Below are 72,089 nucleotides of genomic sequence, written 5' to 3'. Positions count from 1 at the left end.
TTTTCCATCTTACGCCTTCCTTAAAGAGACTAAGTGTCTCATTTCTTATCAGAACCAATTCAAATCAATGCTAACACACCACATACCGATAACGAAACATGAAGAAGCATAAAATGGGAGAAACGGAGCGGTAACACATGAGACGACGGGTCAGGTCGTCACATAAAGTTTCCTATGTGGCATAGGAATGTAAAAATTCCTTATTATTACATAACATGGTTAAGGAAATAAGGAATGTGTATTTTTCATTTTAAATGTATCATCTAATCATTGTAAAGTAACGTGATTTGATGAAAACATCAGAGATTAGAAAACATATTTCCAAGCAAAAGTAGAACTCACCGAGCTGTACCGTTGAGTCTTTCTTCCTATATTTCAAGTAGAGCTGTCAATATGGGCAGGGCCGGGCTAGCCCAGACCAGCTTACGTGGGCTTTAGCAATTGACGGGCTGGGCTGAGCTGGGTGAGCCCACCATTTTGATGGGTTTTATAATGATCAGTCCACCCCAGCTTTATGTGGTTTACGGGCCCCCACGGGCCGGCCCATTATTTTTTAAAATATAATTTTATATTTTTCTCTTTAATTTCCAAACTAAAAACAGATAAATATTTAAAAATTAAAAAAAATCTTATTGGAAAAATATCATAAAACTTAATAACTTTTTATACGGTTCTAATATATCACAATAAACACTAAAAGAGTAAAAGACGACTATATTTCATTCACTAAAAACCAAAACTCAAAACAAACAATTCAAGAGACCGCCCATGACGCTTATGGGATAATCTAACACATCATCTTCATCAACCACATTTGAATCCGCTTATGAGAAGGTTGTCTTAACATCTTCACTTTCTTATACATCTACAATTCGTATGCAATATTAAAATATTGAGAATAATTAAATTTTAACGTTTTAAGACTTTGATCTTTTAATATGATGAGCTTAATAAACTTTAAGCTTGGGATACTCTCTTGTTATTTTTTGTGTCATATACTTTTTATATTTTATATATTTTAAATACGTATTTTTATTAGGACCACGGGCTGGCCCAGCCCAGCCTCAGTCAAGCCTCACGGGCCACGGGCTTACTCGAGCCGGTCTTAAAAGCCTTATTTTTAAATGGGCTCCGAAAATTCTAACACTGCCTGCTAAATTATAGGCTGGGCTGGGCTGACTCAATGGACCAAACCCACATTGACGGCTCTAATTACAAGTGTGCTACTGTTTTAGTCATCACTTCTCACTCCTAAGTTTAAAATACAATTGTTAACAATTCTTATAGGAGTACTCAAATATAATAACATTGCACTGCAATGAGAGAGAAATACCGCATAGGCCCTTAACTAGTCAAATTCTGGCAACTCACTCCATTAACAAAATTTTGTGGCAATAGCTTCTACGCATACTATAGGCGTAATGGCTTCCTGGCCACTTAAACTTATATTGATTTGTAAAGCCGATATACGAACTTATATTTTTCCCATTTGAACACTTCAACTTGACGGAATGAATACTAATAAACACATTTGACCATTGACCAAGCCTATGTGGAATTGGCACAGCTGACATGGCTAAATTGTGTGCAAATCACGCTGCCAAGGCGCGTGGATAGTTTTTTTTTTTATTAAAAAATATTAGAAATAGAATAAAATATAAATAAGAAAGAAAAAAGAAAATGAAAGAAAGACCTTTCTCTTTCCCCCTTCTTTTTTCTCCTCCCCTCCCACCTCTCTCGTCTTCCCAATCGAACTCCCCCATCCCGTAATTTTTTTTTATTTTCTATCATTCATGTAAAGTATTGCACAAGGGCTGGAAGCATTGCACATTTGACCAATCATTCACGTGAAGTATGCAAAATCCTCCTTTACCTATTTCCCTGTTCTTTTAATGGTTTTATTCTCTTGGGAGTAAATGTTTCTTTTCACATTTTAGCGGGACCCACATTGGATGGTGAAACCCTGGGTGTTGTTGCTACCGGAGAAACCACCTNATCAGGTAAGCGGTGCAAGAAGTAGCATAGAAGCCAATGAAATGCGAGTGCTGGAATGTCATGACAAATAATACAAATAGGAACAAATGCATGAGTGCAATGCAATACTTATGACGGTACACACAGGTACCCACTGCGGCGTGCAGCCCGAGCCATCCATATATTTAACATCGACGGCGCTCACTGGGGGTGTGTACAGACTCCGGAGGGGCTCCTACAGCCCAAGCGCAAATAATCAAGCTATCTCGTGGCACCAACCAGGACCTCGGCCTCAATATCAATACAATACCGCTGCGGCGCGCAGCCCGAGCCATCTATATATCCAGAAATCACTATAACACTGCTGCGGCGCGCAGCCCGATCCATGCTCAGTCCAGAAATGCACATAAGCCACTTGGGCAATATCAAAATAATGGTTCTCAGCTCAAAACGTCAATAAAATATTGTTTAAATTTTCAAATCTTAGAAAAATGGCTGAGTTTACAAAACAGTGTTAAAACCTTGGACCGAGATCAAATAATATGCAAAGTAATGCGAAAACAGTGATATCAATCCCTGAAGGATTCACATAGTTGGCACGAAGCCCAAACATGGCAATCAGCCCAAATTATGATGATAACAAGTAGTTTCAGTCAAATACGTAGTAATTTCATCAATCGGGACGGACCAAGTCATAATCCCCAACGGTGCTCTACCCCACGCTCGCTATCCGGCGTGCAAGTCACCTCAATACAACACTGTGATGTTGCAAATCCGGGGTTTCAAACCCTCAGTCTATCATTTACAATCATTACTCACCTCGAACCGGTGAAATCTCTAGCTCGCGTCGCCTTTGCCCCTCAAATCGGCCTCCACGTGCGTCGAATCTATCCAAAATCAGAGCGAATACATCACAATATGCTAAGGGAACAATACCCAATCGAAAACAATCGAAAAATAGCAAAAATCTCGAAACTAGCAAAACCCGAGCCCCGGGCCCACTTCTCGAAAAATTATAAAATTCACATCAATGGATTCCTTATCTCGCCACGAGTCATACATACCAAGAACTCTCAAATCCGACCTCAAATGGCCCTTCAAATTCCAATTTAAAAATCCCAAAACTCAAGCCCTAGTACTTCCACTTTTGGCTTAATTCCATGAATTTCTAGATGGATTTCACAATAAAAATGAGTTTTAAGTTCAAAAATCTTACCTCCAATCGATTCTCCTTGATTCCCTCTTCAATTTCCTTCAAAAAGCTCCCAAAAAAGATCAACAATGGAGTAAATGAGCCCCAAAATCGCGGATGAAATGATATAAAACATTCTGCCCAGGCCACTAACTAACCCTATGTGATCGCAGCCCTTGCTATTGCGATCGCATAGCACAAATTTTCCAGCCCTCAAAAATACCCTATGCGATCGCAACACATGCTCTGCGATCACAATGCATCAACATCCAACACTGTGCGATCGCAACCAGCTATACGCGATCGCATTGAACAAATTCAACACCCCTTCAAATCCTTCTATGCGATCGCATAGAACAAAAGTTCTCTGCAAATTTTCTGCTATCTTTTAAGGCATAAAGTGGTCCGATTGACCATCCGAAACTCACCCGAGGCCCTGGGGACCTCAACCAAACATGCCAACATATCCCATAACATCATTCAAACTTGTTCCAATCATCAAAATACCTCAAACAACATCAAATTACTCGAAACTCATCGAATTCAAGCCTAAGTTTCTCAAAACCTCCGAAATGCACTTTCGATCAAAAACCCGACCAAACAACGTCCGAATGACCTGAAATTTTGCACACACATCAAAAATCACCTAAAAAAGCTACAGCAACTCTCGGAATTCCATTCCGACCCTCGGATCAAAATCTCACCCATCAACCGAAATTCACTAAAATACTAACTTCGCCAATTCAAGCTTAATTCTACACCGGACCTCTAAAATCAATTCCGATCACACTCCTAAGTCACAAATCATCCCCTGAAGCTAACCAAATCACCGGAAATCACATCCGAGCCCTCTAACTCAATAGTCAACATTCGGTTGACTTTTCCAACTTAAGCCTTCCTTAAAGAGACTAAGTGTCTCATTTCTTATCAGAACCAATCCAAATCAATTCTAACACACCACATACCGATAACGAAACATGAAGAAGCATAAAATGGGGAAACGGAGCGGTAACACATGAGACGACGGGTCGGGTCGTCACATCCTCCCCAACTTAAACCAACGCTCATCCTCGAGCGTACCCAGAGTTGTCCTAGAAGCCAATCAGTAGCTGAATAACCCTACCAAGCATATACCCGGGGTGATCCCACGTCACCCTATCTTGCGTAATTCCGATAACACAACATAGCTGAAATCTCACAACCCATCTAGACCATAAACCGTATAACAACTTTGCACTTTCCGAAATCATACACAAGATCAGAACCTCACGCCTATAATTAGAATAAACCCGAACCATCTGTAATAACCATACCTGCAACTTCAGGTGAGACCATCCGATATACCACATAATCCAAACACTCGAAACGATAGCCTCTATTCACAGCAGTTGCCCACAATAGCCAAATACCGATAGAAAACCTCTTATTAGCTAAAGTCTTATTCCAACGCTTTCAGATACTGCCAACGACAAATAAAACACGCGATAAACCGTAACCATTTCTCAGATCAACCATTCATGAAGCCACTTACCTTTTGACTAATACCACAACAGATTTTCCGGGCCGAACCTCGATATTATCCTTCGAACAAGCTGAGATCAAATCTGTTCGTATTCATTAATGACTCCAACGACCACCTCGAATCCAACACTCTACTCTGGTGATATGACACCTCAATACAAGCCTAAGCCACACCTTGCATAATACACGCACCAATAAGAAACGGTCTGAACATACTCAAATCATGACAAATGACTTAAACGAAAGAGCTGTAACTCAAGTTCATCAGTACCATCACCACACAAGGCTGAGACCCCGTCTCACATTATAGAAATAGAACACCTGAATCTACCTCGAAAGGTCATAACTCCACGTAGCCTCACTACAATGCGCGATCCTATCCAAACACTGTTACACATGAAGCACCTCAAGTCACTGTGATCAAAAATCGACAGCCACGCACATTTTGATGTCTGAAACCAAGGCAATTCATTACATCCACGGTGAAACAAATAACATATGACACGCAACCCGATAGGTCATAACCGATACTCCATTTACCGATCAACACCCAATTACTCTTCCCGCTCGACTTTCTCTATGAATCCCCAATAGAACCGCACCACATGTGCCCATATCCAACAAATCATAACGTCTCACAGCACAGAAAAGCAACTCATAGATCTCCCTAGATCACTAACAAGTTCAATAATGATCGAATCAACCTATCCCTCAACAATACAACTCAGGACCAACCAAGCTAACTCAAGCTAAATACGTAGCCACATCGGTCTGCCAACGAACTCAATACCAAGAAGGCATGAAACTGCTCCTTCCACTACCACAATTCCTGCCGGAGCCGTACGATACGGTGCCCGGCACCAAATCAATACCGAAATCCACAACCTCGCCCGGCGACATGCCCGGCCACAAGAAACGCATCCGAAAAGTCTCTCAACACCGCAACTGAATCAATGGTAGAAACCTCTGCACTGACATCCGTCACGAAGGCCCACTTAAGAAAAACAGTCCTTCCCAGCCGTCCGCTGGTCTTTGGAATACAAACCACTCTGCTAGAACGTAATCTGATGCACCTCGCCACGCAACCTGTGGCATTTTCCGGCATAGCCCATAGCACAATAGTCTAGAACAACCCAACACTGAGACAGCCAGTCTACACCCCAATATCATATCCAAAATCTAATATACCAAGCAAAGAAAGATCCACTCGAGCCTCCAAATCCCAATAGCCGCTAACGGTACCAATACACACGATCCACAACCACTACATAGTCTGTACCTGAGAACTCCCAGTCTCCAACTCCATATAGCACACGAATCACTGTACCTGATCCCAAATTCCGCCGTATGAATACATATTACACCTCGAGTACCCAATCATTCCACGAAAGATATTCTAAAATTCCCCTGTGCCATCAAACAAACTCAGATATCAGCAGTCGATCTAGCAAGAAAGTGCCGCAATACTACCGAAGTATCATCAGTCTAATCACATTACCCTTCTTCCGAGACATATACTCTCGTCAAATCACTTCCATTTAGCAGTACCATTTCCTTGATTACCTGAGGCTACCCGTTGCCTAAGAATTTTATGAACTTCTTTTCAGAACTGAACTGTAACTCATCTAGCCAAGACCTTCCGTCAATCCCATCTAGAAGAAGAATCATTACACATTCCATGCTTCGCATGCCCATAGAAAATATATTCATCTCCAAACCACGGTAAAACCCAACAAGGACTCTCTCCCCCAATTCCATGTGCACAAGCTAAACTGCCAGGACTGAATCCTTCTACCCAAACCAAGCTAAGCAAGCTGCCAAAACTCAAGAGCATTGCTGCAAAATGCCTGTAAGGCTCATTACCTCGAACACATACGAAGAATTAATCGTACCCTTACCATACCGACTCAGTCTACTATCAACCTATTCCATTTATCAAATTTCCCCTCTGATTCATCATCAACTTGATATTCTTCCTTGCTGTAGCACCACAATACCTCAACCCAGGTTTACCACACGAGACTCGAACATAAGACCACACTGTCTAAGACCCATAGGCCACCGAATACTCCCTCAAATGTTCCCAGAAATACCACATTCCAGAATACTTTACTTTGAAGAACTTCCTGCGAATCTGAATTCGCTACCATCACTTTCCAGATACTGATACATAGAATCCCATAATTAACATAAAATACCACAAGTCTTGACCTTTCCGATGAAAACACAGTCTCTGACCACCTACACAACCTTGAGACACCTGATTGTTACATGTAGAATCTTGAACACAATAAAACCATTCTCGAGAGTCATTCACTCTTATTCAACTGCAAATTACCTGACTTAACGAACAGAACCACTCGTGCCTTATTAGCACTCTGACACCGCAGGATATGATCTCATTCCAATACAAACGGACATCTTCCTTCTCTATTCATTGAGCACTATTTATCAACAACAGCTCAAGACCTCCTATTATTTTCTCACATCTACGAAGCACCATATAACCTTTGTCAAAATTTTGCTTCACTCGTGCCATCCTCGGCTCAATTTCTGCAACCAGGACTGATCCGCCAGCATACCTCGAAACGGAACCAACATAGCACATAACCGTGCGATCAGCTAATCAACAGCAACCTCCCCAACTTGGCTCGAAGCCATATATCAGGACACACTCAATAACTCATAATGCTTCTACTCTAATGATGCCACCATATCATAGTGAGATTAAACTCAAATCATCTACTAGTTTGTGAAAACACAGATCATCTGGTACTGTAATCCTCTACAAATCTCGCATTTACCCCCACATCAGTTGAGCCCATTCTCTTAAGCGACCCGAATTGTTGAATTTCAACACGTACCCTTCAATTACACATGAGATCTTCTAACATACACATAAGGATCATACCACTTAAGAACACTCCGCAGGAGATAACCCACCTGCTTCGCCTCAATTTAGTACTTCAGCATACCTTCCACTATCATATACGTTACACAGTCATTAGTCTTCCTGAGTCTGAACTCATACCACCACATGTATTGCACTTTACTTTCCAACTAGGAGACACGAAAATATTCTTCACGCGCCCATAATTTGGGCTACACACAAATCACAATAGAAATCGAACACTTATCCGTTCATCTATTATCCAGCAGACTTCTTCGTCACTATCAAGTCATATAGATACATCTCGCAGTACTAGCATACTCATCACATGGATATTCAACCGCCATTCTGGCTAATAGGGACAATACCGGACATATAAGTTCAAAACACTTGCTCACACAATCAGCACCTCGGTGCTCAAGCCATAGGCAAAGATCCGGACTCAAGTCCTCCAAACTGGCCCAACATACTCACGAAGATCACATCTCGCCCCTTGATCGGGGAATCGCAAGCCATCGAGGCACATATAATACTGAGCGCTCACGTGCGCATACAGACGTGTGGAAGGAATTTCAAGAGTTATATCACAAGCTGAATCAAGTAAGCACGATAAGAATTCAAAGAATGTGAAGTTTGCCTAAAGGTTCTACAGCCTCTCGAGGATAAATACAAACGTCTCCGTACCGATCCGCGAGACTCTGCCAAACCTGCTCATGACTCGTGAGACCTAGTAACCTAGGCTCTGACACCAACTTGTCATGACCCAATTCCCCAAACCCGGTCGTGATGGCGCCTCTCGTAAAGACAAGGCCAGCCAACAGAACAACAACACCTCTTTTAACAGTTACTTAGCATGAATAAGTCTGAATCATAGATAATAAAAAAAATCATATTGCGGAATAAACGTGATAAAACAGGAAATCCCATCCCGACTCAGCCCGAAATCGGGGTGTCACAAGTTACGAGCATATAGAAGGATTTTTGATACAACTACAAAGCCTGTAATACATAGAACAAAAATCTGGAATTAAGAGAAAGAAGTCTGGTGCCGCGAATGCAGGCGGTCACCTTGCTCAGCTACGATATCCAATCCTCAACCAGCTCAAACCCGCTACCGGGTAAACCAATACCTCCATCTGCACGCGAGGTGCAGGGAGTAAAGTGAGTACTCCAACTCAGTGAGTAATAAAGGTAAATAATAACTGAGCAGCAAGAAACCACGTAAAGCAAGCCATCATGCTATATAGAACAGTGTAACCCTTTGAGAAAAACAGTGAAACCGTGAAAATCTTTAGAAATATCTGGACTCAGTTTAAAACCTCTTTTGAAAATATCTCTTTCCAACAGTTAAGCAAATGAATGCGAAACAGATAGTGCAAGTCAGCACAAAAGTCAGCCCCTCGGGCACAGCACTCCATTAACAAATAACACCAGGGTATCAGGTAAGCAGTGCAAGAAGTAGCATAGAAGCCAATGAAATGCGAGTGCTGGAATGTCATGACAAATAATACAAATAGGAACAAATGCATGAGTGCAATGCAATGCATATGACGGTACATACCGGTACCCACTGCGGCGTGCAGCCCGAGCCATCCATATATTTAACGTCGACGGTGCTCACTGGGGGGTGTGTACAGACTCCGGAGGGGCTCCTACAGGCCAAGCGCAAATAATCAAGCCATCTCGTGGCACCAACCAGGCCCTCGGCCTCAATATCAATACAATACCGTTGCGGCGCGCAGCCCGAGCCATCCATATATCCAGAAATCACTATAACACTGCTGCGGCGCGCAGCCCGATCCATGCTCAGTCCAGAAATGCACATAAGCCACTTGGGCAATATCAAAATAATGGTTCTCAACTCAAAACGTCAATAAAATATTGTTTAAATTTTCAAATCTTAGAAAAATGGCTGAGTTTGCAAAACAGTATTAAAATCCTGGACCGAGATCAAATAATATTCAAAGTAATGCAAAAACAGTGATATCAATCCATGAAGGATTCACATAGTTGGCACGAAGCCCAAACATGGCAATCAGCCCAAATTATGATGATAACAAGTAGTTTCAGTCAAATACGTAGTAATTTCATCAATCGGGACGGACCAAGTCACAATCCCCAACGGTGCTCTACCCCACGCTCGCTATCCGGCGTGCAAGTCACCTCAATACAGCACTGTGATGTGCAAATCCGGGGTTTCAAACCCTCAGACTATCATTTACAATCATTACTCACCTCGAACCGGTGAAATCTCTAGCTCGCGTCGCCTTTGCCCCTCAAATCGGCCTCCACGCGCGTCGAATCTATCCAAAATCAGAGCGAATACATCACAATATGCTAAGGGAACAATACCCAATCGAAAACAATCGAAAAATAGCAAAAATCTCGAAACTAGCAAAACCCGAGCCCCGGGCCCACTTCTCGAAAAATTATAAAATTCACATCAATGGATTCCTCATCTCGCCACGAGTTCATACATACCAAGAACTCCCAAATCCGACCTCAAATGGCCCTTCAAATTCCAATTTAAAAATCCCAAAACTCAAGCCCTAGTTCTTCCACTTTTGGCTTAATTCCATGAATTTCTAGGTGGATTTCACAATAAAAATGAGTTTTAAGTTCAAAAATCTTACCTCCAATCGATTCTCCTTGATTCCCTCTTCAATTTCCTTCAAAAAGCTCCCAAAAAGATCAACAATGGAGTAAATGAGCCCCAAAATCGCGGATGAAATGATATAAAACATTCTGCCACGCCACTGACTAACCCTATGCGATCGCAGCCCTTGCTATTGCGATTGCATAGCACAAATTTTCCAGCCCTCAAAAATACCCTATGCGATCGCAACACATGCTCTGCGATCGCAATGCATCAACATCCAACACTGTGCGATCGCAACCAGCTATACGCGATCGCATTGAACAAATTCAACACCCCTTCAAATCCTTCTATGCGATCGCATAGAACAAAATTTCTCTGCAAATTTTCTGCTATCTTTTAAGGCATAAAGTGGTCCGATTGACCATCCGAAACTCACCCGAGGCCCTCGGGACCTCAACCAAACATGCCAACATATCCCATAATATCATTCAAACTTGTTCCAATCATCAAAAACACCTCAAACAACATCAAATTTCTCGAAACTCATCGAATTCAAGCCTAAGTTTCTCAAAACCTCCGAAATGCACTTTCGATCAAAAACCCGACGAAACGATGTCCGAATGACCTGAAATTTTGCACACATATCACAAATCACATAACAAAGCTGCAGAAACTCTCGGAATTCCATTCCGACCCTCGGATCAAAATCTCACCCATCAACCGGAATTCACCAAAATACTAACTTCGCCAATTCAAGCCTAATTCTACACCGGACCTCCAAAATCAATTCCGATCAGACTCTTAAGTCACAAATCATCCCCCGAAGCTAACCGAATCACCAGAAATCACATCCGAGCCCTCTAACTCAATAGTCAACATTCGGTTGACTTTTCCAACTTAAGCCTTCCTTAAAGAGACTAAGTGTCTCATTTCTTATCAGAACCAATCCAAATCAATTCTAACACACCACATACCGATAACGAAACATGAAGAAGCATAAAATGGGGAAACGGAGCGGTAACACATGAGACGATGGGTCGGGTTGTCACACTTTCATTCCTAGTATTTTCTCAAAACTGGTCTATTCCAAAAAATCTTTTCACTCCTAAGAAGTCATCTCTACACTATTTTCACTAAGTCTTACAAACTATTCCAAGCACTCTCACTTACTCTTAGGTTATTAAATTTTGCCCCTCTGGTATGTGTACTGCTTAGGGATCCTTGAGATCTCTCTGAACTCTGGCATATCAGGGCTGGCTCTTCTACACTGCACATAATCAGTCTTTATTTGAGAAAAGTCTGGGTGTAAGCACTGCCCTGGGTCCTTAGGGAACTCTAACACACCTGGATACAAATTTGGCAATGAAACCCTTGGCATTTGAGACTACTGAAGGCCTGGTACCCCAGGTTTGCTTTGGGCCTGCATCAGGCTCCCTATAGCTTAATCTATATTGCATTTATGTAATTTATTCAATTCTGGACTGTAATAATCATTTGTAAACATATATTGGGGTAGCTAGTGGAAAGGGAGGTAGTTGTATGATACTGTGGGTAAACCTGGGTAGAAAACATGCTATAGGCTTTATATTCTGCAAATCTGCATTAGAAGGCATGTTCTAGGATTGATGTGTTCATTTACACTTAAACCATGTTGAACCTGTGCATTAGATAACCTATTTTTAGGGCCTTCACATTTTCAGCATGTTGCATGCATCAATTCCTGGTTCTTCGCAAGTACTGTCACATAGACATCCTGCTACTAAGTAATCTTAATAAAAACTGTCATTCCTGTATGCATTAGATACCGTGCTCTTAGGAACTCTGTTTGTATCTGTTTGAACCATATCTATTTTGATTAAATCAATAGCTGCCCATGAAAAGGTTTAAAAACAGACTCATGCATCGGTATCATGTCTCTAGACACAAATTTATAAATCACCATTTATAATCTGTATCACCTAGATCCAGCATGCCTATAGGTTGAATAATCTCAAACTATTTAAACAGCTCCTGCAACTGTGATTGTGTAGAATGCCACGCCTAGGCAAGCCTTAGGTAATTAATCTCCTTGTAAAAATGAGAAACTGTGTTCTGATCGTGTTTAAATTGCTTAAGTTTCACAGGCTATAAAACTAGTAGGCAAACTGGTTAGGATTCTGTCACTTCCCTTAAAACAAACCCTGCATATCCTGTATCTGTAACATTCATCTAGATATCATGCTCTTAGGCTTTCTGAACTTATTCAAAATCAGCTGTTTGAGACGTGCTGTTTATTTGCCTATGTATATGTAGAGGTAAACATGAGCCTTTTACCTGCTTCTTTAATTGACAGTCCTATATCTTATTCGTTGTTGCCTAGACTTCCCCTTTTAAACACCTTAGGATTATCTAGAACTGCCTATGTCTAGAGGTCCTAAACTCCTCCGGGGCCACAAGGAAGGGACGGGTAGCAGCACGCTTAGAGGTCGTTAATCAAACTCGCTTATATAATCATTGGGGGGGGGGGGGGGTAATGGGTAGTAAAGGGATATGATGACCTGCGCGCTAATATCACGCGTAGCCCCTCTAGTTGAGGTGGATTACCGGGCATTGCACTGATTGATCCTGTAGGCTAATCAACTTAGGACTTCCCTTTCCCCATTCCTATATGTGTTTAAATTATCTAAACTTCCTTTTGTTTACATATATATGTGTTTAAGATGTCCAACCCTCTTTTACTTTCATTATCTAAATTTCCTTGATCATATAGATTGTGAAAACTACCTTCATTTTCAAATACTGCTTACTTGTTATTTGACTAATTCGCATAGTTTAAGTTCGGTTGGGACCCACCGTTGTGGACCGCGAGGGGTGCCTAACACCTTCCCCTCAAGGTTATTTCGAGCCCTTACCCTAATTTCTGGTAATGCAAACTAGTTACATGAGTTAATCACTCTAGGTACCTTAACGCACCTTAATCCTTTAGGTGGCAACTCTTCAAATTCAGATACCCAATTCCCAAAAGGAAACGAGTTGTTCCCCCATGAATGTCAAAACCCGGACTCCCCGAGGAAAAAGGGGGCACGATAGTATGTTCCATATTATGATATTGGTTGGTCGATACATCATCGCTGCATGGTTGTTGGTTGAGCCATTCTCCATCCTTGCATGGAGTACTGGGTTCCTCCTTTTTGAGGGAACCAGTATCATGGCATGTCTCCCCACTGTTGGATCCTGTGGAGGCCTGATGTCCATTGAGCATTTGTATAGAGCTGGGGTTAACTGAGAATAAACCTCTTCTCTTGCATCTCCCTGAAGAGATACACCTTTACTTCGTTTAGGCTTGAAAATTCTATTATTTCCTCTGATCCTAGCAAGTTCATCTCTTCTACATTCTCCACTTGGTGATCTTCTGGTTCAGGCACATTGGGATGGGGTGCTGGACAGAGGTGGATCCAGAATTTTGAGAGCATGGGCGCACAACCGGCTTTAACGTAAATTTTGTGTTTGTAAATAGTGTCAAAAAAATTTGGTCAATAATGTCAACTAATGTGAGAACGTTTTTATGACTTATTATCAATTTTAAATAGTATTAATTAAAGAGATAACTTACACACTTCTTAAATAATTTAGTTCTTATCTTCTACATTCAAAACAAAGAAGGAAAATAAAATATTAATGATAGTTTAATACCGTAAAATTTGAAACTTGTGCAAATTTTAGTGCAAAAACGGAAGGAAACAAATGAAAGAAAGAGAAATGTAGGACAAGGAGGTCCAAGGGGATTCGATCCCTTGTTCTAGGGGAAATAAAACAACCATCCAGCGAGTGCACCACTTGGCTGTATAAAGCATGGGTTCCTCGAGTTAATATTATACCATTTCTGTAAATTATGTACATGAAAAAACTGATTTGCTGGGAAGACCATGGTTTCATGTGAACTCCAATTTATAGGGTAGATCCGCCCTTGGTGCTGGAGATGGTGCATGGTTCACTAGTGGTGGTGCATAGGCTTGATTTTATGCATGGTTTTGAGATGCAGCCCATGGCATGAAGATTGGATTCATGTTCGAGATCTCCCCTGGTGGGAAGAAGGGGAGATCCATTGATATGTTTTGTGGTTGTAGAGGATTGAAATATGGAGGCAGGTTCCAGTGGTTCCTCATTGCATGAGCTTGGCTTGCATTCATTGTAAGGGCTAGTGGGTGGAGAATATTGTTCAACCATACATGGTTGAGGTAGTTGCTCATGACCATGTGCATCCCCTCGGATACTAGCTGATCCAAGAAGTGTGAGTTTTGGAGAATGATCACCGTCTCCTGGCCATCCAGGATCATGTTGAACGATATTGCATGGCGCATTAGAGCTTGCTCTATCCAGAAAAACGGTTGGTGATCTTGAGGTATGGGTGTTTGGATGAAGAAGATCGCTTGATTTCCTGTCTGAATGTTCAGATTTAGTGGTGGATTGGTCATTGTATGTGCTCGTTGGTGTCTTAGAATTTGGACAAGTCTGAATCTTCCCCATTGGGATATTAGTATTCTTGCATAGTTATTGTCGGAGTGTTGTTTTATATTATCTAAAGGGACTAAGTTGATAGAAGGGGAAGGGTTTTGAGTAGTAGGTTTAGATAGTGTAGTAATGATTGGATCTATTTGCATGCTTTGGTTGCTTGTGGGAGATGAGATTTTAATAGGATTTGGAGTATTGATAGTGTTAGGCACATGTTGGTCTTCATTGGCCACTTGTGCATCCAAGGTGTTATTGTGGGACAAGTGTTTGTGGGGCACTATCTTCATCCATGCAAATAGTATTATTATTTTTGGAGATATTAGGGGGGTTAATTCCATTATTTAGAGGGTCATTAGTACAATCTTAGTATCATGCGATTGATTAGTCTTGTTACTTTCGTTAGTAGGTAGTCAGTTAAGCTAGCCTCCTTCATGGAGGAACACGTAGTCATTAATCTGGTTTTTTTAAGCCACGTCAGAAGTTTTATATCCTAAAATCATTTTTGAATTTCTACTTCCTTTTTTATCCAATTCCATGGGCGAATTATCCAAAACAACAAATTTATTTCCCTGGCAACGTGCTCTTTTGTAGAAAGATCATTATCATAGGTGATGATCTTTGTTTTGAAATTGTTTTGGTTGCTAGGGGAGTTATAGTTGGTATTAGGGTATTGAGAATAAGACAACTTACCTGGTATTCAGTGTGGTAGTTTATTGAATATACTGGGCTTTTGGATTGCCTCGTTCCCCCTCCCATTGGCTCTCTTTTTCTTGGTAAAGTTAACCGTCTGCAACACTTCTTCACTGGTCCTGAGCATTGTTGCCTTCATTTGGTTGGGGAGATGAATAGTTTGGCAGTGTAGATGGCACAATTGGCGTGGTCTTTTTAATTTGGCATTTTGCAACTACATGACCTAGCCTCCCACAATTTTTACATAAGGATTTCTCACCCTCGTATTGGACGTATTGCTTGTGATTTCCAATATGGATAACAGGAATAACCGGCTCCTCCAGTGGCAATTCTATACACAATCTTGTATAACGACCCCTTAGGGTAGAGGATGTACAAGCATTTATTTTAAATAACCTCCCAATGGTATTACCAATTTTCTCTAGTATGATACCGTTGTAGAACTTGATTGGCAATTGTGGTAAGCGAATCCAAACAACTGTTAGTGAATTATCAGCTTTCGTTGCTACAAAATTTGGTTTTCACCTTTGGACTGAAAGGAAATGACCAAATATAAACACAGACCATAATATAGTACCTTAAACATGTGTTCCTCACAATTGAATTTGGTAATATAATAGTCCGCCCCCATGTCAATTAAGGAAAAGTTCTCTGGGATTTTCTAAATTTCTTGTACTTTCTTTTTAAGAATATGGTGTTGAATTCTTTTACTGTGAAGTTTGATAATGACTGAAAATTTTCATGATTGATAGATGCGTTCTTGTTCTTCCAATGAAAGATGAATTTGATAACCCCCAATAGAACTTGTATTTGAAGATGATAGACTTGATCCTTGTGCTAGTGATCTAGTGAGGATAACCAGCAAAAGAAGGAGTGTGAACATTGATTAGTGTACCATGCTCACCCGCTATTAATTTGTATTTGAAATTTGGACCAGGTTTACAAGGATTTGTGTAGTAGATTTAGGATCTATATCAGGTGGTTTGGGTGGGATTTGACACAATTGGCTTAGATTTTCCAGAGCTACTGCAGTAGGTTAGGGCAAGTATAGAAGATTTTTCTTATTTAGTGAGAGGCAAGAGAAAAATTTTAGAGAGAGAATTTTTCCTGGGAGTTAAGTTGAACAATTTAACTTCGCTTATGCTGCAGAAAAGTTATAATCCCCCTCCATGTAATAGACACTTATTTGATGTTTTTACATCCATTTATATATTCTTTTATTTCCTTTTCGTGGTGTTTGGCCTTCTGATCTTTTCTTTTCTTTTTTGGGTAAACCTATAAATCCCTCATTTTGGAACTTCATATTTATCATTTTCTTTTTGTAATTTCTCCATTTTTTTTCCAGTCAACACAAGCATTTTAATTCATGGAAGGAAAAAGAAGACTAAAGAAACTTGATGGTATAATACATTAGAGTATTAATTTAGGGGACAAATTTCATTATGATTTGATCGCTCAATTAATTACGATACAATCAACTTAATCAAAAAATATTTTTTTTGATAATAAAGATAGATATTCTATTAAATAAACATATGCATACAGAAGTCTTCGTGCTCACGTTGCACTACATATGGTAAACCATTACTACTACTAGCTATATTGTTTGTAGTTTTAGCAAGCAAGTTACTAGTACAACATCCCAAAATAGTATGACTACTGACATAACTTCTAGTTTCACATACTACAGGTTGTACTTGCAAGTCATATGTACAATGTGGTAGCAAGCGTATAGTAGATACACCAAGCTTGTCCTCATCCCATATCTTACTAACAAAAAGTGATGGTTCAGCAAAAATCTGCATAGTAGAGTCTCCATTCAAAAAGCTTCCTGGATTTGCTAGTCGATCTGCTAATCTATTCTGCGCTCTGTACTACTTAATCAAAATTTTGATCATTAATGTAATGAACTAAATGGATCAATCTCTTTGGTTTTACCGTTTATGTTGTATTGTTTTCCTTGCCAAAGACGGTTACCCTTTACTCTCTATCCATGCACTTAAAAAAAATATACAATTGATAATTTTGATAATTAATAAATACTATCTTCCAAAAATATTAATTAAGTATTCACAAGTGTAGTGTTTTTATTTGCGAGAAATGAGATCTCTTATTTCCACTTTCTAATTTCAATAGTAAACAATGACCTTACAAAAATCTTGATCGATCTGATGTGTTATTTTTTATTGATCTCATGTGAGAAAAGGTCATGTAACTAAACAAATATTTGTTATACTACAAAGCCAAATCTAACTATGCAAATTAAGATAGTGCTTTTATTACTTTAATTTGCATAAATGTAATAGTATTATGAACAATTAAATAGGAAATACGAAATCAGGAGAAATGGTTCAATAATCCTTTACAATTTTAATAGAAGAATATGATTTTGAAAATCTCTTGCATTTTATTTTCAAATCTCATGGGTGTATAAGATCGCATGGGAGATTTAACAAAAGATTTTTTTTTTAAAAAAAAAAAAGTTGCAATGGCCATGAAACCAATTTACCCTAAGAGGAACCAAAGGGAAAAAGAATTGCATTACACAATATTTTTCTCTCTAAAATGAGCACTAACGTCCCTTTCCCAATTGATATTTGAGAGGACTATTTGTCAAGAACTCTTTCTTTCTAAAAGCAAAAGAAGATGGACAATTTATTTGTATCTTTTTTCTAATTAATATTTTCCTTGTGTATTTTTCTTTATACATTTGATTTTTATATATTTTAGTATGCGTTCCTTAGATTAAATATTTGTTATTTTTCGTATTAAAAGAAATGTATTTCTTCAATACCAATAAAATTTAAAGAAGAAAGGTATGATCCGGGCGGGTTAATTTACTGATTTATAAAAGTATAAATAAATAATGTAATAGAGAATAAATTGTGCAATGCTGAACAATACAAGACCAAAATTAGACCTTTTCGTTTTGGAAAAAAATCTAAATAGGCATTTGGATTTTCAATTAAAAAGTGCCGAAAAAGGTAAGTTTTGCCGGCGCGGAATCCACCGTTATTCAGCGAAAAGAAAACACGAGTTTTGTGTTTTTTGATTTTGCTTTCTGGAAAAACACACAGTTCTAATTTCTAAATAAAAAAAAAAAACAATATGGAATAAACAAATCACTCCGATCTCCCTCTCATCTCCCACATCTACACTCCACACTATTCCGGTGAGTCAAATTCTCCATTGCCCCAAAAAATCCTCTGTACATTCTGCCCCTAACAAAACCCCGTAATTCCCAATCACTCCCCACACTTCTATGTAATACGAAGCCTCTTTTTGTGTACAATGCTCCAATGGCTCAGTACAGACAATCAGGTGGTGGTTTAGGTTTTAGCAATAACAGTGGAGTTGTTCGAAACGGCGTTGCATCGGATCATCATGTATCTATTGGGATTCGTTCGAATAAGCAGCAGCAATCGCGAAATCAGCACCGTCGACTGAAGTCCACTGCCCGCAAGATCTCGATTGGTGCTATCATCGTTATTCTCTTCGTCGCCTTTGTTGTTTCTGTCTCTGCTTTCTTCTATTTCACTTCTCAAAATAGAGGTATTATTTGCTTTTACATTCGCGCATTTAACTACCAAAGGATACTGTTTTTTTTCTGGTTGGTGGTGGGTAATTGTAAATATAGTCTTAACTTGTATAACAAAATAAAAGGAAAATGAAAAATAGTAATTTCAGAGGATTTTTGCAGAACCAGGAATCATTGAATGTTGAAGTGATCAACCAAAAAGAAAGGTCGAAGAGCTTGTAAAATGTTGCAGTCTAATTCTGAAATTGAGAGTTGACTAGTTGGGTGATATTTCATATTTTATTCGTTACCAGATTTGGATGGTTAATGACTTATGTGCGAGTGGGAATGATTAGAAATGTGGCCTTTTCAGGTTTTCTAAGTAATTTGGTTTTTGGATAGTTGTAATTGAGTTAAACTTAAGTAAGAAGATCAGGCTTCTTGGATATAGTTGCTTAGATTAGACTACCATTAAGTATACTGAGTTATGGAATATCACGTTATGACCTTGTTATGAGGTTGAAAGTTCATGACCGACCAGAATAATGAAAGAATGTTGATGATTTGGTAAGTAATTCTACGCACTTAATTAACAAACAATGGGCTTATTAGGTTTATGCCACGTGTTACTTTGTAGCTGATAATGTGTAAATTTTAAAAATTGCGAGTCAACCAAATGAGTGCTGGAACTAGGAGAAGCACTTTAGAGAGTAATGGGTTTTAGGGTAAGTTAAGTAAGAGAAAATATATGCCCTGCAAATTTAGTCTCACTAGATAAATGTAGGTGAAGTAAGAGTAGACCGATTGTGGTACCTAAGTGCTAGTATGTAGGCTCAACCTTTAGGAAGAATGACATGATAATGAAGATCTAACACATAGATTAGAATAGGATGGTTCATTGAGGAGTGTTACACGAGTGCTTTGCGATATAGATATACCTAACAAAGTGAAAGGCGAGTTCTATAGAGTCGATGTGAGAGCAGCAACATTATGTGGGAGTTAAATGCCCAACATGTCCACAAGATAAATTAGCTTCTGGGATGCCTTCCAAATTGGGCGAGTCACTTTGTTCAAATACCCTATGTTCCAAGTATAATTGAGTTTTTAGGCAGAGTTTGAATTGTATGTGAATTTGGGCTCATTATCTGAAATTGTTTGGATCTCTTTGTACTTTTCTTATCCATTTTTAGAAAATTTGGATTAATGACAATAATAAGTGTAAAACTAGATGCTCCGATCAACTTGTAAAAGTCAAGAATTCAAAGGAGGTTGACTATGGATATCAATCTAAAGAAACAACGCGAACAAGGAAATGCTTCATATGATGTTCCGGTGTGTCCAGCTGGAATTGTTTTCTATATTTTTGGATTATTAGGCTAAATGTTCACTGAGTTGTGTTATAGAAATATATCCTCCGGTATTTAGACAATTTCCATGTTTGCTGTTGCAGAATTGGATAATAATCGCTTTCAAGATGATGTTGATGTAGAAAACGATTCAGATTTTCTTACAAATGTGACACGGACACAAGGGAAAGTTCTCCAATTTGGACATGGATCAGTAGCTCATGGCCGGGATTCTCGTTATTGGGACAAGGATGACAGGAGAAGGGATGATGATTACAATGAGGAGGACTTGGAGCGGATTACTGATGGTGACTTGGATAAGAATCAAAGTCCTCCAGATGGGAAGAGAAGCGATAAGAAGTCTCTTTCAAAAGGATTAGATCATGGTGGCAATGGTTTGTACAACGAAGCTGGACGTGATGAGTTGAAAAAATATGAAGCCAAATATCAAGCTTCCTTGGAGAATGCTGGGCACTCACAAGACGGACATCATTTGACAGACCAGCAATCTGATGATGCTGACAAGGGAAGGAAAAGTGAGACTATGGATGCTGATGATGGATATGATGATGGCATTGACTTAGAAGATGCACATACAGACGGATATGATGATGTTGGACATGAAGATTGGGACCATACTGTTGCTGCCGAATCCCAGGACATAAATGAGAGACATTCGTTGGATACACATGGTGCTGGAAATAAAAATCAAAATCATGCCAAAGAGGCTGGTAAAACATCCAAGGACTTCTCTAATAAGGAATCCTCTTCAAGTTCTCATCACCCTAAAAAGTCCTCATCAGAAAAGCGTCCAGTACCCAGAAGAAAGCCAAGGAAGCATGGTAATATTCTCTCCTATTTTAATTGGCGCCCTATGCCTTTATTTTATGATTATTTTGGCTTTAGGCCATACTTCGATGTTGCATTCCTTGGGTCTACTTGATTTTGAACTGATTTTAATATGGACAAAGAGAAATGTGCTTGGGGACATAGGGATATTCTATTATGGGAACTTGGTATTACTTAGTAATAGCTTTTTTAGATGCTAGAACTATTTTTGAGTCAATTCCTTTTGATGCTGCAGCTGTCTTTGGTAGAGCTTTTATCCTTCTCATCTCTTTAATTGGATAATAGCTGCTAGTATTTAGTTCTGTACAGTCAAGGAAAAAAAAAGGAAAAAAGAAACAGCTGCTACTTTGCATCTTGATAAGCGTATTATGCTGCTAATGATAGGAGGAGGTAATCAGCACTTCAGTTTTTGTTAGTTATTGGTATAATAATCAAGAAGTTAGTTACTGGAGTAGAATTTTTCTATGATAAATCTCATCAAAGAAGTAGATCAACGTTGCTCAAAAATCTTTTATTTAAGCGATCTCACTGTGGAAACTCACTTTTTAGCCTGCTGAATCTGCTAGCTAGATGTGTGATTTCACCCTTTGCCTGTCACAGTCATCGTGGTTTGTTCTGCAGTGTATTAGCAGTCTTTTGTATATATATTTTGGATCTTAACAAGGTAGCAAACGAGGATTCAAGCCCTTTTCGTCATTGCATGGAACATCTTCAGATTTCTGGATTGAACATGTGGAGTTTCTGTATTTCTTGCACTTAATAGAATCGGTTAATGTGTTAAATCTTGGACATTAGCTTCCCACTCCCTTTCACTTGGACTTAAATAGTCATGCTTTTCATATACAGCTTGTGAGATGAAAATTTTGAATGCTAGTGCTCTTATTGTGGAACCTTTGGAAAGTCGAAAGTTCGCAAGATTCTCATTGCAGTATACAGAAACAGAGGACAGGCCTGTTGACAATGCAAACTGGGAACCAAGATTTGCTGGGCATCAAAGTCTGGAAGAACGGAAAGAATCTTTTCTTGCACGCAATCAGAAAATAAACTGTGGCTTTGTTGGAGGTCCTGAAGGAACGCCAAGTACCGGTTTTGACTTGGCAGAAGATGATGCAAAATACATTAGCAGTTGCCACATTGCTGTAGTTTCATGCATCTTCGGAAATTCAGATCGCTTGAGAATACCAGTGGGCAAAATGGTATTGAACAAATTCCTTTTCCTTTTTAACTCTTACTCATTTTAGTTCTCCTAATTCCAGAATACTAACTCATGAAACTATTCCTGTGTATATGGGTACACACGTATACCAAACATATTTTCATGTTGATTACTAGGAGGACCTCATGTACACACTTGTTAAACTGGCCAAAGGTTTTCATGTATATGAAGCTGACAGAATAAAGAGAAGATTTACTAGTGGAATAGTGCTTAATCTCCTAAAAGTCTTTGGATACATCCTATTGAGATGTACTTACATAAGATGTTCATCTGCTTGAAGAAAAAACATAGCGAAGCTCCAAATTCCTATTCGACAACTAAAAGAGATAGAGAGCCATTTTGGCAGCTGACTAACAAGGGATTTGGCACAGTAACCCTGCATCAAAAAGAAAAAGAAAATGAAAGGAAAACATATAAGAATCCAATCAAATGGTCTGGACAGTAAGGGATAGCAGAAAGCATTCATTGCCTTAATTTTAGAGCTTTTACTTTCCTATTTTTTGGTTCAATTTGGCTTTTATTCAGGACATAGATGCCTAGGTAGACACAATCGACGAATTACACAATTTGTAATTATGTTTTGCAGCACTAGCATAGTGCCCATCCTACTTCAAGAAAATTCTCATTACTTATAAAGAACATATGAATCCAATCAATAGAGTCAAATTTCTATTTAGTTGGCATTTCTACTTTTGGTATACTTCCTGTATACAGGGTTACTTTTCTTACTTTATCCGAAAAGGAAAATCCAAACTAATGCTCATATAAGAAAATTGTAAGTTTTTAACCACCCTTATACCGGTGGCAATCATAGTCCAACCATTCTCAACTATCATCTAGGTTTCCTGACTAGTAGGCTTTATTGAGGAGGTGATAGCAGAATGGTATGGCAAACTAAAAGGGGGACAGAGGACTAATTATCACTTTTCAATTTGGGGTGAGAACTATGGAGAAGCGTTATGAAGGGATAGGAAGAGTTCAGCAGCTACTCTACATTTAAGGTGGGAGATGGCAGTAGGATTAGTTTTGGGGTCACAGTTGGGGTGGAGGAAATGTATTAGCTTTTCTTTCCTTTTATATAAATTTCGAGCCAGAGATAGATGACTGTACAGCAGATTTGACGGACACATGAGGGGTGAATTCATTGGAAGTTGAGTTTTTAAGAAAAATCTGCAGGACTAGGAGATTGACAAATTACAGCTTGTTAATACTATGAGCAAAACATATTACGTACTAGTGGGGACTCATGGAGATGGGGAGCAAGGAGAGATAACTTGTTCTTAGTTTAACTCGTAGCACCATAAAAGATAAATTTTCCGCACTTATTCCGTTTGGATACCTGGTATGCTTCTTCGCTTGTTGGTAGCAAAGAGAGCTATATTGGCAATTGAGAACCTAAGAAAGAGAATGGCTATGGACTGTTGATAAAGCAGTCAGGACAGTAGGAAGCTTCTTGGCCCTGGAAGATGATATGGAAGAGAGATACTGTGTTTCCACCAGGTGGAAATACAACGTCTGAACCCATCAAACTGTGTCCTTTTTTCTGTCTCCCCCTTTTCTTTCACTCAATCATTTCCCATTTCAACTTCATCACCCCCACAGAATCCTATCTCCATTATCCCTATCTTTGAACTCTTTATATGTAACTGTGAGAAAATCAGAATCAAATAACATCAGCTGTCAAACTAGCTTTCGAGCAATATTTGACCGATAGAGCTGAGAATGTAGAGGTCTTATATTCTTGCAGCATTCTTTAGCACACTGTAAGCAGCTTTCTCCTGGCTTATTTTTCTCTTTCTAATTCTCCTTCAAGATAGAGTAATTTCCTAGCCATGTTACCTTTGTATTTGATTTGGATCAGTCTTTTTGCTCAAGAATGAAACTCAAAACAGAAGGAAAGAACATGAAAAACTCAGAGTCAACTAGTTCAGTCTTGGATCTACAGGTTTTCTAGTTCTTTTGTTTTGACCAATTTTTTCATTGTGAAAAAATAGCTATGTAAGACCAGTGGCATGACAACTTCTTTGTTAAACCGGTTGAACTGGTTTGTCCGCACCAGTTTTAAAAGCTTTGCTTCTATTTTTTTTCCAGTTAGGTTTATAAAGCATTTAGGAGGGAAGCTATTTTATAGAATGTAGAATCTATTGTGGTTGGCCTACTCAACAAGAAAAAAGATAGGAAGAGATTCTATTGTGATTCACCTGTTTCATGTTCTGTCAGTACCTTTTTTAGTTGTCTATCCAAGATTTTAAATTATTTCACCTGAACTTATCGTTAGCTTCATTGCATGACATCTTTTATTAATTTAAATTCCTTTTCCAGGTTTCCCGTGTATCAAAGAAAAATGTTTGCTTCGTTATGTTTGTGGATGAAGTTACTCTACAAACTCTTTCAGCTGAAGGTAAGATGCCCGACAGCATGGGATTTGTAGGTTTATGGAAGATCGTAGTGGTAAAAAATCTTCCTTATTCTGATATGCGGAGAGTGGGAAAGATACCAAAGTTATTGTCTCATCGGCTCTTTACTTCAGCCAGGTAACTGGAATTACATCTTGTTTATTTTGTTTGTTGTATGTTGCTGCTTATATTCTTCTTGCTATAGCTTGTTAATCACTCAATTTTCACTTCCAACCAGGGGTTTATCAAATCGTAAAAGGAAGAAGATAAAATGAAAAAACAAATCTAGTTTTTAATGCTTCTAGCTTCTTATTGTCTGTACTGAGTTTAAAATTTAACTTAAGGCCATCATTTGGTGGTTTGGTGTTTGGTACCTTCTCAGCATTTGCTTCATGCTTCTTCCATAGCATCGAAGTACCAGCTTCATTGACAATTTTTCTTTTTGCTAGTCAAAAAATTGGTGAGTGCTTTTTCCTAATATTGGATTGATGAAAGCTTCTTTTAATGGGTATTATTTGAGCTAAGAGGACGTAACATTAATAAAAACATTAGTCTCAGTAGGGGCCGACCGTCAAGTAATGTCTCTTTTGGGTTTAGCCTGAATAGTTTTTCCACTTTGAAGTGGTGACGCAGTGAGTAGTTTTCTCCATTTAAAAGATGTATAGACTACTAGACTGAAGTCAATTGGTAAGTGCGAATGTACTAGTTTCTGCAAACTAAGTAAGTAGAGAATGCTAAGATGGTACCGAAAGAGAGGTAGAGATTGCATTGGAATTTGGTGTGCTGTTGATCGGCTTTACTTGCCCTTCCCTCTGTCTGCAGGAGGTTAAACTATATTTAGAGTAGTGAGTTATGCGACTGCCAAGGTCACAACCATGAGTTTCAGCGGATTCTTGGTACTAATTTTCTATTACTTATTAGTGCTCTTAACCCTTAGGTAGCTACTTTCAGGATCCTCACAATTTGTCTGGATTCCTGCTTTTCCTTGTTTCTATGGATGGAGTTGGGAATGATATAACATGGAAAATGTTAATAACGAAAACATTGCTCTTCTGATTTACTGCAAAATCATTTCTCGACCTTCGCACTTTTCTGCCCTTCCATATTTGTCCAACCTGTAGTAGAGACTTGCATATATGCTGTCTTATGTTGTAGACCCGCATCACCTGTAATATAGTATCATCTGTGAATGGAGTAGCAAAAGGTGAACGATGTGGTAATGTATCTCACAAGTGAGAACTGTACTCTATGTTAGCGCAAGATGGATTTTTGATGTACTGTTTGAGGAAGCCTCTTGCTTGCTGTTTTTATCCTTGGTTTGGTCCCTCCATTTCTGTATCCTTGGCTTGGTTTGCTCAAACTTTCTAAATTTCTGTTTGTTAATGAAAATGTTGAAATGCTTGTATGAATTGCTTATTAAAGACTCTCTCCCTGAAGAAAGAGGAGATAAAAGGGCGAATAATGTAGTAGCTTATGAATTGCTTATTAAATTATGCAGGTATTCCATATGGTTAGATAGCAAGCTTCGCCTGCAGCTTGACCCCCTACTCATCTTGGAGTACTTTCTGTGGCGAAAAGGTTATGAATATGCAATTTCCAATCACTATGACAGGCATTGTGTGTGGGAAGAAGTTGCGCAAAACAAGAAGCTTAACAAGTACAATCATACTGTCATAGATGAACAATTTGCTTTTTACCAGGCTGATGGATTGCAAAGATTTAATGCATCTGATCCAAACAAGCTTCTTCACAGCAGTATGTTTTACTCCTCCATATTTAATTGAGAAAAGGTCCAAAATTACCCCTCTACTATGGTATATTGTTTACTTTTGCCACCCGTTATACTTTTCGTCCAATCTAGCCCCTACCGTTAGTCAAGTTTTTAAAATTACCCCTAACCCTAATAGCTGACCCCCTCAATTTCATCCATGTCAGCTGCCAAGTCACTCGACACCACCAAATTAAAACCCCACAGACCCAAGAAGTATCCCCAATTACAACTCCATCTTCCTAAGTCATACCACTGCACCATCACCGAAATCTTATTTCCACCGTCAACTTCGCCGCACCATGACCCAGTATCATCCTGTCAGCTTCAAATGACCCTCAATGTAGAGGCAAAATATTATCAGAGCTGAGAACCTGGAAAAGGAGAGACAAAAAAAAGAGAGGAAGAAAATAGAAAGAGGTTTTTGGCCGGAAATTGATCGGAATTCAATACATACAAGAACATCAACATCACCATAACAAAAATTTAACAGTAAAAGAGGAAGATATTAGGATTTCTTGTATTTTGCTACTTTTCTGGCTAAGACCAGACTTTCACCCCTCCGTCCAAGACCATCAAACACTGTCGACATTGCCAAGATCTTCATTTTTTCTGTGTTACCTATTAAAACAAAAGTACAGTCTCTTCCAACAACTAAGTGCTGCAACTGTAAGTGCAGCAACAGTAAGTGCCGGCTTACACTCGGTTCCTCCTTCTCCATCAAAACGTCCACTGGTTCTTGTCGGTTCCTCCATCTCCAGCCTTCTCCGCCAATCAGATTTTTCAGAATCCCTCCTAAATTCAGCCCCTGCTGCTGGTCTTCTTTTCTCTGTATCAGCCAAAAAAAAAGAACTAAAGACGAATTGATGTCATCCACCATTACCGCCATCACTGCAGCTTTCCACCACCACCACAAAATTGTCATCATCCATCACCTTCAGAAACCCACAAAATCGTGCCCACCTCTGAGTACCCACGCCATCAAACACAATTAAAGAATCAAGAAAATCCTAAAGTTCTCTCTTCGGGAAAGTGATTTGGCCGGTTAGTTGAGAAGGGGAGGAGTGAGAACAGAAGGGGGAATGGGATGGAAGGAACTGTTGCCGGGTCTTTGTTTTCCAAACATGTCTATTTCAATGGGTCTGTGGGGTTTTAATTTGGTGGGGCCGAGTGACTTGGCAGCTGACATGGATGAAATTGAGGGGGTCAGCTGCCACGGTGTGGATCCGTTAGGGTTAGAGGTAATTTTAGAAACTTGATTAACGGTAGGGGCTAGGTTGGACGAGAAGTATAACGGGTGGCAGAAGTAAACAATATACCATAGTAGAGGGGCAATTTTGGACCTTTTCCCTATTTAATTTCATGCAAGACCTTTCGTCTTTGAGTAATCATTGGCATAATATCATTACATGTTTCTGACAGATGTACCAGAAGGATCTTTTATTGTGAGGGCTCACACGCCAATGTCAAATTTGTTTTCTTGTTTATGGTTCAATGAGGTCGAGCGGTTTACTCCCCGCGATCAGCTTAGTTTTGCATATACATACTATAAGTTGAGAAGAACAAACCCAGATAAACCTTTTTATCTCAACATGTTCAAGGTAAGAACTTTAATTTGCTCCGCAGCACAACTATGCTGATAGACGACCTTCCTTTTTTATCTTACACTTTCTTTGTGCATTGTAGGATTGTGAAAGGCGAAAGATAGCTAAGTTGTTCCGTCACAGATCAGACGAGAAGAGGAATATCGCTCAACGTGAGACAGAGTAAACATGGAGAGAACTTCTGGTATTGGTGGATGATTCATTTTTTTGTTATATGCATCGCTATATTGTACTTGCTTGCTGGAAAGAGGTCATTGTGCCATAGCCGTCTGATTGTCTGTTGTACATTACCAAAATTTTCTCTAGAGAAAGCGATATACGTCCAACTTTATCGACTCAAAGCAAAGCAAGGTGGATCTGCGGGCTTTATCTTTCTGCTGGAAAGAACACACCAACAGCATTACAGCTTCCATTCTATTAATTTCATTGCCTTGACCAACTCCTAGTGTGAAGCATCCTACACCTTTACACTTTGTATCTACATGAGTTGGAACACCTGATACAATATGTATTCTTTTTCTATGAAGCAGGGTGCCAATTGATTGTTTTCTATTTCTTGTCAATCGATCGGGTGACTTATTAAGTTCATCTTTTCTCTTTTATGAATTGATACTAGTATTCATATTCAATTTATAGCGTAGGCTTATCGTGATGAATTTGACATTTACTGTGGGCCAAAAGGGCTGCTTGTGATTGGCCGATTTACAGTAAGCGTAAAAGGACTATCTACACCAATCATGATAGGTGAAAATTAAATTAGTGAATGACAATTGAGAATTTATTAACACAACTCATTAACAATATGTGAATGTCAAAGAACTGTCTTTTCTTTATAGCAGTTTACTCTCTACTTTAAAAAGAATGGAGGGTTTGATCTTTGGAGTACAAAAGGTTGGACTAAGGTAGAACTCTTGGGAGGTACTTTTGTTCTACTTTACTATAGCGGTTTTAGATTTGTGGTTGTTCTCTTGTAAGTGCCCATCCCTTTGGTTTTCACAACCAAAAATTTATTTATCGAGAGAAATATGCATGCAGAGATTCAAAAAAGAATTGATCTGGTTGAAGTCATTATTTTCATGGGATTCCCAAAATTATTAATAGAAAGTCATTATTTTCATGGGATTCCCAAAATTATTAATAGAAAGTCGATTGCATAGAAACAAAGAATTATTTAATAGCCGTACAAAAATAATTTAGGTTTAATTTTGAGTTCTAATTCATACATTTGATTCTTTATTTCTTTGAAATAAAATTTACAACTTCAAAATTCAGATAATGATAATATAGGCTATAACATTTTCTACCGAAATATATGTAAAATTATATGAAGAAGGTATGGTAGAGAAAAATTTGTTTGGCTTCTTAAATAATGATAGTGTCATATATAAAAGAAGAAATAATCTAAATTCCATTGCCTTTACCAATCATGTGAAGCAACTGATTCCTTCCTTTTAGCACCTCTTCAAAAACTTGATTTGCTTGTGACTCAAACTTCTCCAAACCAGCCTGTAATGCTGCAGATTTCTGCAGAATAACTTCTTTATTTCTCTTTATCTCTTCTTTATCTTCTACATGTCCCCTTTTCAACTTAGCTTTTGTTTGCATTATTGCCTTCTCCATTTCTTCATACTCATAAAAACCTATCTTCCACCTCTCTCCATCTCTGTAATATTTCCTTTGAAAATCAGTGACAAGGCCATTAACTGAGTCCCTGAATGACTTATAAATTCCAGGAGAGTTACATAAAATCTTATCAACTTCCACCATACTAGTTGGATACAAAAAAACACTTACAAGAATAAAATATAATAAACTAATGGCAACTCTAATTGCATAAAGTATATTATTTGAACAATCCCTCTTCATTTCTTGACATATTTCATCATGAATTCTCTTGTTCTCCCTTTGTATCGATTCCATATTGGCAAAAGCTTCTCTCCCATAATTATTCAGATTCTTGATTGTTATATCAACTCTTAAACGATACATATTGATCTTACAACTTGATGACTTCAACATGTTACATAGCTCCATGATGTTCAAACTCTCATTCATGTATAAGTTCAACAAATTATTGAACGCACAATTCCAAGTAAAAGGTACCTTTAATTTCTCCAATATTATGAGCAGAAATTCAGAGTGAAGTTTCTGTAGCAAAGTCATGGCTTCTATACACCATTGAAGAGTTAAAGAATTGTTGGCTAGTGATATCTGGAGATTCTTGATTTCTGTGGTTAAAGAAGCAAAAAGAGCCATAGTTTCATCATTGGTAACATGAAAGATACATTTCCTTTGGTGAAATGGAGAAAGACAAGCCATAAATGTTCTTTCCATGACCAATTCTAACTCTGGGAGATTCTTTAATAAGTAGGGGTGGAAAAGAAGAGAGGAGGTGAGTTAGTAGGGTTGTTGTTGGGGTTGGGGGGGGGGTGTGTGGACATTTGTGGTGGGAGAAAGATTGTTTAACATGCTTGTTCAAGATTTCCATCAAAACTAGCTTTATTGTCTTGGTAAACTTTTTTATGCTTTTCCCTCTTTTTCCTTTAAGATATATACATTAACATTGTAAAAACCTTTAACCTCTTAGTTTAATTTAATCAGTTATAGCAAATTATTACTTTATTTTTCAGGTTAATTATTAGGCTTATAACATAGAATTACATTTTAGGATAATTCACTACAAAAAAAAAAAAAAAAAAACTGGAATTTGCTATGAACGATGTCGCTAATCTGTCGCTAAGTCGCCCGTAGCTAGCATAATTTCTTGATAATCTGTCGCTAAGCCGTCGCTAAATGAGATTAGCTATGGACTTTTCTGCTTAACTACAGAATTTGTCGTCGCTAAAATTAGATTTTTTAGTAGTGATTATTTGACATGATGCTATAAATCTATATATTATCGATGCACAAAACGTGAACTCATTAGAAAATAAGTAATTGGATATTGCATTTAAAGGGAAAACAAAAAGAAGGAATGCTTGGAGATAAAGGAAAAGGCTTGGCAAATTCATAACTTTTGGTTAAATAAGAAGGAAATGGTTGTATAAACAAACACAAGGAGGAGAAGCCACGCAATATGTTTTTGGGGAAAAAGGAGGATTTACTAAGAAGTGGATTTTTTCTCAAAGTGACACATACATAGAATATATCCTTTTTCCACTTGAAAAGAATCCGCCCCCTTTGCTTACTTGAACACATTTGTAAAATTTAGTTAACTTTTACGTGGCTATTTGTCTAACTTGGGTCTTAATTATATTGATTTTGATTGGGACTTGTCACCACCTTTTTTTTTTTTTAATAGTGGAAAAAGCAATAGTCTTCGAGGAAAAATAAAGGGCCCAAAATGGAGCCGTTAGTCGAGAAGGGTACCAGTGGACCACTTGTTTAACGGCAACGTTACACGCGACCTTATTTTCAAACGGAGGGTACAGATAAGCCATTTAATTTTCAAAGACCACGAGAGCAATTTTGAGCCTTTTCCCTTTTCATAAACAATTTTTCTTATTTTCATTCTACCATTGAAGTTGAATTCCATAATTTAGGTTAAAGGAGTAAACAAAGAACAAACCATGATAGCAACATTATATTTGATGAACTATGAGATGTTGTACTTTGTTTTGAGAACTTTGTAGCCTTCGAGAAAAAATAAAAGATTTTTTTTTTGGATTCATCCCTGACCTCATTCAAGAATTAGCTTTGATCCAATCCGTAAGACAACTATGGAAAGATGTTTGTTTGAATCGATGGTGTTTAAGAAGAAGTTCGTACCCAGAAGTGGGCTAAATAAATCAATGGGCAGGTCCTATTGTCTTGAAGAATGAGGGACAAAGAAATTGATTAATTAGAGACAATCTCATACGAAAAGATAGCTTGAATTTAAGAAAAAAGTCGCTTGATTTTATCCATGGTTTGGTACGCAAATTAAGAAAAATAACTTCTCAAGAGTATTCATAAATAATTTAGATACAATAAACATGAAGCCATAAACTTTCGAACCAACAACCTTCCGAACCCACAAATTTCATAAACTTCTTAACCACTAAACTTTCGAAACCGCGAAACCTATAAACTTTATAATTTCTAAACCCGTAAACTTCCAAGCACATGAACCTCTGAACTCATAACTTTGGAACTTGTAAAATTTCAAACCTGTGAACCGAAAGATGAAAAACTAAAACTAAAATATATATAAAAAAATATTTATTTCCCAGGAGGGGGAGGAGGGGTGCAGAAAAATGAAAAAAAATAGAAATTTGAAATTACAAAACAAAAAAAGGTTTTAAAAAAAACTTTTTTTGTGCGGGTGGTGTGTGTGTGGTGGGGGGAGGGGGAGGGGGGGGAGGGGCTAAGGTTGGGGTGGGGTGGGGTGGGGTGAGTGGTGCAGTAAAACGAAAAATAAAATTTAAAAATTACAAAAAATGTACAACAAGAAAACTTTTTTTTGTCCGGGGTGGGTTTGGGGGGGGGCGATTGGGAGGTGGGTGGTGCAGAAAAACGAAAAAAAGAAAAAAAATAAAATTAATAAAAAAAAGTATTGGGGGCTAGCAGGGTGGGGTGGGGACAGAAAAAAAACTGAATTTGAGAAAAAAAAAAGCCTTTTTGGAGAGAGGAGGTGGGTGGGCAGGCGTGGGGTGGGGTTGGGTGGGGGTGGGTATGGGAGTGTGGGGTGGGTTGGTGAAGGTGGGGAAGGTTGAGAAGGAGTTTTGGAAAATATTTTTCCTTCTCATGATAAGGAAAATATTTTCCTCCAATTGAAGGAAAATGAGTTCATAAGGAAAATGTTTTCCAAAACATTTAAGTCAATCAAACATGGAAAAATTGAAAAATATTTTCCTTCATACTAAACACACCCTAAATTTCTTAAAGTTAGGATGTTATGTTACTGAAATGAAATCACGAAACAACTTCAACATACGATGCTGGAGCTAGTTTGAAACTTTTACGTATAAGTGAAACTCCGGCACAATGTGTAAGAGTTAGAAAAATTCTTGGTGTTACAAATACAATTCAAACTTGAGTTGTGGCAATTTAAGCTCCAACATTTGTTCCTGGAGTTTAAACTAGCATAGTATATATTCCAGGAATTTTTCATGGAGTTTTAACTCATGAAGGTTCATCATAGATATATTATGGAGTTTGAAATAGGCATCGTGAGTGCAATAATGTTAAAAGATTATTTCAACTCATAGTATTAATTAGGGATGTACAAATGAAATCGACAATCCACATCAATCCGAAAATCCGAATCAAATCGAGAAAAAAAATTCGACTATGGTTTGGTTTGATTTGGTTTAGTGTTGGGAAAAGAAACTCGACCATAATTGGTTTGGTTTGGTTTTAACTAAAAAAAATCAAACTGAAACCAAACCAACCCGACATTATAAGTATAGAAGTTTTTTTAAATGTATTTAATACATAAAAATATTTATTGTTGTGTAGTTTATAAATATTTCTTAAGCTTTTTCATAGTTTTAACGTATTATTTCAAGTTTGGACTTATAATTTTTGGATGCTCCAATAAGTTTTATAGTCCATAAATGTTAGTAACTCAAATAAATCCTAAACCAAAATCAAATCAATACTAATGCTAATAAAAAACATTTAATTCAATTGTACTATGAATGAAAGTAGTGTTGGATATCTATTTTTTTTAGTTTTTCCATAGTTTAGATAAATGCATCTTATTTTCTTTTAGTATTTAGTCATGTAAATAATAGTACTTATTAGTCGTACTTACTTTAGCAACTTAGTAATTTTAAATTATGCTTGGTTTCATTATGGCATATTAATAATATTTATTTTATGGGATTTTGTTATCTTATTGTTGAATATTTTAGTATAATGCCATTATTCATCTTATATTTATGCATGTTATTTTATTGAAAAACACCTTATATATAGTTCTGTCTTACTAGGATTAAAGAAATATTTGGATATGAAAAAAATTTCGAAAAAACCCGAAAACCCGAGATTAAAAAATCTAACTTTTATTGGTTTGGTTTGGTCTTTAGATTTAATAACCCGACACAATTGGTTTGATTTGGTAATTGAAAAATCCGACCCGACCCGACCCGACCCATGTATACCCTTAGTATTAATAAGTACCATGAACGAAATAATGACAAAAATTCTTATAAGTTTTAAAACGAGCATCATGAATGAAATAATAATAACATATACTACTACAAATTTTAAAACAGGTATCATGAGTGAAATAGGTACGTAAAATAATGTGAAAGAATTTATTTTACTCACGTTACCTCTTTTGAACTGTAAGACAATGTTCTCGAGGTTCAGCTTTATGAGTTTTATAGGTATCATGAGCAGGGGCGGATTTAGGAGGCGCAAGGGTGTTCACCCGAATACCCTTCGCCGAAAAATTACACTGTATATATAAGGTAAAATTTATTTTTTACCTCTATATATTAAGTTTTGAACACCCTTAACACAATCCAAAAGTGTAGTTCAGTGGTCAAGGCGGTTCAAAATCTAAATAAGGTCATGGGTTCAATTCCCACTAGCTACAAAAAAAAGTTTTTGAACCCCCTTCGTGGAGATCCTGCCTCTGCCACTGATCATGAGTGAAATAAGTAAGTAAAATAAGTACGTGATATTATTACACTTAATTTCTTAATTTGATTTGTTTTAACAGAACTGATTTTACAAAATAAAGATTCCATATATCCGAGGTTTACCCTTTGGTATCCTTAATTAGATTCTAAATTTTGTGAAACAACTCTCCCATAAGAATTAGTTTTTTTGAAAAAAAACAGGAGGTTCTTCCTGAATTAACATGGAACACTATTAGCTATTTAGACTTATATATTATAGACGTACTAATAAAAATAATGATATTAAATGCAATATAATTATTATTTTAGTAAATGATTGGTGGTGTCTAAACCAATTCGTACAGTACAATTTTCTAATTATATATGTGTATGGATGCCATGTCTAAGAAGTACAAGTAAATTTTGGGGATAGGAATTATCCATAACGCCAATGTAAAGACTAGTGTGTAATCATCGATTGACGTCTTCAAAGAAAAATGGGTGCGAAGGCAGCCATATTGAAGGTGAATGACGTCCATCGACAAAGATTTTTAAGACAATGGGTTTATTCGTTGTCTTCATGAATATGCACTTTACCTTAAAATTCATACTAATGAAGATATCTTGCTGGGTTGTCTTTATGTTGATGATCTTGTTTTTATGGGTAATAACCCAAGTTTATTTAAAGCTTTCAAGAAAGATATGTCCTTTGAGTTCGAGATGACAGACGTAGTGCCCATGTCATATTACTAGGGCCTAAAGTGAAGCAAATGCAAGAAGGCATTTTTATCTCTCAAGAAAGCTATACAAAGGAGATCTTGAATAAGTTCAACAAGTTCGATTGCAATCCCGTGAATACACCAATGGAGAGTGAAATAAATTGTCAAAGTTTGATGAAGAAGAAAAAGTGGATCCCATATTTTTCAAGAGTCTTGTGGGAAGCTTAAGGTACTTGACTTGTACTAGGCCAGATATACTCTTTGTGGTTGGAGTAGTAAGTCGCTTCATGGAAGCTCCTAGTTCCAGTCACTTAAAGGTCGCTATAAGAATTCTTCGTTACCTAAAAGGTACAATTGACTTTAGGCTATTTTATTATTCCTTTAGTGATTTTAACCTTATGAGATTTTGTGATAGTGATTGTGCGGGAGAAATTGATGATCGAAGCACAATTGGTTGTGTTTTTCTTGGGTCGTGACAAGTTGGTATCAGAGCCTAGGTTACATAGGTCTCACGAGTCATGAGCATGTTTAGTCTTGCAGATCGGTACGGAGACGTCTGTATTTATCTTCAAGAGGCTGCAAAACCCGTAGGAAACTTCACATTCTTGAATTCTTATCGTGCGAATCTGTTGATACTGACAACTAAACTTCTATTATTCTATTCTCTCACAGATGGTGAGGACACGTGCTATCGGGCAGGACGGACATCCACTAACGCCACCAGTCAGGGCTGCGAGAGGCCGAGGTCACGATTAACTCTCTCGTCTATATTGACCTTTAGCACTGTGTATTTGTTCGTACTTCGATATTTTGGGTATATATTTTATTTCTCTTTTTCTTTTCTTAAGTTGTGATTATCTCTTATGAAGAATGATTTTTCTTTTGAAGTGAAGTACATGTGTCGTTGCTATTTATATTTGGTTGTGTACAATAAGATATTATATGGCGAGGGTGATTATTGTTTCAAATTCAACTACATTTGAGCTTTGTTGGCGGGAACTGGAGTTTGTTTTTTATTCCAAGTTTAGGTTTTAAATTGTTAACTATGACATTAATATTTTTAGTTTTTTGAACTGTGACATTGGTTTATTTGTAAATTCTTCTTTTGTTTTTTCTTAAAAATCTTTGTGATTTTGGATTTTAAAAAGGGAGTTTGGGAGTGAAATGCATGTGTAGCTGCTATTTGTAGTTAGTTTTATAAAACCAAATCATCTATGGAAAGGATAGGTACTGTTTCCAGTTGATCTACTCTCACGACCCAAATTTCATCATAGGGATCATGACGGCACCTAACTTCCAAGGCTAGGTAAGCCAATCACATAATAAGATTAAATCAATAAGACGTGATATAATAAAACAGAATTTAATATAAAAGCAGTTATAGAGTTAACACAAGCTAAAACAACAATACCCAATACAACTTTCCAGAACTAGGGAGTACAGAGTCATGAACTCTAACTGAACATGGAAGGATGTCTCAAAATACAATATTGTTCGGATATGAAAATAACAGTATCAATATAAGGATGGGACTCCAAAGGACTGCGATGATCATGCAACTCTCTCTACCTTGAATCCTCACGACTAGTGTAAGCACTCACTCTCTAGGTCCTCTGCCTCCAACACCTAGATTAGCATAAAAATGTGCATAAGTGTTGTATGAGTACACGACATTCGGTACCAGTAAGTATCAAGACTAAATTTGGTGAAGCAATGACGAGGTTCAAGTCATATGATACTCACTAGTCAAAGAAACTTGTGCAATATATCATAACTGGTAACAAAATATGTAACAGAAATCAATATCATTAATCTCGTTAGAACATTGATAACAACTCAACATAGAAGAATCCATCTTTGACAACAAATCATTAAATAGAAGCGGAGGCATATGATAGTGATAAATGATGAAAAATGTAATCATATTCTATTTCTTGTGTGAGTGCGAGAATTACATGGTTTTAAAGTGAAATATGCTAATTACGTGTTTTTATGTGTAGGAATAAGTTCAAATGAAAGTAGAGTAAAAGAAGAAGAATTATCGCAAAACAGAAGTAAGTGAGAAAAATTGAGAGCTCGTCTATGCTCGTGCGTCGCGCGAGGGCAGACGCGCCAAATGAGACAGCAGCGATGCAAAACAGTGAAGTACGGCAAAGGCGCAAATCGCTTCGCGGAACAAAACTAAAAGAGCTGGAAGCTCATATGTGGTCGCGCGCTGCACGAAAGTTGACGCGCCCTCCAGTTCTCCTATCCGATTATTGTATTGGACGAACCTCCACCCTACCTAGGTCATATAAATACACTATAAATATATTTTTTACATAACTTTGGAGGAGGAGACGCTACTTTAGGGTTACAGAATACCTTTGGAGGCAAGAATACACTAGGAGCAAGGAGGAAGATTCAAACACGAGTTTTTTCTTTCTTCTTTCTGTTTTCTGTTGTTGGTTATGAATTTTAGTATTGTATTTTCACATACTACTATGAGTAGCTAATTTATTATTTAGGGTTTTGATGGAACCTTTCGCATAATGAATTCTTGTTAAGTTTGAATATAATTTATCCTTTGAATTTATTTACTTGTTCAACTACGTGCTTATTTCTGTTGATTGAATGACCATCAATTGACTGTGCCTATTTATTATGTATTTCTTGAGAAAGGGTACATATTTAGGTAGTTGTTGAACAACTTCACTCATAACGTATATGCGAAATCAATACGACAGGTTTAACAGTGGGTTTAGGAATAACAAAGCCTTGACGTGGTCATACTGAGTGGTAATATTGTGCCAGCCAGCGTAGTTCGGGAGAATATATCTAGTAAACTGTTGTAGTTGTTCGGGAAAGAATTACGAAACCTAAAGTGATCACGGTCAGTAGAGACTAATCAGGCGAAATTATAGGAGGGGTAACAGGAAGGATTATGACAATTGGGGAAATCATAACTCTAGACCTCCTTAATCTCGTCTCCAACCCTTAGTATCTTTAATTGTTAATTTGCTATTTTAATTTGTTAGTTAATTAGTTAGACATAAGAATCTTAATATTTATAACTTAGGAATTTTTCAAGCTTGTCTTCTTGGTGATAGTGAACACTTGTTGCTAAACCTTAGTTCTCTGGGGAATTCGACTCTAGACTCTTAGACCAGATTATATTTGCAGCGACCGCTTATCCTTTTTAGGACGAGAGTTGGGCGTGATCAAATTTCTCCACCATTGATAGCATGCCAAATTCAACTAGCAACTCATTAAAATACATGACGGAGTTTAAGAAAACATGTATATGATCAAAAATACCATCCCCGTTTCGTCACATGAATATCATCAAGAGAATCACCCCAAATAATCATAATATCATCAATAATGCTGCCCTTATTTCGCTGCATGTTCAATAACAATTAATGTCATCCTTATTTTGCCATATGCGAATATCACCACTCTTATTTCGCCACGTGAATAACCCGAGAAAATGCCACCCTTATTTCGCCCCATGTGCCTAACAATAATCACAATCACACGGCAAAAACCTCATGCTCACACCCAATCAATCCTCCCAATATGTCCACATAAGCCACAATTATCATGAAGCAATATGCCAATTTTTTATCAAAGATATAAGCTCATAATTTTTCACCAAGGTGCGCAAGGTATGACTATAATACAATGCGGATGGGTGTTCAAATAAAGCATGACTATGGCTAAATCAATTGCAGCGATCATGTTCATGTAATCACAAAGTGATTAAGCATGTTTCATATAAAGCACATCATCAAATTAAGGCATATTAATAACCTTAGGTCTAATCCGATCATAATAACACGTAACACCCATATTCAAGCTCGTCACATTGCGTACACATCGTTTTTCACATAGCATAATTATGCAAAACCTAAGAGGTATTTTCCCATACAAGGCTAGGCAAGATACTTACCTCAAATGAGCCAAATCAATAATCCAAAAATGCCTTTCCTTTAAAAATTACCTCCGTCTGGCTAGAATCTAGCAAAAAATGACTCAATAACATCAAACAATGCTAAAGAAATAAGTTCCAAATAATAAAATCCCAATCTTTATCCAATTGCCAAAATCTCAACAAAAGTCAACCCAGGACTCACGCGGTCATGAATCATGAATCGAACACCAAAACATATCCTGTAAATTTTAAAACTTAAGAACTTCAATATTCACAACCAAGTGTCTGGTTTCGACCAAACTAACGCGGAATGAGATCAAACTTTGCCACAAGTTTTATGTGACAAAACGGACCTATTTCAAGTCCCAGACCAAAAATTCGAATATGATAGCCACAAAATCAACCCATGGTCAAACTTATGAAATTTCTGAACATTCAAATTTTCAACTTTCGGTAAAAAAGAGCAAATCGCCTTACAAACCTCTAAATCCAAATTCAGATATACGTCTAAGTCCAAAATCATTGTACAAACCTATTGGAACCATCAAATCACTAATCTGGGGTCGTGTACACACGACTCAAACTTTGGTCAACTCTTACAACTTAAGCTTCCAACATAAGAACTAAGTGTTCCAAATCACCCTAAAATTTTTCTAAAACCAAACCAACCACCCCCCTAAGTTAAAAAATAATAATTAAGTACACGGGAAACATCAAGTAATGAAATGAGGCTCAAATACATAAAAATACCGACCGGAACGTTATATTCTTCCTCTTTTAAACAAACATTCATCCTCGAATGAATTTAGAATCATACTTGGGATACAATAAAAGGTGAGGATATCTGCTCTACATATCATGCTCAGTATGCCAAGTTGCCTCCTCGACCGATTGACCCCTCCACTGAACCTTCATTGATGAAATATTCTTCGACCTCAGCTTCCAAAACTGCCTATCCAAAATGGCCACCAGTTCCTCCTCATAAGGTAGTTTCTCATCCAAATGTACTAAGATGAAATCCAACACGTGCGGCAGATCCTCATAGTACTTCCAAATCATGAAAACGTGAAACAACGGAGGGACTACTGATAAGCTGGGTGGCAAAGCAAGTTGGTAGGCCATCTTACTAACTCTCTCCAACACCTTGAAAGGACCAATATACCGAGGGCTAAACTTGCCCTTCTTCCAGAATCTCTTCATACCGTTCATGGGTGAAACTCTAAGTAGAACTTTCTCACCCGTCATAAACGCTACATCACGACCTTCCTATCAGCATAACTCTTCTGCCTGGACTGAGTTGTGCAAAGCCTCTCCTGAATCAACTTTACCTTCTCCAAAGCATCATGGACCAAGTCTGTGCCTAATAACCTTACCATAACGGGCTCAAACCAACCCATCGGAGAAAAACGATGCCTCCCGTATACAGAGCCATCTGGATACTCTACTGGTAGCTGTTGTTGCAAGAAAAATCCACTAGGGGTAGAAACCGGTCCCACTAGCCTCCAAAATCAATAGTGCATGCCCTCAACATATCATCCAATATCTGAATAGTTCGTTTGGATTGCCCATCCACCTGAGGGTGAAATGTGGTGCTCAAATCAACCTGTGTGCCTAACGCACACGAAACCGTTCTCCAGAAATACGAAGTAAACTGAGGGCCGAGACGCGAGATGATAGAAATAGGGTCACCATACAAGCGAACAATCTCCCTGACGTAGATCTTAGCCAACTGCTCCGAAGTATGATAAGTCATGACTGGAATAAAATGTGCAGACTTGGTTAATCTGTCCATAATATCCCAACCTATGTCAAATCTCCTCAATGTCCGTGGCAATCCTACCACAAAATCCATAATGATATGCTCCCACTTCCACTCCGGTATGTCAATCTTTTGAAGCAAATCACCAGGTCTCTAATGCTCATACTTGACTTTCTGACAATTCAAACACCAAGCAACATATCCAGCAATGTCTTTTTTCATCCTCCGCCACTAATAATACTGCTTCAAATCATGGTATGTCTTAGTATCACCTGGATGAATAGAATACCACGAACCATGAGCCTCTTTAAGGATCAACTCCCTCAACCCATCCACATTAGGAACACAAATCCGGTATCGCCAATAGTCACGTCCTTAGCACCACCTCACTGCATCGTATCCTTAAGGACAAGTAAATGTGGATCATCATACTAGTGAGCCTTAATGCGCTCAAACAAAAATGACTAAGATACAACACAAGCAACGACTCTACAAGGATCCAAAATATCCAATATCACAAACCTATTGGCCAAAGTATGAACATCCATAGCCAAAGGCCTCTCCCTAGATGCAATAAATGCTAAACTCCGCAGGCTCTTCGTCTTTCTGCTTAAGGCGTCTAGTACTGCATTGGCTTTCCCCGGATGATAAATAATGGTGATATTATAATCCTTCAACAGCTCTAACTACCTCCACTACCTTAAATTCAAATATTTCTATTTAAACAGATGATAGACACTCCGATGATTTGTATATACATCACAACACACACCATATAAATATTGCCTCCAAATCTTAAATGCGTGCACAATAGTTGCTAACTCCAAATCATGCACCGGATAGTTCTCGTCATGGGGCTTCAACTGACGCGAAGAATAGGCAATCACCCTACCATCCTATATACACATAAACCCAATGCCAATCTGTGAAGCATCACTATAAATTGTATATGAATCTGATCCCGAAGGCTAAACCAGAATTGGAGTTGTAGTCAAGGCAGTCTTGAGCTTATGAAAACTCTACTCATACTCGTCAGACCACCTGAATGGGGCTCCCTTATGAGTCAACTTAGTCAATGGGGCTACAATGGATGAAACCCATCCATAAGTCGGCGTAATACCCAACCAACCCTAGGAAACTTCGATTCTCTGTAGCGATAAAAGGTCTGGGCCAATTCTAAATTGCCTCAATCTTCTTCGAATCCACCTTTATCCCCTCATTGGACACTACATGGCCCAAGAATGCCACCACCGAATCTAACCAAAACTCGCACTTGGAGATCTTATCATATATCTTCTTCTCCCTTGAAGTTTGGAGCACGATCCTCAAATGTTGCTCATGCTCCTACCTACTATGGTAATACACCAATATATCATCAATGAACACAATAACAAATGAATCCAAATAAGGCTGGAACACACTGTTCATCAAGTGCATGAAACATACTGGGAAATTAGTCCATCCAAAAAACATCACCAAAAACTCATAATGCCCACAACGAGTCCAGAAAGCAGACTTAGGGATGTTTGAAGCCCTGATCTTCAACTAATGGTACCCTCACCTCAAGTCAATCTTCGAGAACACCCTGACACTCTGAAGTTGATTGAACAAATCATCATTGCACGGCAGTGGATAATTGATGGTCACCTTGTTCAGCTGTTGATAGTCAATACACATTCTCATAGATCCGTCCTTCTTCTCAACAAACAACACTGACGCACCCCAATATGAAATACTTGGCCTGATGAAACCCTTATCAAGAAACTCTTGTAATTGTTCCTTCAATTCCTTCAACTCAGCAGGAGCCATACGATACGGTGGAATAAAAATAGGTTGAGTGCCCGATTCTAAATCAATGCCACAATCAATATTCCTATCAGGCCGCATGCCCGGTAGATCTGCAAGGAACACTCTGTAAACTTCCTCACCATGCGGGATGAATCAACCGTGGGAGTATCAGCATCGACATCTCTCACAAAGGCTTATTAAGCCAAACACCTCATCTCAACCATCTATTGAGCATTCAAAAAGGAAACCACTCTACTAGGAATATGCCTCAAAGACCCTCTCCATTCCAACCTTGGCAACCCTGGCATAGCCAACATCACGGTCTTAGCGTGACAATTAAGAATAGTATGGCATAGAGAAAACTAATTCATACCCAAAATCACATCAAAATCCATCATATTAAGCAACAGAAGATTAAGCATAGTCTCATAGTCCCCAGTAGTGACCAAACAAGAACGATAGGGATGGTCCACCATAATAAAATCCCCAACCGGTGTAGACACATAAATAGAAGTATCTAGAGAATCACATGACATATCCAAATATAAAACAAAGTATGATGGCACATACGAATAAGTATAACTCGGTCAAATAAAACGGAAGCATCTGTGTGACAGGCCGGAATAATACCTGAAATGACTGCATCTGATGTAACTGCCTCAGTCCTACCAGGGAATACATAAGAACAGGCTTGGTCTCCCCATCTGATCACGCCCAACTATGCCTTATAAAAGACAAAGCGGTCGTTGCAAATATAATTCAGTTTTCAAGTCCGGAGTCGAATCCTCAGGGAACTAACCTATCTATTACAACTCTTAGTGATGCTAGTACAAGCTCAAATAATTTTCGGATGCAAGATTTTTTTATCAGTAACTATTGGGTTTTGTTTAACTAAAGTAAAATGATATTAAAACTAACAATATTCTAAATTAAAGATAATTCAATGGTAAAATGATCTAGGGTATTGATTTCCCCAATTGCTAGTTTAATTCTTAACTCTTTTGCTATAATCTCGCCGTAATACTCTATGATGATTATGAGCTATTGGTTACAACAATTATTTCTCGATCAACTACGATAATTTATTAGAGCATTCTCTCGAACTACTCTAGCTACTAATTTATGCAGCTCTGAATTATCCCACCAAAGTTTCGTTATCTCTAACCCCACTTTTAAATTCATGTAATGAATCTCTTCAATTACCCAAAAGTGGTGTTGTTCAACAACAATCTAACCTAGTATTCTTTCTCAAGCAACACAAGGCAATTAGACACAATTAATCGAGGGCCCATTCAATTAATCACCATACAAAACATAGTTGAACAATCATATAATAAACCCGGCTCGATTATAACAAAACTGAGTCAAAACTTCATCTAACAATTGGTTCCATCAACCCTAGGTTAAATGTTTAGCTACTCATAGTAAAGCAAGATAAAACCATAAAATCATTCATGACTCACAAGATAATGATAACAAGAAGAAGAATGAAAAACTCTAATGGTGTCTTGATCTTATCACACTTGTTCTTGCCTCCAATTGAGTCTAAAACAAGCTTTTTTTGACTTGGGCGAGTTTGTTGAGTTTATATAGGATTAAGATAAGTTTCGCACACTTTACACTTTAGCCCTTAAACTTCTTGGCTTTCTCCAGATCGACCGCGGTTGCGGGACAACCACGGCACAACCGCAGTGATTTACGACTATTCTGTTTTCCGCTTTCTTCCACCGCGTTCCCGTCGCGGCCCGACCGCGGTCGCGGTGGACTGTTGCCCAGTTTTTCTTCGCCTTTTCTTGCTCGTTTTCATCTGGGATCTTCTCGATTGGCCTTGTATCTTCATTTTTTGACCCCAGAACACTCTATATCCTCCTCCTAACTCGGAGTAGCTATTGCAAATCATAAAAACCTCAATTAAAGCACTTAAAACATTAATAAAGGTATGGTTAATTTAGAGCATAAATAGCATCTACATCGCATAATATAGGCTACTATCACCCTCTAGGATGACCTATACGCGCATCTCCTCTACCTCTTGCTGGATGTGCGTATGGAGTAGCATTTGGAGCGGGAATCATAGCCTGAGTACCCTGCTGAGATTCACTCATCCGAAGTCTAGAACAATCTCTCCCAATATGCCTAGTACCACCACACGCAAAATAATCTCTCTACGGGCGTGGCTGCTGGTATGGAGTCTCTATTGGATGACTGGAATAACCACTGTAGTGCAGAAGGTGCACTAAAGGATGGCGGTACGAGTGCTCTAAATTCCACGGCTAGCTGAAACACCACATAAACCTTGAAGTGCAGACTGAACTGGTTGACTAACTGACCTCTACCATAAAGGACCTTGCCCCCGAAGTAGGAGCAACCAAATTCTCCAAAACTACGGCGCTTCTTAGCCTCCGTATCCTTAATCTCCTACTTGGATATTCTCTAATTAGCAATCTCCACAACCTGATGAAATGCAGTCTCTGTCTCCATCTCCCGCGCCATACCAAATCTAAGGTTGTAGGTAAGTTCCTTAACAAATCTACGAACTCTCTCCCTCTCAGTAGAAACCAAAGGAGTTGCATGGCAGGATAACTCTGTAAACCTCATAGCATACTAACTCACAGTCATACCCTTCTAGCGCAAACGCTCAAACTTGTTGCACAACTCGTCCCTGCAGGTCTGTAAGATAAACTCTCACAAGAAATAATATGAAAACTGGGACTATGTAAGTGGTGTTGCGCTAGCTGGCCTGCTCGCATTATAAGTCTGTCACCATCTGTATGCCGGCCCCGTCAACTAAAAAGTAGTAAGGCCAACAACACTTGACTCCACTAAACCAAGAGAATGCAGAATACGATGACACTAATCCAAGAAACCCTGAGCATCCTTAGAAGCCCCTCCACTGAATTAGGAAGAAAAAAGTCTCTAAAATCTCTACAAACTCTTCTGCCCCTCAGTAGACATGACTAGCCGTACCTCGAGCTGAACTGCAACTACTGGTTGCATCAGCATAACGTTCGGTGTCTGATAAGCATGAGCCAACTGCTCTGGTGTACGGGCGACGGAAGTTTGGGCTCCTCCCCGACCTGTGAGGTAGCTGGTGCGACTAGAATCAACCCTTCCTGGGCAAAGCTTCCAAACGTATGTATGAAGTGAGCCAAGGTCTCCTGAAGCCCCGGTGTTGCAATAGGCCCCCCGGTGCCCGAGCGGGTCCCACCTGCTCAACATGATCAGGCTCCTGCCCCTTAACTAAAGCTATTGGTGGCTCATCGCTGCTGCTCCAATAGGGCTCTAGCTACGGCGCGGGCTCCGCCCCTGCCTCTACCTTGACCTCAACCTCTCACGGCCCTAGCTTGAGGTACCGACTCCTGCTCAACTACACCCGACGACCGTGTCTTCACCATCTGTGAGAGATTAAAAGAGTAAAGATTCAAACTTTGGGATAAACAAATCCCCACGATAATGAATGAAAGAAAGTGAATTTTCCTAATAGCCGGGTAGCCTCTCAAAGATAAGTACCAACGTCACCGTACCGATCTACTAGGCTTGCTCATGACTCGTATAACCTATGAACCTAGATCTCAGATACCAACTTGTCACTACCCAAATCCCATCATAGGGGTCGTGATGGAACCTAACCTCAAAGACTAAGTAAGCCCATTACTTAACAATAGTAAATCAATAAGACATGATATAATAAGACCGAATTTAACATAAAAGCAGAAATAGAGTTAACATAAGCCAAAATGGCAATATCCCATACTACTTCCCAAAACTAGGTAGTACAGAGTCATGAGCTCTAACTGAATACATAAGAATGTCCCAAAATACAATACTCTTCGGATATAAAAATAATATATCAATGTAAGGATCAGACTGCAACAGCCATGCAACTCTACCTTGAATCCTCATGACCAGTGTAAGCACTCACTCTCTATGTCCGCTGCCTCCAACACCTGGATCTACATAAAAATGTGCAAAAGTATAGTATGAGTACACCACATTCGGCACCCACTAAGTATCAAGACAAACCTTGGTGAAGTAGTGACGAGATTCAAGTCATATGATACTCACTAGTCAAAAAAACCTGTGTAATATATCAATAATTGGCAACAGAATATATAACGGAAAGACAGTATCATCAATCTCATTAGAACATGTGATAGAAACTCAACATAGAAAAATTCATCTTTAACGATAAATCATCAAATAGAAGCGGAGGCATATGATATCATGCCATATTCAACCAGCAACTCATTAAAATACATGATGGAGTTTAAAGAAAATATGTATATGATCAAAAATATTATCCCCGTTTTGTCATAGGAACATCATCAAGAGAATCATCCCCAAATCATCATATAACATCATCAATAATGTCGCGCTTATTTAGCCGCATGTGCAATAATAATAAATGCAATCCTTATTTCGCCATGTCGCATATCACCGTCCTTATTTTGCCACATGGGAAATCCTAGATACTTCATTATCAAACGGCAAAGACCTTGTGCCAACACCAAATCAATCCGCCCAACATGTCTACATGTACCATAATTATCATAAAATGCTAAATTTTTTCAAAGATATAAGCTCATAATTTATGAACAAGGTGCACAAGGACGTGACAATAATAGAATGTGGATGGATGTTCAACATATAAAGCATGACTACGGCTAAATCAATTGTAAAATCATACTCATGTAGTCACAAAGTGATTAAGCATGTTTCATATAAATCACATCATCAAATTAAGTCATATTAATAGTCTAAGGTTTAATTTGATCATAATCACACATAGCACCTGTGTACACGCTCGTCACCTTTCATACACATCGCTTTTCACACAGTACAATTAGACAAATAAGGCCAAATCCTAAGGGGTATTCTCCCACACAAGATTAGGCAAGGTACTTACCTCACACGAGCCAAATCAATACTCCAAAATTGCCTTTCCTTTTAAATATCACCTCTGTACGGATCAAATCTAGCAAAAACGACTCAATAACATTAAACAATACTAAAGAAATTAATTCCAAACAATAAAGTCCCAATCTTTACTCAATTCCCAAAAGGTCAATAAAAGTCAACTCCAAGCCCACACGGTCAAAACCCGAGTCAAGGGGTAGATCCGGACTACCCATAATCCACGATTCCAAATATGAAATTAGATTCCAAAATCGCATCCAAATCGACTCTCAAATCCCAAATTTTCAATTTTAAAAAATATTCAAACCCCCTCCCACCCCCTCCCCCCCCCCCCCCAAAAAAATTCCTTCCAAATTCCATGATTTAGGTGTAAAAATCCATGAGAAATCAAGATTTAATATCAAAATTAAGTGAAAATCACATACCAAATGCCTTGTATGAAAATCCTCCTCAAAAATTGCCTCTCACCAAGTCTAGGGCTCAAAATATGATAAAATGAGTCTAAGTATTGAAATGACAATCTAATAGCAATGCGCCCTCGGCAAATGCGACACTGGACTCGCAAATACGAACCCAATCTGCCCCAGAAGATGTCGCAAATACGACCCCAACTTCGCAATTGTGAAGTTCATGCTGCCAAACATTGTCGCAAATGCCACATATCCCTCGAAAATGGGAGGTTCCCCTATGCAGCCTACCATCACAAATGCATGAAAGAGTCCGCAATTGTGGTCCTTTGCAAATGCGATCAGACCTTCACAATTGCAAAGTCTGCAGCACCAACAAAATTTTGAGCTTTCTAAAATTATCCGAAACTCACCCCAGCCCGTCGGAAAGTTCAGTTTGAAGGTTAAGAAATTTCATAACCAACTCGGAATGAGATCAAACTTTGCACACAAGTTCGCAATGACAAAATGGACCTAGTACAAGTACCAAAGAAAAAATTTGAACCTGATAGCCTCAAAGTAAACCCATCGTCTAACTTATGAAATTTTTAAACCTTCCAATTGCCAACTTTCGGTAAAAAGATCCAAATCACCTAGGAACCTCTAAATCCAAATCAGGAAATACGCCTAAGTCCAAAATTACCGTACGAACCTATTGAAACCATCAAATCACAATCGGAGGATGTTTAAACAAAAGTCAAACCTTGATCAACTCTGATAACTTAAGCATCCAACAATCGAACTAAGTATCCAATTCACCCCAAAACCTTTTCAGAACCAAACCAACCATCCCCTCAAGTGACAAAACAACAACTAATAACATGGGAAGAATCAAATGTGGAAACGAGGCTCAAATACACAAAACGACCAACCGGGTCTGTCACGACTCAAATTCCACCTAGTCATGATGGCACCTAACCCAACCCATTAGGTAAGCCAAACAACAGTTACACAACTCTAATGAAGATCATAGATAATCAGTAAATGAAATAGCTAATTTTGTCCTCTAATTGTAGCACATACATCCCACTTGATAAAAAGTAATCTCTTCATAGAAACATTATAAGGATCACACAACTGCAGACCATTTCGCAGGAGATAACCCTCTTGCTTAGCCTCAAACTGGCATATCTCTATGACCTTATCATGATCACAACCACTATGCAATCACTTAATCTTCTAGAGTATAAACTCGTCTACAAGACATAATAATCTACTTCATTCCACAAATGAACAACTGAAAGAACCCTCAACACACTCATAACTTGAGACTGTACAATACATCAAGACAAAAATCAAGCATCCATTGCCCCTTTGCATCCCAAGAAAATCCTTCCTGTGATATCCAACTATATAGGTGTAGCCCTCGGTCGCATAATGCTCATCATCTAGACATCTCGCAACTTACTGAGCCATCAATTTTGCTCATATGGTCACTACCAAGCATATAAGTATAAATGCATATACTCATACAACTGAAATTACCGAACCCAAGCTGCGTTCTGAACCTGGCCTCAAGTCCTTCAGACTGGTCTACCCCAATAACACTGAAAACACATTTTTCACCTCATGCACGACATCACAAGCCGTAAGTGCATAGCTGATACCGAGTTCTTAACATCACATATGAGTGAATGGAAAGAAAACAAATATATAAGCTTCAAGCTGAAATAAAGTCACACGGTAAGAAAAGAAAGATGGAATGTTTTTTTTGTGCCCTGTAGCCTCTCAAAGATAATTATGGACGTTATCATACCAATCCGTAAGAATCTACTAGACACTTGCTCATGACTCGTAGAACCTATGAATCTAGAGTTCTGATACTAACTTGTCACAACCCAAATTTCATCTAGTCGTGATGGCATCTAACTCAACCTGCTAGGTAAGACAAACAATAGTTACACAATTCTAATGAAGATCATAAGAATTAGTAAATAAAATAGCCGAATTCTCACACAATATCCCAAGGATTGGTAGTACAAGTCATGAGCCCCTAAAGTTTAAATTTACAAAGCTAGTTCGAAAATAAATACCACATATGTTTGGAATATACATGAATAGAGTGCAAATTCAAAGCTACCTATGACAAAGGGGTAGCTATATCCGGAAAGCATATACATCTGCAATGATGATATGCCCAGATACTATCTCGGTTCAACAACTCAACATATAGAGAAGAAATGTGTCCAACATTATTAAATCATCAAACTTGCATAGAGAAAAGATACGCGTAAAGTATCAAATAATCCTTCCACGGTTGCATATAGAGAGGATATGCACGAAATACCAGATAGTTTTTCAGCAGTTGCATATAGAGAAGATATGTATGAAATATCAATTAATCATTCAACGAGTGCATAAAAAGAAGACATGCATGAAATATCAATTAACCCTTCAACGAGTGCATATAAAGAAATATACATAAAGGCATGTATACATTCAGATCTAGAATATAGAGAAGATATGTAGTAAAATCATGTATACATCTAAACAGTTTGCAAATAGAGAAGAGATGCAAAGTCCAACCAAGGATCACTTTTCCATAACCACGAAAACCAGAAACCCATCGGTTTCTCACAACCTGCGTGTACACCATCAAGAGAGAAATATGAGAGGGTGAACCTAGGGGGAAGATCCTTATCCACACACTACACGGACAACTCACGTGCCAATAATAGCAACCACATGGACAACTCATCCCGCACGGACCACTCACGTGATACCAATCCAGTCTATCACACAAAAAGCATATACAAGAATACATGTATACGAATAATGGATATCAAACTACATACTCATAGACTGAATAAGATAGCATGCTAAGGTGTATGAATGTGCAAGTGTACAAATACATCTCACATCAGGCGAATACGCCAAACAAAAACAAATATCATGCTCGACAGGAAATCAACACCTACTCATGATCTCTACCATGATTCACGGAGTTCACGTAGTGATACAAACATATAAGGCATGATAGAAAGAAGCACAGTATCCAAATCAAGGCATAGTACAACCTAAAGACTACTTTGGTTATGAATCATGCATAGCACTCGCATAAGCGCTCATCACCTCGCATATACATTGCTTCTAACATATTTCAATTAGAAAAACGAAGTCATATCCTAAGGGGTTATTTCCTCAACAAGATTAGGCAAGATACTTACCTCAAATAATCCAAATTAATACTCTAAAAATGCCTTCGCGCACGAATAGACTTATGAACGGCTCGAATCTAGCCAAAAGAAATCTCAATAACATCAAATTGTACCATAGAATCAAACCCAAACGATAAAGGTCAAATCTTTAATCACATACTCAAAGTCAACCAAAAAGTCAACTCATGCTCGCATACCGAAACTTGACAAAACTCACAAATTCCGAATACCCATTTGATACGAGTCCAAATATACAAGTTTCATTTCTTATTTTAGAAAAGGTTTGCAAAACCCCCAATTTCCTCTTAGATTCGCCCATCAAATGCCAAAATCAAGGGTAGAATCATGAATAATAATCAAGTCCGAGTCAAGAATACTTACCCCAATCCAGTTAGTGATAATCGCTTCAACAAAATTGCCCAAAATCCGAGCTCCTAATCTCAAAATATGCTAAAATGAACAAAACCCTCAAACTTAATACACCGTCCACCACTTTCGCATTTGCAATCAAAACTGCTGTTTCTGCGACAAAAACCTTGCTTCTGGGATTATCACTTAAACCCCAACCTCTCGCACCTATAGACCTTCTTCCGCTTCTGTGGTATCGCAGGTGCGAGGAAATCTCGCTTTTGTGCAACACCCCTTCAGCTTGCCTTCCCGCTTCCTTACTAGAGTCGGCGTTCTGCAATCTCGCAGATGTGCCATAAGGTTCGCATCTGCGAATTTTTTCCCAACCCAAAATCTCACACCTGCGACCCACTATCCACATCTGCGGAAACGCGCCTACAAAACTAACCCCGAAGGTGCGAAGACACTAGAATAGAAATGCGAAACAAGGTCAAAATATTCAAAAACCACCCCGAGACACACCCGAGGCCCAGGGGATCCCATCCAATCGTACCAACAAATCCCAAAATATAACACGGACCTACTCGAGGCCTCAAATCATGCAAAACAACATCAAAACTACAAATCGTACCTCAATTCAAGCTTAATGAACTAATCAAACTTCCAATTTTCAAAACTCATGTTGCACCACGTCTAACCAACTCGGAATGACCTCAGATTTTGCACACCAGTTCCAAATGATATAACAAACCTATTCCAATTTCCAAAACAACAATCCAAACTCGATAATACCAAAGTCAACTCTCGGTCACACCTATGAACCTTCTTAACCTTTAAATTTCTCACTTTCGCCAAATAGAACCAAATCATCCTAGGAACCTCCAAATACGAATACAGACATACGCCCTAGTCCAAAATCACCATCTGGAACCTAACAGAACTATCAAAACTCTGATCCAAGATCAAATAAATAACGTCAAACTTGGTCACCACTTCCAACTTAAGCTTTCTAATTAGGAATCACTCTATTAATCAACCCCAAGCTTCCCAAAAATCAAAACCAACCATGCAAGCAATTCATAATACATAATATGAAGCTACTAAAGACCTCAAACCACCGAACGAAATACCAAACAATACGATCGGTCGGGCCGTTACATTCTTCCCCACTTAAACATATCGAACGTACCAAGAGTTATTCCAAAATCATCAAATCACTATATAAACTCACCACACACATACTCATGGGTGATCTTACGTCACCTCAATCCATATAAGCCCATCAACACAACGTAACTTAAGATTCTTTCTTCAACCTTAGTCCATAAATTTAGAACCAAATCTTCAATTCCGAAATTCATTATAAGACACGATTCTCGCATTTATACACTGTATAAGTCTAAACAAGTTGCATCAAGCCATAATCATATTCTAAGATATAATCACACAATATACTACATAACTCATGTACCAATATAAGATCTTCCGACCACAATACCTGCTCATTGCTTAACCTGATATCAGTAACATACCTCATATCAAATAAAATATTGTTACAAACCTCCGTACACTGCCAAAGATAAAAAAACATACGTAGAAAGTCATAACCACTCATCAAATCAACAAGTCGTGGAGCTCTCTCACCTGACAAAAACTATCGCCAAATTCTAAACTGACAAAATGACATTCCTCTCCAAGCATACCTTATCCAAATCCGATTGCACTACTCCCAGGTCCAATAGCCTTATCTCACCCAGTACAAGAGGTTTGGCTGACAGGTCACACCAAATTCCCCTAGTGCCACATACGATGCCATTCGTGCACCAAATAAGAAACAACTCGAATGTAATCAATATGATGGAAGGAGGACCAAATGAGAGCACCATCTCGCAAGCTCAACAGATGCAACCACAAAGTACAATGCTATGAACTCATCCTATAGAGGAGAAGCAAAACAAATGAAATAAGAACAAAGGATCATATTCTAACTAGGGTTGTTCAAAGCCAAACGTAACCGTTAACCGAACCGTAAAAGTGGCTTAGTGGCTTATTGTATCGGGTTATTGGATTAGCGGTTGGTGAACAGATTAAAATTTTATAATTAATGATTTATTCGTTCGAGGGCGGATTAATTATTTTTCAATAAATCATTAACCCATTAAGAATTATTATATTTATATTTTTACCCATTATGAAGCAACTTCTTAGCAGCTTGCGCTTTAAAGTCATCATAACTTGTTTTTGGAGTAGGACTAGGTAGATCTAGATAGTTCTTGATACCTTTTTGCTCAAATAAATTATTTAACTTGGTAATTGAAGCAAAACTATATGCAGAATTTATGGTAACAGAATTTTTATTACTGGTTAACGATCGACAATTTGTATTTAGGTTGCTTATTGCAAAAGAATTAAAGAAAAAGAAACTACCATTAACAATGAGAGCTTCATTAGCATACTGGAGTGTGCTTGTGATTAGATTGTCTATCTATTATTTACTGTCTTTCTTATTTATGTAATTTTTATTGTCTATTGATATAGCCGATAAACCGCTCGCTAATTGCTAATCTGATATCAATTCGCCCGATATCTTATCATGTGGCTAGCGGATTAGTATATTTTTGCAAGCCCATAACCGATAAGTCGTATCGTTAAGCGTAAATATCCGCCTAATCCGCTCGATAAGCAGACCTAATTCCAACATAACTTTGCTGAGGTGCGTAACCCGATCCAAGTATACCGGTCCACAGGGAATACCCATAGCCAAAATTCCCATACCCACCAAACACGTGTATATCAACAGCAAGCACGCACATGACCATAATCATGAAGGAATGGATAGCACCATATTAATACGACCAAGTGCAATAAGCAACCTGACATCCTAGGAGCCATCTCGCTTAAACTTCGCCACAAGGCCCAACATTTGAATGTAAGACCAGTAATTGGTAATCCATAATATATAAGGGTTATAATCAACAATGGATTAAATACATAAGATTGCCTACACAAGTAGAATTAAATACACAAAAAGCGATTAAACACACTACATTTTGGTTAAAATAGAATTTTCAACACGCAAAAACATCTTGAACTAAACCGCTACATTATTTTCCAAATAACAAAGGCCAACAATAGAACAAACGTCAATCTCATGAATTTTTTCTTTGACAGTCCTTTGGTCCTTCAGTCTCTTTCACCTTTTATTCTTTGTTTCAACTTTCAACCAGTTGAATTTCTCCTGTAATTGGTTGTTCTCTTCTTCAGATTCTCTGAGTTTCTCCTTCAAGATATCTATTTCCTTTTCAATATTTTAATATTTCTCTTCGAGTATTAAATCTTCTTTTCTGATTGTCCAGTACCGTTGACAAGATTCGGCATTAGCATTTTCTGGACCATACGAATTCTCATTTTATTTTCTCCAATATCATCCAACCCATAACTAAATCCACTTAAGCGATCATCGATGGTGATGGTAGTGTTGCTGCAGCTCTATATGTGATGTTTACTGAGACCTTTCATCCGCGGGAATAGCGGGAATTGGATCTGGGGGAAATTTTTTTTATATTTTGGAAATAATTTTATCTATATATATATATATATAGTAACTAATGCGTAATAAATGAAACTTTGGGTCTAGGGTCAGAACTTCTCACTTTATCTTGTCATTAACCCCAATTATAAATTAACACTAACTAATAAAGAAGGTCGCTGGCCACTAATTAAAACTTGAAGATCTTTCGGCCAAATCAAGTTACAAAGACTTCGATTGGCCAACTGCCCCGGGATTAAGAAGGGAATGGCTGCAGAAGCTCAGTTCTTCTTTCTTGTTTTTAGTAAATGTCAATATCAATCAGTTGGTTGCTGTTCTATGGTTTAGACTCTGGTCTGTTCGAGTAGCCTGATTATGTGGCCAATAGTAATAGAACTTTTACTTGAAGAACCATGGGTGCAAATCCAACATTTCAAAAGGAAATTGATTCCTTGAAAAAGGACTAATTGTTTCAAGGCAAAGTACAGGTCGCTGATAGGCTTATTATAAGAAATTTAAAACAGTTCAGTTATTAATTTCATTCTTTCTCAACTTGCTATCCTCTCCCTATGATGTACATTTTCTAATAGAAATAAGAAATCATGTTTCACTCTTGCCAATGGTAAATAAACCACTCCAGAAGGCAACTTCGCTTCCTCACCAAAAGTGCGGCATCAGTGTAGTAGGGAAGCAAAATATATATATATAGAGCACAACAAGAGGAAAAAAGAAAATAAGCCTTTAATTAAGTTCCCTCGTATCATCAAAACCAGATCATTCACCAAAGCCAAAGCACCAAGCATTTAGCACTCACCAAAATAAAATAGAAATAAAAAAGTGTGAAAAGCATTTATTCGACAAAAGTAGAAAGCAAAACCAGCTATTTTGCAACCACTAATAATTCTAACACTGCCTGTACTTCTTAATATATCAGAAGTTGAAAAGCTCACAGGAGAGATGTCGGATTTCAGCTCAGATGATCCGCTGAGCGGTTTTACTTATCGTTCACATTAGTGTTCTTGAACCAATATCTAGTTGATCTTCCTTTCAAGTGTCTTCTTGAACCAATAATCTGACATATCTCTAGTTGATCTTCTTAAGGCAGTTAACATATGTGTAACTCGAGAAACAGACAAATAGCTTTCGGAACCTGAAAAGATAAACCAAAAGATTAGTTACAACATAGAGTATGTGGAATGAAATCTACAAGTGGGCCACCATGGTCGTATAGAAAAGCTCTTCATAGGAAGACATTCAGAATATTGCATGAATGACATGGAGGATCTTGTTGTCTTTTATTTTTTTATTTCACTTTGTTTTCTGTCTAGAAAATGTTTTGTTACGCGACATGTGGGAAGACTCCTTTTAGTTATCTGGTTAAACACCAATACACTGGCCCATGAGTGATAACTGCTACTACTTTTCTACCGCAAAAGGATTAACTTCGTTCAGAGTACGTCAAATGTGCATCGTATTGATCATTTGTTTTATATCTGATGTCTTCACCCTCCGATAATGGAATCAACCACTACTCCCAAAGACAAGGAAATGAATGTCTGGAAAGAGGGACCGAGAATAAAAACCCTTTATTTCTTACTTATATACCATCTTAAGCAAGAAAATAGCAAAGGTAGTACATACCAAACCCATTGACTCTTGTGCTGAGCCATTGCAGCTAAGCTCCTTCGAGGATGTTCATTTAGCAAGCAATGCACCACTCCCCTTAAATGAAACTTGGCAGATAGGATAGACAACCATATGTCAACTGGTCCACTATACTTGCGCAATATGGTAGTGCTGACCTGAAAATGATGAATCATAACACCACACTCCAGTCAAAAACCTAAACCACAGAATTGTGATTGGCGGGATGCCAACCATAGTCATGGAAATTCAAAACCAAATTCATCTGAATTCTTTAAGCTATGATATCCCAAGAAACTAACATCAAACAACAGGTAGTACCAAAGGTAAAGAGACAAGGGAAGAACTCACAAGCTCCCAGGCCTCTACTTCTCTATGTGAAGCATCTTGCAAAAGTTTTCTGCATTTTAAGAAAACCATTTTATTAGGACGTGCTACTGAATATGTAAGTACCTATGGGTTTGACAAAGTAGATATTGCAAGGAAATATAATTTTTTTTTTTTTTAAATAAAGCTACTAATATTAAGCCTTTGATAATTTATCACAAATTTTCTGGAAGACTAATGGGAGAATTAGGAACAAGTTAATTTGCTAAGCCTTGAAGAAGATTTATTTTGAAGTCCTACATCTACAGAATAGAGTCCGAATCATCAATGTTTCCCTTGTCATACAAAATACACAACATGTTATTGGCATGTCAATCAATTATAGATTCAAGAAAAGAAAAGTAAGGAAATTCCCTCAAAACGATGCCTCTTCAAAAAACCTAATTTAGTATAAGAGATATTATTAAACAAGAAAGATAGAAATGGGATCATTATGAAGTTTCACTAGTATAGTATCATATATCACTGAGAATACGAAATAACTCTTTGTAACATTTGCAAGAGCATTTCCAAGTAATACCATAATATGGTGAATACTTTCATTTGCAAAAGTACTACCAATGGCTACCACAATATGGTGAATAACTTACCGTACACCTTGATGAATATCGCAATGGTTACAGTGACCTGAAACTCCATAATTATCGAAAGTTACGACCTGGAAAACAAAGTGTCCATGAGATGAAAAGGTGATTGCATAACAAAAGTAAGATTTCCCTCTGATCACCAAAGCCATAATACGTCTAAAAAAAAGTCACCAAAATAATAGAAAAAACATATCAAAAGATTAAAACCATGTCTAAGACTCCAAGCAGATAATTAAAATCATCCTGATAACTTAAATACAAAGTTGGTTAATCGGATTAAGACCAAAATATCTCTTTAGATGAAACATTAAAGTGGAAGTGCCACACATCTTTGCACACTTCTTCAACCTTTCAAGATGTTGCATCGAGCTTTAGGACCGTGCAACCGAGGCTCTATTAAACCTAAAAGATAAAACGATATGTTAAACACAATTTTTTGATTACATAAATTTAAGCAATATCATCAAATAAGTAAAAGTTTTAGACTTATCACATGTTGCAACTAGATATCAATAATGCAAGAATCGCTTCCACTATTGGCCATATCCAAAGATAATTTACTAAAATGTCCCACAACACAAACAACCAAATTATTTAGCATTAAGATGCGCGCAAAACACAAAAGCTTGACAAGTTCAATTTTGATCAAGATAATCCAAATCTTCCTTAATATTAATAGGAAGACTCACTCTGAAGCCAATCTCGAAGACAAACAAGAGTTTGCACCAATTAGGAGTCGACGAAGTTCTAAATGAATCAAAGATTACGATCTCCAATACAAAATGCACATTCTGATACCACACTAGAAATCAGAATTGAAAATCTAGAAGCATTAATTCTCTACCAACCTAAGACATCGAAATTCTCACTAACGGGCTCTTATTCTTCATCAAGATACTAATCCAACTTTGATTTAGCACCCACACTTCCACTCTCTTCTTTCTGTCTCTTCAATTGAAGTTTGATTCTCAATGATCATGTTTTCATGTAAGTAAAATCAGACAAAGACATGACATAGAGGAAGAACTGCAAGCTGAGATCGTCTAGAGTATTTCTATATAAACTCTCCAAATAAAGAACTAACTCTTCACCTTTATTTTCTTTCCCAAGTATCTCCTCGGGTGCAAACCCAACATAGTCAAACTTGCTATCTAGATCCGACACAGATGCAATAAAAATCATCTTATTCATTTTTTCAGGATCACTTTAACACATTTCTTTCACATGCTTTGCCATTAAACACAAGTTCGTATCATTAGCGCTATACACTCTTTGAAATGACAAGCAGACTCACATATTTCCTCAAACTGAGCATTAGAAAAGACATAAAACCTTCAAGATAAGCTCATAAAACCTTTCAAGAAACTTTACTATGTTCCTCACATCTAAATCATCATTTTGAAGTGCATTTGCAATACTTCCATCTTCAGATACACAAGTAAGAAGATAAATCGACAACCCACTATCAATAAGATCATAACTACCAAAGGCCATCTGAAAATGTTGTGTCATATCCAACATCAAGTAAGTGGAATTCGACCTAATGGGAACATCCAAAACTAATGATCTCTTTCATTCTATCTTTTGGACCCAAAACACTCCATACACTTTCTAACCTTTGTAAGAGATTGTGTATATACCTTATCATTTGCCTAGCATGTTTGAAAGAAACACCAACTTCTTTCAAACCAACTTGCACAATACGATTAAATATGTGAGCCATACATCTCACATGAAGATGCTTACCACACATCATGTTAATTCCCAATTATTATTGTGCAAGTTAGTTTGAAAGAAGTATCAAATGTATTAAGTAAATGATGAGGTATATTTGACAATCTCCTACAAGAATTAAAAAGTTTAAGGAGTATTGTGAAGTCCAAAGGATAAAAGAAAAGAGATCATTAAGTTTAGATGTTCCTACTAGGTGGAATTCAACCTACTTGATGTTGGATATGGCACAACAATTTGAGACCCTTTGAATCTTATTGATAGTATATTGTCCACTTATCTTCGCACTCATGTTTGTGAAGATGGATGCATTGCAGATGCACTCCAAAATGATAATTTGGTAAATGTGAGGAACATGGTAAAGTTTCTTGAAAGGTTTCAGGAGCTCACCTTGAAAGATTCAAGTTCACTTTATGTTTTTTCTATCGTTCATTTTGAGGAAATATGTAAGCTTGTTTGTCATTTGAAAAAGTGTATAGCAAGTAACAATGCTAATTTGTGTTCACCGGCAAAGCGAATGAAAGAAAAGTTTGAAAGTATTGGGTGACCCTACAAAAAAGAACAAGATAATTTCTATTGCCTCATTGGATCCTCGAAACAAGCTTGAGTATGTTGACTATGCAATAAAGGAGATGTTTGGAGAGAGAAGATAAAAGATGAAGTGAAGAGTTACATGAGTTCTTTATTTGGAGAGTATCTACAAAAATACTCAAGAAGACCTCAAACTACATCATCTTCTTCTACTTCAATTTCAATTGCAAAGACAAAAAAAATATAAGTGTAGGTGCTAAACTAAAGTTGGATAAGTGTCTTAATGAAGGACAAGAGTCTGTTATTGAGAATTTTGATCCTTGGGTTGGTGGAGAGTTAATGCTCCTAGAATTTCTGTTTTATTGACACGACTTGTGATGTGTTGGCAATTCCAGTTACTAGCGGCCAAAAATGTGCATTTAATATTGGTTGTATTCTTGATTCATTTAGGAGCTCATTGATTTCTAAATTGGTGCAAACTTTTGTTTGTATTCAAGATTGATATCAGAGTGAGTCTCTAGTTGTTAATGTTGAAGATTTGGATTATCTAGAGCAACTTGAACTTGGTATGGCTTCGTATTTTGTGTGTCTTAGTGTAAAATAATTAACTTATATATGTTGTATGACATATTTTATTAAATTATTTTTAGATATGACCAATAGTGAAGAGATTTTTGCATTATTAATAACTAGTTGCAAGTTACAAACAATAAGTCCAAAACTTCTATTCTTTTATGATATGACTTAAACTTATGTTATCCAAAGAATTGTATTTACCATATAGAATTATCATATTATGTTAATTAGGTTTAATCATGCGGTTATATGGTCGTAAAGCTCCATCATATGCTTGGGTTCATTTTGAAAAGGTTGAAATGAAGAAGTGTGAAAGCAAGATGCATTCATTGTGGATGGGTTATAATTTTTGTGTGAAGATGTGTAGGACTTCCGTTCCCGGGGCTTTGGTCTAGTGGTAACTGGTAACAGTGCGCACTTCACGGGTTCAAACCCTGCTACAGGCTGAAGTTTGGCATTTAAGTGGAGAAGGGTAGTGAAGTGAGGCAGGACCATTATCCACTAAGTTTCAAACCGTGCGTCACCAACCTTCAGGGATTTCTCTATTATTAAAAAATATGTGTGGCACTTCCACTTTCAGGATTCATATAAAGAGATGTACATGTTCATCCAGTTAACCATCTTCATAATAAGTCATTGTTATGGTCTTAATGATCTACTTGGAGTCTTAGACATGGTTAAACTTCTTATATGGGCTTGTGTTATTTTGGTGACTGGGCTTGTGTTATTTTGGCGACTATTTTTCTACATATTTTGTGGCTTTGGTGACTACCACTGGTTTAGCAATTAGCGCTTTTGGATGTACTTTGGATATGGATGATGATGCTATTATTTTGTCCGACGGTCTGCTGCTTGGTTAAGCACTTGTTCTTGGTGAATGATTATTTTTGTGACTGTTTTAGATATTCTAACGGGCTTGTGTTATTTTTTGGTGACTGGGCTTGTGTTATTTTGGTGACTATTTTTCTATATATTTTGTGGCTTTGGTGACTACCACTGGTTTAGCAATTAGTGCTTTTGGATGTACTTTGGATATGGATGACCATGCTATTATTTTGTCCGATGGTCTGCTGCTTGGTTAAGCACTTGTTCTTGGTGAATGATTATTTTTGTGACTGTTTTAGATATTCTAATGGTGTAAAGTGTGTCTTGGTGACTGCCTGGCTTGTTTAGTAGTTATTGGTGTTTGTATTTTGTGATTGTTAATAATTGTGACCATTTAGTTATTCTGATGGTATTTTGTGATTGGTTTAATAAGGAAGTGCTATAAATTCTTCTTAATAATATATACTACGACTCTCCCAGATGCCTCATTAGTCGGAATGGTTACAAAGATGGCTTGGTTTGATTTTCAGCAGTGTTTTCCATTTCCACATGAGATATAAAATACAATTTGCTACTAGAACACCACCGTCTTACACATTGGGCAAATCCATCTATCTCAGGAAAAAGAATTCCTAGTTTTATTGTTGTTATCTCCCCCTTGAGGCATTACGGAGAGAAGAGTCTTGCATTCATATTTCCCATACTTAAATACATTCTTTGTATTCAACTAAAATGAACAAATAAATGAAGGATATATCTATAGATCGAGATTTTAATCAAGTGAAGGAGAAAAGCAACTTGCACAATATAGTCAATGGGATGAAGCTTAAATTTATAACCATCAAAGAAGCACAAACTACTGAAGATCACCCGAAAAGGCTAACTTAGTTAAACAAGACAATTACTGAAATCACTTACCAAATCAATATCACAATTGGCAATTTCCTCCTTGATAATCTTTGACAATAACTTTGAGTTCCATGATTTGCCAAAACCATCCTAGTTAGAACTAGACATTAGAACTCTGCTCACACATTAAGAACATACAGAGATACTATTCTGATACAATCAGAAATACCTGTAGATCTGGATGGTCAAGGATTTTCACTTGCTTTTGTGGAACCTGCATGAGTAAACAGAGAACAGAAAGATCAACGACTGATATCTGACTAGCTCCTCCAACATTTTACCAAATACTTCCTTTATAGTAATTCGCAAAATAGATGAATGCAGGAATGATTGCATGAAAACAACATAAAAGATCAAAGATCTAGAATCAATGCATTAAAGCCAAGCTCAGATTTCTATTCAGATAAAATTTCACCTTAAGCATTACTGAGGCTAAATAAAGTTCTTCTTTTCTGACATTGCCCATACCATCTGCATTACCTATATTTCAGTACAATGCAACAAAGCAGAAACAAAATACTGAAAGTTAGCATCAATAATAGACTGGATTTGCTAAAAACAGTTGCAGAGATTTTTGGTCAGATCATTTAAACATTCTAAAGTTGAAAAATCTGCAATATTTCAAATTCAGAAAATGAACATCGGGTTCACCAGTGCTGCTTGAATTGGATCATACTTTAAAAAAATAAATTGCTAAAGTATTTCAACTGGAAAAAAGCATCAACTTTTCATTTTAAGTGTCACTTTTTGTGTCCTGAGACATACATACATCAACCAAAATACACATGTGCCGCTCAAAACTTACACATAAAAGAAATTTTTTTGACTCAGCATGTGCAACAGAAATTGAAATATTCCAAAAGCCTTACCTGTTGACATGCATAATATGTGCAAATTACATCCTCTCGAAGCCAAATAGTTAATGGTTGGAGTAAAGAACCTGCAGTATAGAGTACAAGGAAGCATCACAAGTCATATCATCTCAAAAGTAATGTTTGTACAGCAAATAGATACAGTATGATTAACTTAATGACAAGATTCCCGAAACATTTAAAGGTCATTATATAATATGTGAAAATCGACATCTATATTTAGAGACACAACAACAATCAACTGACACTGAGAGTTGTGATCCATGTTACTAACAACAATAGATTACTTTTTTAACAAAATTTGTAAAAAAGGATGTCGTCCAGGTAGGGATGCTTCTCTTAGAACAAGCCTAAAGCAATTTGATGAAATTTAGAAAAAAGAACGGAACAGTATTTTCAGGTACCATATGTATAACGTACCCACTGTTCAACAAAACAAACAAAACAAAATGTTGAAACCATAATTTGTATAAAGACAAATCATATTACGGTTCTTAAATAACCTATTTAAGAAAGGGGGTAAGAATTGAATCTTATAGTTTAGCCCACCAAATTTCTAGTCCACCTTGTTTCAAGATGGCTATATGAATTCAAGGGAATTATTGTTCTGTGAATGTGTGTTCAACTATGAGCTTAATTAAAATTTTCAAGTGAGCAACTTCGTATTAATGTAAGACTAGTGATATATTGGGGCTCTCATAATCTTGGTCAAAATTAACACAGTTCCAAATATATTAGTCTGCAACTCCCTCTATAGCAATTCAAAAGTTTGCATCGCACAGAATATCTATGATAGGAACAAATATCAATATCATAGTTAAGACGTTCAACCTTACATAGACTCATCATCAGGATGGGCAATAACCAACAAGACATTTCTCTTGCAAAAAACTCCACCTAAGAAAAAAGATATCAAGAAGGGAAGCAATTAGCTGTAGAACAAACACTACAGGGAAAGGTGTATCCGTGCTTGTATTTAGATTCTAAAAGAAAAGTGCATAACAACATTGAGGCAGCCAGTAAATACAAAAAAAAAAACGAGAATTGACAATTCGTAGAGAAATCACCCCATACCATCATTTAAAACTGCAACTTGTGAGGCAGAGAGAGATTCATGGAGAATTTTAAAGAGTGAAGCCACCCACAGTACTACCACTGTAACGATGATTACTAGCCACTCCATTCAGATATTTGCTGGCAGAACTACAGATAGGACAAAGTCATATCTGCATGCAAAACTAAAGACGAATTATATTACTAAAACCCACTATGGCAACTGAAATAGGCACTTAAAAAGGATAATCAAGCACAAATATCAAGGAGATCGTGGATACTACTAACCAAAAACCTTATAACAAACAATATCCAATTCTTTTGAAGTTTGAACCCACTACATTACAAGCATTTTTATCAACACTTGAAGGGAAAAGAGAAGGGCAATAGGTTAATACGCTTAACCCTGTCACCACTTTGACAAGAAATTTTCTCTCAACTAGCTCCAATTGATAAAGTTCCCAAAGTTCATCATACTTTTGGAGGTACAATGGTAACAGATTGGACCAAATGATAGCGCAAACTGACACTGAACAATTCTCAATTGCGATCAGACCATTAATGTAATGTAGAAAAGGGAACTCTACTTCTCAACAATAGGTTCCTAGGCTTTTTGAAAGTATCAAAACGTGAACGTCACAGATAGAAGCTTTGAGAGTAATGAAGATCTAATTAGTGACTAACATTGGGTAAGAAAATGCTAAATAAAGCTGCAAAAAGCTAGGAAATGAAAGGAATAAGGATTACTTAAAGGGCTTGAATTGAATTAAAGGTAATTGTAAAATTAGTTGTTGTATTTGACTGAATAAATCTTCAGCACTGTACAAACTACAAAGTACTCCTTATAATATTTCCCAGCCGGCTGTCAGTGGGGCTAAACCAAATAGCAACTGTGCCCCAAATTTTCTCTCTAAACTTCATATAAGATCTAGTTGATGCCGAAGTGGTATGCCGCTTATCAGCTGTTCCTGTTGCACGTCGACTAATTATATAATCTCTTTTTTGTAGATTTAGAGATGCGTATATTAGAGTTGATTCAAATTTAAAAAGTGAACTTCAATTCAGTAATGCTAGAGAAAATCATGAAGGCTTCTCTTTTTCCCAAATAAATTACTTCAATTCAATTAATTCTTTGTCTACAGGACCACTATAGCAAATCATGAAGGCTTTTCTTTTTCCTTAATCAGTTGCTTCAATTCAATAGTAATGCTTTGTCTACAGAACATCTTTGTAGAACCTGAGAGAAAAGTAACGTTCTTCAACTGGACTAGACCTGACGAATGATCACGTCTGTCCAAGCTTTGCTAATCGTGCAAGCAACAAAATCGTGATATGGCCTCCACCAATCACATTGATACACAAAATTTACTCTAATTCTAACCATCAATGAAATTTCATTCACTCGCTCGTGTTCTCATCACTAGGAAACATGAACTAAATAATTATACATCAAAAATTCATAAACATATTAACATTTTCATACACATATTAACATATGTGCAGTTACAGTTGATTTCCTCCTTGTTTCCTGAAATATCCCCCTTCCAGGAATGATACACCTTCTGTCAATAACACAACACTTCAACAGAAAAATCACACCCCTTCTATCAATAAAACCTTCTACTAACCCTAGAGTCTACCAATAGTTAGGTATTTAGTCGATTTTGGATTAATTTGGTTCGGCTAATTCAATTTTTGGTTCGATCCTACACTCAATCAAACTATTCCTTCTATGCGTTTAAATTGTCATGTAAATTCCCTTATTTTAGCATTATCCCTGCAGGGTTTACTATATTCTGAATTTGTACGTATCTAGTAATCTCAAAATATCAGAATACAGCAGCAGATGTATTTGAGAAGGATCATAAAAGGACACAGAATAATGCAAATCAGAAAAGACAAATAAGATGGATTCACAATTAAAAAAATATTTAAAGGGGGAGTAAAACTCAGATTAAAAACAAAATACTAAATTTTACTCATATAACTTCAGTTTAATGTGTATCAAAAACAATCACTTACAAGTCTATAGTAGTGATATTAACAGACAAAAAAGAAAAGGAAGCAAAGTAATTACCTCAAGAAAAATGAATCAGCCCAGATGCCTCGCAATATTAGAGGGAGAAATACAGGAACGGTAGGACAGAAAGAGGGGGTGAGGGAGCGAGAATGAAAATGGAAACAAAAAAAAAGGAGAAAGGGGAAATCGGCATTGAGAATGGAGAAAGAAGAAAAAGGAGTAGCCAATGGGAAAAGAGAAAGAAAAAGCTTGTGTATATTAGTATACTAGATACAGATAGCGAATATATTTATAGGATCGAAATGGTTAGACTAATTGCGTGAGATTCACGCTGATATCACCATAGACGAATATTAACCAGCAAACAGATGCCTAAAGTCTACAACTGTTATCGGCAAAATGTAAAGAACTTTCATGTCCCACTTCATGTGCATGAGTTATTGCATTTAGGTGTGAGCATTGAACCAGCTTCCGACTATCGAATAGCCAGTGAGATAATGTGCCTCATTCAACTTAATATCAACATAAATGGCAAAGTTCCAAATCCATAAAAATTAAGCCCTACAGTCATAAACTAATTTATAGCTCAACTGCAAGCATAGCTCCTAACTCCAATTCCAAAATCTCATACAAAATAAAACACGGCCAATCACAAGTCTACCGCGATGAAGAAAAACTTCAATAAGAAATATGAGTATATACTTTGCAATATTGACTTAAAATGCGGCACAACCACGGGCTCATATGGATCATAGATATCACATAATTGAGAATCAAATTCTTCCTTCAGCAAATTAACCTATACGTGCAAATTTTAGGGATTCAAGAATACAAGTCAATATTGAAAATGGAATAGATTAAAAAAAAAAAAGAGGGAAATCAGAATCAAACCTTTTTGGAGTGACGAAGGACGTGAGTAGCGTAAGTCATGATAATTCTTCCAAATCCAAAATCTTCCCCCTCTTTGTCTTCTTTTAATTGTTTCAGTATCTGCGCTATGAAAGGGTGGTGGAGGGTGGCTTTTGGAGTGTGGAATTGGACACAGAACAGATTCAACCAAAATGGAGGAGGCTCCTACGGCTCATAATAACAAGTATAGACTAATTCTTTGGTGTACATCGCGTTATTCTTCCCCTACCCACCTCACTTTTTCATTTTCCTTTTTTTCTTTTTCTTTTTTCTTTTGTCAATTGGAACGGGATAGGAGTGTTAATGGTTGGGTTCCCACAACTATTTTTTAAAATTTGTATTCCTATTAATTTTTTGGTAATCTATTATGTTTAATCAAAATTAGATTTCTCGAAACCGTCCCAATCATATCAGTTTCTCTTCGGTATCGGTCCAGTTCGATTAATTTTCGGTATTTTTTTAATGCCATGTAAAAGTCACTAGTAACTAGAATGCAATAATATATATACTTTTATAGGACTTAGCAAACCCTTTAGACAATTTTACTGTTTAGAGGGTGATGAATTAAGAAAATATGAAAGATGACTAGAGTATATAAGCAAAGACAAAAATATATATATAAATCACACGACTGAAGAGATATTAACAAAGCTCGAACTCAAGAATAACGTCTACGGAAGATTAAATATTCAAAAAGATAAATCTAAATCATATGAAAGGAAACATATTCAATACAATGTAGTTTGCTACTAATCGCTTGAATACCTTGTGTCTTGCTAGTGAATATGCTGGAATTAATTTGTTTTCAATATGAGTATCATTATAGGTTTGTGAATTAAGATTTTGGGTTTAATTATTTGTTGGCTTGTAAACGTTTTCACAATTCCAAGGCTCAAGAAAAAATATAATACATTATTATTTTTAAACTTAATATATAAATATATTTTGCACATGTTAATTTATTAGGTACGGTTCGGTATTTTTTCGGTTTATTTTTATAAAATAAAAAACATACCCTAATTATCAGTACGGTTATAGATTTATATAAAAAACCTACATCTTTATTAAAAGAAACCTAAAAATCGGTTCGGCACGGTCCGATTTGGTCGGTTTAGTTAGTTTTTAAATATCCATTGACACCCCTAGCACTAGGTAACAACGGAATTGGCAAATTATTGGCCATAAATTATTTTGGGAAAGGCATCCCCAAAAGAATTAGCATTGTATAGCCATTTAGAAAAACCTACTTCATATCTTTCTCTATTACGTATCTTTTTATTTTCCCTCTCCCTTTCTCTCCTTATATTTCTTCTTCTATCTCTCCTCTTTCTCTCTCATGGTTTACCAAAAACTATTATAAATTATGCACACAAAAATCAGCGGGATGAAAAGATAAGGTTAATCTCACATTAGAGAAGACCGGAAGCACAAACTAAGAGAGAAAATAGGAAAAGATATAGTTCAACTTTGTTTTCTTCTCTCTTCATTTTTTTTGTTATTGGATTGAATGAGTGGGTGTAGTTGAAATTGGTTGAAAACACCTAGACGATGCTATATAACATTTGAGCAAGATTAGAAGTGATTTATACTGATTGCAGGTAAAAAATCAGACCTAAAAATCCAACTGTGACGTGTGTATATGATGTTGTATATCATGTACATTAGTGTATATCACGCACAAGTTTTTATGGACGTCTGCTTAGATCACTTTGTATATCGTGTATATAACATACATTTTTTATGGACGCATGTGTATATCGTGTATATAACACAATTTCATGAATTCACATAGATACGGCCTGTATATTTCATTGTATATCATGTATATAACACGGATTCTTTTTGTATATACACGATACACATGATATACATGAGATATCACTTATGTAATGGAGATACACATGGGATACAATGATGGAGTCTTGAAACTTGAGTTTTCAATCTGAAATCTGTTATGCAAAGAAGGAAAATAATTTTTTGGTATACACATTATTATTATATTATACACTGTGATATATAAATAATATAATTATTATTGTGTTATATATATTTAGATATACAGATTAAAAAAACTAAAAAATAATTTAGAAAAAATTAGAAGATTTTTCGGATACTATTGAAGAAGATGGAATCTAATTTCTAGGATGATGGTTGCTATGAGTGTCACTACCCAAAATTCACTAAAAGTCGTGATGGCGCCTAACACCGTCGTCATGCAAGACAATGGTGAATGATTAACTTAAACGGTGAATGATTAACTTAATTACTCATTTTAGTATTTTAAATTCATAATTTTTATTAATTAACTAGTATGAAATAGAATTTACAGGGTAAATGATAATAATTTCACAACTACAATGATGAACAACCCGTAGCAAACCCCCAAAATTTGGTGTCACAAGTGCATTAGCATCTATTAATGAGTACAACAATAATACGACACCCGTCTGAAATACAAGTTAGACGGGGAATATAAATAACTCTGATGGAGACTCTGTATGCTGCGGATCGTGCAAAGGAAGTGCAGCTCACCGTAAAGTCCTGGCAACAGCCGAGCCTCTGCTCCTAGAGGACCATCGAAAACATATATGTATACCTGCACAATAAATGCAGCAAGTGCAACATGAGTACGTAAATCAACGCGTACCTAGTAAGTATCTAGCCTAACCCCAGAGAAGTAGTGGCAAGGGGTCGACATCGATACTTACTAGTGGTCCAATAAGACAGATATAGTAAGAAGTAAACAGATATGGGGCAAAGTATCAAACGAAATAAACAAATGCAAATACGTGGTACAATCCTCCTCACAACCACAAACTCAAACTCTCAATTAGCAGTTACCTCCTCCCCTGGAGAATATATATATTTGTTGGACCTCACCAGATATATTGTCATAATTCAAATCAGGAAAATTCCCAGATACACTAGCTTCTTGAGAAATATTACGCACGATTCCATAGGAGTTTTTTGTAGAAATGCCGAGGCGTACGACCGGATCCCATCATAATCTGGTACATAACCATAGATACATCTATTATAATGCCGACGCAAACGGCCCGCTCCCATGAGAGTGTGGTACACAATCTTGCCGAGGCGAATGGCCCGATCCCATAAAACATGCACATTGCCGAGGGTCGAACGACACGAACCATAGATGTATCTATTACACTGCCGAGGCGAACGGCCCGATCCCATTAGAATAAGAAGCTTTGACGGGTCCTTGACCCACTCACGAATAAACGTGTGAGTTATGAACTTTAAGGAAGCTTTTCGATGAAGACGCACAGCGCGGGAGTGTCACGCCCCAAAATCCGAGGAGCGCAACCGGCGCTCAACCGAGTGAACCCGACCGAGCAAGCCTGTTAGGTCTCATTCTACCCAAACTAATTCATGAATAAATAGGAGATGGACTCCATTAATCAAATTCTATAAACATATCATTAACGATTTTCATTTCATTTTCATTAGCAACTTCATTCACCATTTTAAAGGTATTACAAGTTTTATACATCATTGCCAAACATCAATATTTCTGTTTTAAATTCCAATACCCGACACTACCCACAACCTGTCTACGAAGCCTCTAAATACAACTGAAGAATAATATGGAAATGCCGGCAACAAGGCTCCGACTATACCTTACACAAATACCAAAATAAGACTCCGGGAAGAAAAGCGGCATGAGCCACGCAGGGCCCCGAGAGGAAAGGGGCTCACCAATACAGCTGACGGAAAGTGAAGGAGGTGCTACTGTTGGTGGACTGGGTACCTGCTATAAAACCACCTACAATCATAACAAGAATGTAGCGCCCCCGGCAAAAGGGACGTCAGTACATTTGATTTGTACTGGTATGTATGAACAAACTTTATCCCAAGTAAAATCAATCAATACACAGATAACGAACAGTAATAGAATCAACAATCAATGCACATGAAAGGAACAACCAAGGCCAAACAAGTTTCACAATCTCTCCTTTTTCCCTTTCAACATCGTTTAATTATATCAATGATTTCACAAACTTTCATTTCGATAGTGATAATAATCACATTCCATCCTTATTACCTCGTCCACCCTTATTACCTCGGCCACCCTTATCACCACAACCCACACCTTATTACTTCGTGTTGCGGCGCGCAACCCGATCCCACCGGACAATCACATTTCACACAACAACAATAGTTCACAGTTCAATCACATGGCTTCAGGCCATCCAGAATATCAAACAATACACAGCTAAGAGACAGTAATAGAACCAACAAGCATTGCACGTAGGAAGAAACAACCAAACTCAAAAGTTTCACAATCTCTCCTTTTTCCCTTTCCAACATTTTCACATTCAAGAGTTTCATATATATTCATTTTAATAGTGACTATGGTCACTTTTCCACCCTTATTACCTCGGCCACACTTATTACCTCGGCTACCCTTATCACCACAACCTACACCTTATTACTTCTTGTTGCGGCACGCAACCCGATCCCACCGGACAATCACATTTTGTAATCACAACCACAAACAATACATCACAAGAACCATCATTTCAAGGAAGCACTAGTTCATATCAACAATTCATACATTTGGGCCCAAGGCACCATAACTGTCACCAAGCAGTAATTCATGTACAAGGTGTTGTCGTAATCGTTCAACTTATTTACGTCATTTCACAATACCCTCTTTCATTACTTACCACGCAGGGTTTTTAGCCATTATACACATTCCCACATTTGGACACATTAACATTCTTTCATTCGTTAACACATACTTCCATGTCGGCATCCTCAAGCATTTACAAACTTTGCACATAATAAGGTAGGAACATCAAATCACTTCTTACAATCACATATAGCATGGTGGTGTGGAAAT

At 37.4% G+C, this 72,089-nt stretch overlaps 3 protein-coding genes across 6 annotated transcripts; 1 reads left to right on the top strand and 2 right to left on the bottom strand.

Moving 5' to 3' along the window:
- The first annotated feature begins 18,309 nt into the window (after positions 1 to 18,309).
- Positions 18,310 to 28,641, top strand: LOC109241737. 2 transcript variants are annotated; one of them, XM_019408508.1, is made up of 8 exons: positions 18,310 to 18,909; positions 20,325 to 21,062; positions 21,916 to 22,265; positions 24,608 to 24,819; positions 26,180 to 26,436; positions 27,872 to 28,050; positions 28,136 to 28,237; positions 28,360 to 28,641. In XM_019408508.1, the coding sequence occupies exons 1-7, from the start codon at positions 18,657 to 18,659 to the stop codon at positions 28,217 to 28,219; spliced, it is 2,073 nt and encodes a 690-aa protein (XP_019264053.1). In that variant the 5' UTR covers positions 18,310 to 18,656; the 3' UTR covers positions 28,220 to 28,237; positions 28,360 to 28,641. The 2 variants fall into 2 exon arrangements, with proteins under 2 accessions (XP_019264053.1, XP_019264052.1); XM_019408507.1 differs by having other exon boundaries at positions 18,311 to 18,909; positions 28,136 to 28,641.
- An 11,444-nt stretch (positions 28,642 to 40,085) lies between these two features.
- On the bottom strand, positions 40,086 to 40,989 carry LOC109241733. The gene is made up of 3 exons (XM_019408502.1): positions 40,810 to 40,989; positions 40,565 to 40,687; positions 40,086 to 40,502 (listed from the first exon to the last, which is right to left on the bottom strand). The coding sequence occupies exons 1-3, from the start codon at positions 40,987 to 40,989 to the stop codon at positions 40,086 to 40,088; spliced, it is 720 nt and encodes a 239-aa protein (XP_019264047.1).
- A 14,913-nt stretch (positions 40,990 to 55,902) lies between these two features.
- Positions 55,903 to 67,452, bottom strand: LOC109241736 (probable N-acetylglucosaminyl-phosphatidylinositol de-N-acetylase). Of its 3 annotated transcripts, none has more exons than XM_019408504.1 (11): positions 67,208 to 67,452; positions 64,318 to 64,481; positions 64,080 to 64,140; positions 63,241 to 63,311; positions 62,787 to 62,851; positions 62,541 to 62,585; positions 62,381 to 62,461; positions 57,803 to 57,870; positions 57,147 to 57,225; positions 56,823 to 56,983; positions 55,903 to 56,331 (listed from the first exon to the last, which is right to left on the bottom strand). In XM_019408504.1, the coding sequence occupies exons 2-11, from the start codon at positions 64,424 to 64,426 to the stop codon at positions 56,265 to 56,267; spliced, it is 807 nt and encodes a 268-aa protein (XP_019264049.1). In that variant the 5' UTR covers positions 64,427 to 64,481; positions 67,208 to 67,452; the 3' UTR covers positions 55,903 to 56,264. The 3 variants fall into 3 exon arrangements, with proteins under 3 accessions (XP_019264049.1, XP_019264050.1, XP_019264051.1); XM_019408505.1 differs by having other exon boundaries at positions 64,318 to 64,469; XM_019408506.1 differs by having other exon boundaries at positions 57,177 to 57,225; positions 67,208 to 67,448.
- Between the last annotated feature and the right edge of the window lie 4,637 nt (positions 67,453 to 72,089).

This window comes from Nicotiana attenuata, unplaced genomic scaffold (genome assembly GCF_001879085.1).
Source record: "Nicotiana attenuata strain UT unplaced genomic scaffold, NIATTr2, whole genome shotgun sequence".
Classification (NCBI taxonomy): domain Eukaryota; kingdom Viridiplantae; phylum Streptophyta; class Magnoliopsida; order Solanales; family Solanaceae; genus Nicotiana; species Nicotiana attenuata.
This window is presented reverse-complemented; position numbering and strand designations above follow the sequence as displayed.

Excerpts from the sequence above, each read along its gene's own strand:
- LOC109241737 (XM_019408508.1), top strand. The coding sequence starts at position 18,657 with ATGGCTCAGTACAGACAATCAGGTGGTGGTTTAGGTTTTAGCAATAAC. Across the intron at positions 18,910-20,324 it reads TTTCACTTCTCAAAATAGAG|AATTGGATAATAATCGCTTT; the intron begins GTATTATTTGCT and ends TTGCTGTTGCAG. Across the intron at positions 22,266-24,607 it reads GAATACCAGTGGGCAAAATG|GTTTCCCGTGTATCAAAGAA; the intron begins GTATTGAACAAA and ends TTCCTTTTCCAG.
- LOC109241733 (XM_019408502.1), bottom strand. The coding sequence starts at position 40,989 with ATGACTTATCATACTTCGGAGCAGTTGGCTAAGATCTACGTCAGGGAG. Across the intron at positions 40,688-40,809 it reads GCACCACATTTCACCCTCAG|CTACCAGTAGAGTATCCAGA; the intron begins GTGGATGGGCAA and ends TTGCAACAACAG. Across the intron at positions 40,503-40,564 it reads TCCATGATGCTTTGGAGAAG|GAAGGTCGTGATGTAGCGTT; the intron begins GTAAAGTTGATT and ends TTATGCTGATAG.
- LOC109241736 (XM_019408504.1), bottom strand. The coding sequence starts at position 64,426 with ATGGAGTGGCTAGTAATCATCGTTACAGTGGTAGTACTGTGGGTGGCT. Across the intron at positions 64,141-64,317 it reads AGTTGCAGTTTTAAATGATG|GTGGAGTTTTTTGCAAGAGA; the intron begins GTATGGGGTGAT and ends CTTTTTTCTTAG. Across the intron at positions 56,332-56,822 it reads CACAAGAGTCAATGGGTTTG|GTTCCGAAAGCTATTTGTCT; the intron begins GTATGTACTACC and ends TTATCTTTTCAG.